The 62,824-nt window shown below is 36.1% G+C and overlaps 1 protein-coding gene across 3 annotated transcripts; it reads right to left on the bottom strand.

Annotated features, from left to right (window-relative positions):
- Positions 1-8,263: 8,263 nt before the first annotated feature.
- LOC125668069 (cGMP-dependent protein kinase 1-like) lies at positions 8,264-56,248 on the bottom strand. Of its 3 annotated transcripts, none has more exons than XM_048901828.2 (16): positions 55,198-56,248; positions 42,215-42,381; positions 35,882-35,995; positions 34,568-34,673; positions 23,574-23,637; positions 15,848-15,925; positions 15,213-15,307; positions 13,248-13,319; positions 13,070-13,141; positions 12,880-12,967; positions 10,199-10,338; positions 9,940-10,029; positions 9,715-9,856; positions 9,300-9,463; positions 8,958-9,210; positions 8,264-8,812 (listed from the first exon to the last, which is right to left on the bottom strand). In XM_048901828.2, exons 1-16 carry the CDS (start codon positions 55,596-55,598, stop codon positions 8,714-8,716), a joined length of 2,145 nt encoding a protein of 714 aa, XP_048757785.1. In that variant the 5' UTR covers positions 55,599-56,248; the 3' UTR covers positions 8,264-8,713. The 3 variants fall into 3 exon arrangements, with proteins under 3 accessions (XP_048757785.1, XP_048757787.1, XP_048757786.1); XM_048901830.2 differs by lacking the exon at positions 55,198-56,248 and adding an exon at positions 47,867-53,653; XM_048901829.2 differs by lacking the exon at positions 55,198-56,248 and adding an exon at positions 44,295-46,842.
- Positions 56,249-62,824: the final 6,576 nt, after the last annotated feature.

Here is a 62,824-nt window from a genome sequence, read left to right as displayed (position 1 = left end):
TCAATTATTGTTCTCTTCAATTGAATTGTAGCACGCATCAATTCAATTATTGATATCATTAATTCATTTGAAGAGAATATTAATTCAATTAAAGCGCGCATCAATTCAGCTGAAGAATTAATGCTATCATCAATTAAGTTAATGCGCGCATTAATTCAGAATTGAAGATATTATGAATTGTTTGAAGATGTCTTTAATTAAATTGTTGCACGCATCAAATGAATTGATATCTTCAAATAATTGAAGATATCTTCAATTATTTGAGTTTATGTTAATTTGGCGCTCCATAGATTTCCGATATTTTAATGACTCTACCCACAACTAAGACGTGCTGTATTTGTTTACAAGTAATAAACGGACAAAATTTAATCGTATTCTCAAACTTGGTGAGGAAATTCGGGGTAACGTGGATGTGTTGAAATCTAAAAGACTACAGTTGACGGACAATTATCTCTAGAGAGCGGCGTGGTTACGCATATTATATGGTAAATTTATTACACCAGTGAAGTCAACAAAGAAGTTATAACAGTTAAAAAGTGTCCAGTTTGTTCTCAACGGCAATCCTCGGATTATTCCGCTACGAGCACGCAATGACCTCTGAATGATTTTCTTTCCACCAAAAAATATCATGAAAGCTCAGCAATTGGTTGAATAATGAACATAAATATTCAAAAAGTTCGAGGATTTTTTAAAATCATACAGCCACGGCATTTGACGTAGTGTAAACGTAGACAATAGGCGATGAAATCTATTGGAGGGCAAGTACAAAACAATTGATTTTGAATGCTGGGGAATAATGTCCAAACTGTGTTACCACCAGCAGGAATGTCAAAGACCACCTTACAGAATGTGACTTATAGACCAATGAGAAAGTCTCTAGAAAAAAGATGTTATATGTAACATCAGATATTTATCACTGACAAGCGACCATGTATCTGTCTGTTTCATCGTCATTAGACATACCTCTCTCCCGCTGTCCTAAAACATTCCCCTGGATGGAGGTCATCTACAGTTTTATTTTGCTCTCCGAAAAATATACATGTAGACACTGTCGTGTCCGTCCGTCTTTCCGTCCAAGCTCATATCCTAAACTTTTCACCAGAAATTGATATAATTGATCGCAAGTGCTCCTTGAGACCAGGGCTTGTGAACCTAAATCTTTCAAGGTCATTTTTTGAAAGGTCAATGTCACTCAGAACATATAAAAGTTTCAACAGTGTTTGGTATGAAACTTCCCATCTCAAGCCTTTCATCAGAAATTGATCATAATTAATCACAAATATTCCTTGGGACAGGGGACTTTTGGACCAAGGTAATTTTTCAAAGGTCAAGGTCATTAATAACATAGACCTTATATAAGGAGAAAGTTCCAAATTTCAACATATTTGAACTTGTATTGCTTATATATCTCACAAATAAGCAGCATGCAAATGGTTTTCAGACATTTTCCTCATTGACAATATCTTCATAGTCTTTGATGATCCATCTTCGCTAGCGAATCGGACACTTGGCTAGCGAAGATGTTGATGATCGGGTCTTGCACCATTTTGTGAGAATTCCCATGGGCACAAAGTGTGCTTCTTTGCTAGCTGACCTGCTTTTATATTCTTATGAGGAAGAATTTATTAAAAATCTTCTGCATGAAAAAGAAACAAATCTCTTGCTGTGGCCTTCAACTCGACATTTAGATATATCGACGACGTTTTATCTATTAACAATAATAAGCGTTTGGGTACTGGTACAGTTACCGGACTCAGTAACTATGACTAGCAACGCTGTATTATCACCTACATATGGTGTTTATGTTTCTCAACTGATTTGATACGCAAGAACTTGTTCTGCGTATGATAAAATTTTTAATCGAGGCAGGTTAATGACAAAGAAGTTGACGTTAGATGGGTCTCAAAAGTCTCATTTAAAGTCAGCATTTCGCAAATTCTATAGTCGTTATAACGATCTACTTTGCTAATACAACCCGTCATTGGGTCAAATGCTGTCTGACGTGTTTTATAGCTATTGCTAGGTCGCTCTTTGCACACTGATTTTGACTACGGATTACTCTATTTACCATAACAAGATATAGGGCTTGCGACGGGTGTTACCAGTCAACAGGGGATGCTTGTAACTCCTCCTAGGCACCTCATCCTACCTCTGGACATAACCAGACGTGGGATCAGGGGCCCGTTTTACAAAACTACTTACGACAAAGTCGCAAGTCTTAAATTGTATAACCCAGTTATTAGTTTAAATGAGGGAATTAAAGTGTTTCTGAAACTTCATCTACAACGTTATTTCTTCACTATTTTACATTGGAGTGATTTATCTTACAATTAACGGAAGAATTCCTGTATGAAAAGTTTGTCGTAAGTTCTTTTGTAAAATGCACCCCAGGTGTCTAGGAGGAGTAAGCGTTATCTGTCATAACCCCTATATCTTGATCGGGTAAACGGAGTATTCCGCAGTCAAAATCGATGTGCAAAGAACAGTCTCAATCAAATGATCAATCGATACTGTCATGCAAAATGTGAACTAAATTGACATTATGATGTAAAATGGGTAATCAAAAGGTCTATTGTACAAAAGTTTTAAATTGAAATGTGAATGGGAAAATATTTTACCGCAAAAATCTAGAAATATACAGTACTTGGCCGTAAGTAAATTCCCAAAGAAAATTTCCACTATATATTTCATACAAAACCAAATATTTTCAAATAATTTTCTGAACGCATTTCTTGATCAATTTTGATGAAATAAAAAGCACTGATCTCAGAAGTATTCACAGTATCATTTGATAATTTCAGAATAATGATATAATAACCTATTGTAAAGATGTAATAGTTTTAACACGAAGTTTAATTCGAGAGTATTTACTCTTTATATAAGTATGTGTAATTTTGGAATTAAAAAGAATTAACATTATGAATAACATGTTATCTTTCTGCAATATTTCCTCGTAACATTGTTTAAAAATATAACAGTTACTTTTAATATTTCTAAACAAAATGGTTTTATTTCATCCACATAAAGGAAAAATTGGCTCCAAGAGAATATTTTGAAAAAAGATAGATTTACGTGAAATATATAGAGAAAATTTTCTTTGGGAACTTACTTATGGCCAAGTACTGTATTTGGGAAATTTAAAATGATTTGCATATACATGTACCCAGTTCAAAAGGTAGGTGGACATAATATTCTTTGAAATGAACATATATATCACAATGGTATGAAATAAAGGATAGCATGCCATGCACATAGATTTAGATAATTACATTGCAAACAAAAAAAAGAATCGATTAATATTATCAAAAACAATTAATTAGGACAATCAAGTAAAAACATTGTGGCAGACCTAAAAGTTATAGGTTGCATATGAGATATGTGAAGTAAAATTATAGTAAAATAGGCAAACAAATAAAAAGTGTACTGTATCAATGCAGAGCAAATCTGGATGGGTACTTTTTGAAACGTGGAAGGTCACCCTCAAACCGACACATAATTCCAGACAGACTGCTCCAAAGTGCTGCTGCACAGAAGTCAAACAGTTACCGCGTCAGTGGATTTAATTATGTGCACATGGTTGAACTAGTAACCTGGATATTTCTGACCTAAGAAAACTAATTCTTGTATGCTTAATGGTGATATTGCATGCAGTGACTTGGAAACATGTATCAACAACTTGTATCTATTGGACGGGAAACCAGCGAATGCCTGTTTGTATGTTGTTTTACGTCACATTAGAAAGTTCGTTCACGTAGAGACGTCACCATTTTTGTATGGAGTACCACAACTTTTGACCTATGCACGAGACTCAGAGCTGTAGTAGTGAGGGTTCATTTAAAGGTCATATCCGAATTTCACTGCTAATGCCAACAGTTTTGTAAAGAAATAAACAATACCTTTGTTGAACGTAAATCAGGCTTGACACGGGTCCGGGATCGAGAATCGAACCCGGGACTTCCGGTTATAAAGCGAGCGCTCTTACCACGTGATATTGTTCGTGTTTATTATCGACTGTCTGGAGGCGGGTGATTTTAGACAACTGCGTTCCTGTATTATAGAATCATAAACTTCATTATCTTAAATTACAGTAGTTACATATATTTATAGTTATTTCTGCGAATCTACCTTTTAGTATGCGGAATCTAGTCTTGTATTGAAAGAGACGCCTTTTAACGTTCTGGTTTTCCTTCCAGTTTTGTAGCTTTAGTTTTTCTTCTTTGGTATACACCTTATTTTATCTATCTATTTTTCAGTATGCATACGTGACTCTTTTTAAACAATAGTCATACATAAGGTAATGATTTATACATTTAAGTGTCGTGGAAACACTCATTGAATATACATGAATAGATATCCATATTTCTCCCTTTGTTCTAAAACAGCATCTACACAATGGTTCAAAACCAAATCTCAAGTGGTATGATGATTTTTAGTGTGATTTGAAAATTTATTGAGCCAAGGCTGGAGAAAATGTGTTTGTTTTCTTTGATTGTTTTGTTTGCTGTTTTAAAGTTCCTTTTGGTAATAAATATGTATGGACAATTTCATATCCAATACATATTAATAAATGTTGAAATATGCAAATAGCTATTTTTTTTTAATAATTAAATACATTCAAATTGTAAATTATTTTTACACCTTTAGAGATGAAAGCTACACTTGATGGAATATTTTATAACGCAATTGAATATTACTACAGGCCGCACCAAAGCGCGATTTGTTCTGATACGGGTTTTCAGACTGTCCATGCGTTTCTGTGGAATTAATGTTTCCGTTTCTACAGGATTGATGAGAATGTATTTTTAAAACGATTTCCAAATCAATGCAATACATACTTATTTTGGGATTGAAGTCATTGTTACATGCAATATTAACCGTTGGGATGTATACAGAAATAAATCAAGCGTATTAACATATTAAAAAAAATGTGAATAACATTTGAGCTGTCAATTTGTATTTCGTTTGTTTTGGGTTAAAATTATCACTTTATATATATATATATATATATCTATTCATTCATTAAATACAGGGTGTGCAGTGTTTTATGGATTCAAGACTACTCACATTAGTAACATATTCAGGTGGTCTTGAGGTGATAAGAAGAACTGAGTCCAGGCAAGTGACATATATATATATATTTAAAAATCATTATCCTTCTGCGGAAAATTGTTTTTATTTTAATCACTAATTTTCTTACTATAGCAATTAAGATATCTTAATTCTTGCTGCCTGATGTCTTTGACGTTTGCGTCAAGTTGTTTTCTCGTCTCGATTAGCTGCAGAACTATAGCTCAACGAAACAATACTGGGACGGATCACAGAGCCACGGACCCACCCCTTATAAAAACCGATTTACGGCGCATAGAAACATGAGCACGTTTGAGGCATGATATCGCTATATTCTTGCATCGCCGTCTCATAAATTTAATATTAAAAAAATTCCTAACATATTTTCCTAATACGTGTGTCCAACATACCTTCAAATATCCATAGAAGCCCTACACGACCCAAAAATTCACAGCTTTTAATGATTTCGTTTGTTGACGTAGCCATGTTAGGTAGCCAGTCAATTCGAATCCCGGTTCATTTCTATACTTACTCAATAACGTCTTGATGTGAACTAATATCCCCCAACTATTTTCAGTTAAATAATTTAGATAATAAACCAACCCAGTTTGGTTAAATAATAATTATTCAAATAGGTAAACTCACGGCTAAGCAGCTTTCATTAGTATGGTGCGGTCCCCATCCCTGCCATACGAGTGCCAGGGATCAGATTTCGCTTTTGTAACATTTTCAATAATCAATTACTTATTTTACCTTTAGATGAATTACATTTTTTTTAAAATTTCTATCAATTATTAGTGTTTATAATACATGAAGAACAAATACGTAACTTGTATCGAATATTATGTTCTCGTGGAGATCCGTGTAAGCATAGGCCCTCAGTACCCCTGGCTTGCTTAAGAGGCAACTAAATGGGACGGTCCTTCGGATAAGACCGCAAAAATCGAGGTCCCAGATCACAGCAGGTAGGGCACGATAAAGATCCCTTCCTACGCAAAGGCCATAAGCGTCGATCATAAGCCTAAATTTTGCAGCCCTTTACCAGCAGTGGTGACGTCTCCATATGAGTGAAAGATTCTTGAGAGGGACGTTAACCAATATTCAATCAATCAATCGAATATTATGAATAGATACCAATAGCAACTGGGTTCGAATTGACTGGTTACCAAACATGGCTGCGTCAACAAACGAAATCATTTGAAGCTGTGAGTTTTCGGGTTGTATGGAGATTTAATGAATATTTGAAGGTATGTTTGGACACAAATATAAAAGGAAAATATGTTAGGAATATTTTGATATTAGATTTATAAGACGGCAATGCAAGAATATACCAATGTAAGGTCTCAACCGTGCGCATTTTTGTGCGTCGTAAATCGAAGTTTCTATAAGGAGTGGATATGTAGCTCTCTGATCTGTCCCAATACTTTTTCAGAGAGCTACAGTTCAATCTGATTAAAATCAGATCCTCGATCCGCTCCTCTTTTTTTCTTGTCGCTACACGTGTAGCGACAAGGGGGAAAAAGAGGAGCGGATCGAGGATCTGATTTTAATCAGATTGAGCTACAGTTCTGAAGCTAGTCTAAGATGTGATCAATACCCGTAACCCGCCAGAATGAACTATAGTGAAGGACCGAATGCAGGGGTAAAATCAGCTTAGATATTAATTGAAACATGAAAGTTTCTAATTGGTTTGCTTTGCATAGTTTTGCTGATTACCAAGACGTTGTCACCAAATTTGACGCTTGGCTCTTAAGTCTGTTCTAAGTTTAACTTACGAATGTTGCTAAGGTAGCAGGGGATAGCTTCAAACTATAGCCCGATCAAATTTCTTTAAAAATAGGTATACCCCATATTGTAAGTGATATTACATATGTAAAATAGTTTTACTATACATTTCAAGTGTAGTCACGAGCTTGATGAAAAGATATGATAAGCATCATGTAGATGTTACCACGATTCTTAGCATATATAGATGGGTGCGTCATGCGAATACGAAACTAAGACAAGTGATCAGGTACTGAAGAAAATCAGATTAAAACCTACATGGTCAAGCAAAAATTCTTTAGCCGAGAGGAAAAGTGGATGCCCCCAGATAAAGACGGGCAGACACTTCTTGGCTGTGCGCAGTGTCCAAATACCCTCTTACGGTACTCCGATAGGGTTTGGGTGGTACGTATTAAGACCAAATGAGACAAAAATCGAGAAAGGGGCACTTGCTCAGAACATGTTTTGTGCATCAGCACCAGTTTGTCTGAATTACATGTAATTTAAGGCCATAATCTATTAGCTACACTCAATATGAAATACAAGTATTGATATAAAAGGGAAATATGATTTTTTTTTTATTAGTCTGTCATAATCTGATTTTGAAGTATACCGCTACCCACATGTTTCAGCCCCCTCCCCCCCCCCCCAAAAAAAACAACAACAAAAAACCAAACATATCAGAACAATAAAAACACCTCCTGTCCTCTGCCACCTCAGCATCTAAGAACTGATGGTGGATTAACACGTTTTAAGTCTGGTACCAATGTCGGTCCAATTATTGGTTGGTCGCGGGTTAAATCCCCGGAGCCGCATCAAACCCAAGATGTTTAGCATGGGTAGAAACTGTTCCTTCGCCGAGTTTGGCATTAGGAGTGAAAGTCACGAAGCTCTCGGATATGGATTAAGACTTTTGTTGATAGTAATAATTGAATTGTTCCTCCCTCTATATCAATTAAAATCGTATATATATCGTGAAACTTTTCTCATGAATACGATGCATTCGTATAAATCTTGATAAATATAGTACGTCTGGGAATTCCGACAGATACAGTATTGGAAAATTGGGGGTATGAACGGCAATGCATCACACCGGCATACTTTTTCACGAAGCGTTAACATAGTTCACACCCTCGTGTACTTATAAAAATCAAATTTGTTTATTTCAAATTAAAGAGAGCTGATATCAATTCAGCAAATGAGATAGTGATATCAACAATCAAAATATTTGGCGCATTATTAGACCACATTCTACAGTCCGACTGATGTAGTTGTGACGTCTTCCAATAAATTCAGATGATTTTTGCATACCTATATGTACATTTTGTATCTACTCATATACTTATAATAAAGAGTCAGGAAGAGCAAGCAAAGACACTGTTAACGATAATCGAACTGCAAACTTGTACGCCAAAAAATGAACACTGGGGCATTTTACAAAATGTAATATTTTTATTTTGTTTCATTGGTATGGCGATAATGTAAAATTATAAATACGTGTAGAAAATGAGAAGTCAACAATCTCTAGCCTATTCATCCTATAGCATCTCCCACGTTGATGAATTCTCACTATGACGTCAACACACTGGACTACTCCACAGTTTCGTAAATAAGGCACATCAGAAGCAATATATAAAAATACTATACATATATAAAATCGTCAGTATCTGTTCTTCATCACAGATCTTTGTTTTATCTTTGTCTGTAATCAGTTCACCTTGGACGAAGTTTAATGGCGTCTCTGATCACCATAGTAACTATGAAAGCCCTTCACGTTGCGTTTCGTTACTTGGGTAACTTGCATTCTGTTGTAGCTCCACGACTCTCGACGGATTTCAGAAAGACATTTTTTTTTCCCAACTACTCAGTTTCCCAAATGACGTCAGAAGTCTCTGTCCCATCCCGTGACATCATCTGGCGGGGGATCGTCTTCTTCATCTGGGTAGTCATCAAAATTAGAGGTATCTGTTGCAGATTTTACCTGTAAACATTTTTTAAAAGTTGTATTGAACAATTGTGTAAACCTACTTCCTGTTTATTGAAAGTTCAACACAATTAACTTTAGTGTTCAAGGTTTATCCACATTTTAATCCTCCAATTGTTTTATACAACATATCTATACTTACATGGGGTGTTATTGGGGGGTTTAGTGTCCTCTTTTTTAATCCGTCCCAGTTGAAACCTTCGAACCACTTATGTTTTTGGATCTCACGAATCCCACCCCGACCAAACCCAAGTCTTTCTGAGGGCGTCTCACGACACAGTTTCTTTATTAGATTTTGGGCATTTTTGCTGATTTTTCTCGAAAATTCAATAGCGTCAATGCCTTTCAAAATAATGTTGTAAGTTTTCATTGGATCTTGTCCTGAAAATGGTGGACTGCAAAAAGATGAAATCAAACATATAATACTTAGAATGAAACAATGCGCTTGCGTTGAATGACGAAGTCTTTTTTTTTATTCACGCACCTGCCAGTAAGCAGTTCAAACATAAGGATCCCTAACGACCAGAAGTCCGCCGATATGTCATGACCTTTGTTCAGAATGATTTCTGGGGCCACATACTCCGGGGTCCCGCAAAATGTCCATGTCTTTCTTCCCAATCCTACTTTCTTAGCGAAACCGAAGTCAACCTGTCATCAAAAAGCGACCGCATAAATACCTTAATCATTTATGAAATGATAATCGAGAAACTAATAATTGAACACAAACATTCTGAATTCCTTGATTCTAAATCAGTTAATTTTGATATACAAAAAAAAAAAAACCCAATTGATGGCCTTACTCCGGATTTTATTCCTATATGCCTTAATACACGTTGAAACTAAATTGTTTGGTCTAGATATTTAAAAAGGAATTCAAATAGCTTCTGATAGCTTCGTACCAATTTGACGTATCCCTGAGAGTCTAGAAGTAAATTTTCTGGTTTGAGATCTCTGTAAACAATGCCCTTATTGTGCAGATAGGCGAAGGCTTCTATAACGCAACCTGTGTAGAACCTCGTTGTGACATCATCAAAGGAACCCCTACAATAGACAGTATTTACCAGATATGTTTCGTATTTTATGAACAGTGCTTGATTTTCAAATCATGTGAAACGTATACTAACTTGTCTCTGAGAACAGTCCACAATTCGCCACCTAGACAGACCTCGAGTAACATGTACAGGTACTTCCGGTCTTTAAACGTCCGGTACAACCTTCAATAAATAATATCATACCGGTATTATGACATAAATATGACAACAGTTTTCCGTAAGAAAAACACAAGTGTAGAAAAAAGAACAAAAGTGTAGAACAAATATTAGGAATTAAAAGAAATTTTTAAAAAATATATAGAAAGTACACGGCGAGGATTCTCATATGTACCTGACGATGAAATCAGACCGAGAATCCGACATGATTTTTTTCTCGTTCATGATATGTTCCTGCTGCCTGGTCTCCACAATGTGGTGCTTCTTGAGAATTTTGAGGGCAAATGTCCGGGAATTATCGTTGTTTACTTGGACCTACAAAACAAAACAACACAATTGTTTACTTGGACCTACAAAACAAAACAATACGAATGTTTACTTGGACCTACAAAACAAAACAACGCGATACTTTTATCAAAGGAAACACGCAATCGTATAAACTATACAAGGTTCTAACTCTGACCACGGTCAATAATGGTTAAGGACTACTCGGGAAACATTCGTAGGACATGTTCTGGTGTTATATGCATATAGCAATATGCATTTATTGCATCCCCCGTTTTTACACAAATTTAAAACGTGCCACGTGTACTGACTCAATTTACGGCCCAATGTTATTAAATTTTCCTACATTGTGAATTGCTTTGATTGGACGAAAATAAAGTAAATCCGAAAAAGCAATGTATTCATACGCGCCTGATAACAAATAACGTTATATACGGGGATTCAGCGGGGAAACTATTCAAATTTTTTAAATTGTTAATACAATGAACGAATTGGAATTTTAAGATTCAAACATTCTTTTTGAAGAATTTGTCGATGTGTAAAGTCTGGACATTTTACTTGTAAACTTAACATAAACGTGCTTGGCAATTTTATTCAGTTTGTAATTAAAATGCCCAGAATTTACACATCGATAAAGTCTTCAAAAAGAATGTTTAATCCAGTTCATAAAGGAACACAAATAAGAGCTGACGTCATCACTGGCATGTGTTATACTAAAAGTTACAATGCACTCTTGAGTGCACATACTGAACTACTGAATGATAAAGTACTGTTGAAGTATAGCTAAGCCTTCATTGTTATTCTGGTCTTCAAAGATACCTTGGGAATGGATGATTAAGATCACAAAAGTTGTGCACTGTTAAAACAACGATTAGATGAAGTTCATGAACCTTCATAAAACATGCTCAGAATGTAATAAATGCACATTACTACAAGTATTGTTCTTTATTTACATGCCAAAGTTAGCGGGCATTGCACTTAGTACACCTGTTTTTTCGCAATCGGGATCTTTTTATGATCAACTTAATTATTGATACAATTAAATAGCGGGCTATCTAATGGCGAGCTGCATTACGGCATGGGATAAGCGCGGTATGTCAACACACCTAGACAACCCACTGATCATTTATTGAACTCAGCAGACGACACGTTCAAGACAACTATGACGTCATTTTAAATCTTGCACCTCCGGATAATGCAAAAGTGCAGATGTAAATGAGAGTATGGGAACCGTGCACTGTTATCTGCGGTCGATATCAACAGAGGCCACTACAAAGCTAACAAAAACTTACAGACCCTACAGAATCTATCTGTCTCTCTAATTCTTTCTCACTCATGGATGAAAAAAAGATTCACCGAGGTCATAAGAAACAGCGCGCAATCCATTTTACCAAATCTCCAATCAAGATTCCAAAGTTTCTATCTGTGCACTGTCTGCATATGGCTTCGTTAAACTGCCTTGATTAAATTATTGTTAATTACAAAAATCACCCCAAAGCCTGGCCCGTTTCGCAAAATGCTTACTAGGTATTTAGTAAAGTAAGAAGATCTCCAAGGGAGAATTTTTGAATGTCAGTGATCAGAGATGATGGAGAAGATGGTGATTCACACTTGATTGCCCCGATCTGATCATTGTAAGCTGTCATTCAAGATTTCCAATGAAAAGGGAAAATGAAGTCCAGGGACAGTAAAAAACACAACACCACTGCTTATTGCAGCTAGCCAAAGATAATCAATTTAAAATCATGGCACGAATTCACAAAACTACACGTAAACAGAGATTCCTCTACGAAGATTTCTTACTGTAGAATACTCAGCAGAGTGGCAGCACTTCAACATTTACATTAGACGTGAAAAGTCAGCTATTAAAAAAGCGCGGCACATCCAAAAACAACAAACGAGTTTTCGGAGTTTTTTCCTCCCATTACATATATTCATGCCTATACCTGTTTCCTAAACGTGCAGGTAGTTACTAGCATACTAAGTGATTTTATCGTGCATCCTGCATACAGCTTTAATTTTGCTGTAGTTAAATTTTCGCTGTAGACCATAGTTATGTAATTGAAACTGATGCGAACGTAACATAGCAACTATATTTTATAGAAATGACATAAACCGTGAATTTAAACAACTACGTGAAAAATAGATTAAGACAAGGAACCGTAAAATTCACATATTTACATTATTACATCACTTAAGCTTACACGTATATATTAGCCAGAGAAAGTTTGAACTATGCTACACGAGTATATAGCGAAAAGGCCTTAATAGCTGTCATTTCTAATTAAGTGTTATTAGTTAGATGGTAAAAATGTATATAATGCGCATAAACGTTATGTAGGGATACTATCGTCTGTTATTTTGACCAGTTCACCAGAGGAACGGCCTGATTGGCTGAGGGTAATTACGTCACCCACTAAAATCTATATTTCGCTGAGTAAGATATCAAATGTCAAGGATAATAAAACATGCAGCAGATAAGCTTCAGATTTGAAGATCTTTTTTAGAAACCACGACACATTTAAAATATTTTTCAAAGCTAGGCCTATTCATTTTAGAAAGAGGTCCTACCAATTCTACTCTGCCAAAACCGCCTACACCCAATGTAGCAACAATACTGAGGTCGCTCAACTTCAACTTCATAAATTCTTGGTCAGCCCTGAAATTAAAGAGACAAAACCTCTGTGACATCTGACAGCACAGCTAGATTATCTGATTGCATGTCTTTAAATAAAAGAGGAAGTGACGTCATTATACTCACACGGCCTTTTCTTCGTCATCGTCATACACGCGCTTAAGTTCATCAAGGTCACTTATTAGCTGCGAATATGAGCTGTAAATATAATTCATCAAAAAATTATACATTTCTTCCTCATTCCTTCTATGAAAGAACTATCTTAAAGTATTTCATAAGATTCAGTGAGTAGAATTCAACATACTCTCTGTCAATAACGAGACAATCCACTCCCGTTGGATCTGACGCCACAATATTAGCAGTTCTGACATCCTCCCTGCAAAATGTTATAAGTATAAAAGTGCATGTTACATAATCAGAATTGAGACAAAGGCGCTAATAATCTGTTTGATATTTGCTATGTTCTGTGGTTGTTGATAGAAGTTTTATTGATGTAACTAGTAACAGATTCCACAGTGGTGAAATAATAAACTGTTTCTGTAATGAAGTTCACAAAGTCAGAAATTCGTGGAAAAAGTGGTACGTAGGACAAAGACTGGTATAGATAGGCATCAAATTAGCAGCCTATAACTGAAAACAGCAAACCCTTCGATCCGTCAAAATCGCTTCTAATGCCAGGGCCTTGGCTAATTTTAGGAAAATGACTCACTGATGCTCAAACGAGATCTAAGTATATCTATAAAGGTTTTTTTTATTGCAGATATATTCAAAGAACGATCTTCCCGAATCTCTCTTTTTCATGAGAAACCTAAATATTTTAAGATTATATGTAATTGTTGATATTACTAGAATCATTTTCTCCGAAGTTAGAAAAAATACCCATCCAGAAGCATTCAGATATAACAACGAACCTCTTAACACATGATCAAGTTCGAATGGGATTTTGACGAGGTAATAAATCCTTATAGCAACTTTTTTTTTATATAGAATTCACCATTCGATATATGCGTTAGGAGTAATGACCTTCAGAATATATGTTAATTCAGTTAAAATACTTGCAGTTAACGAAAGAGCTTTTTAAAAGCAACCACATCGTCACAGAAATGCCATTTTGCAAAACATTTAAGTTCTCATGAGAAACATTTACAATTACTAAATGTTGGATGCGGACCGATTTTACGGGCCCTGTTAATGGTGAGAACAATTCGGTAACCTATGGGTTGAAGAGTCGATTGTTACAATTTGTTCACTTCGAACACGTGCTGAGAACTGTACTCCGCTTTATAGACAACATGGTAGTTTTATTGGTCTTTTTACGGGGTTAAAAATTGAAAAGAAAGATATTTAGGAGTAACGATAGATAATCTTGTAACAGTGGGTTAATTTTCAGCCTTGGCTAACGGAGTTTTTTTACGGCACGCCCTTCCCTTCCGAAACCACATTGCTAGATTTCCAAATTCTTGAAAATATAAAGACGGTGTTGATAAAAATTTATGTGAAGAAAATGAATACTTTAGAACAAAAAAATTAAAGATGGTCGACATTTTAACCTCGATGTTAAAGATTGGTACCGCTGTTTTAAATCCGAACTCTGTGGAGCGCCACAGTGAGAAATGGTGTTTACATTCAGATATATGACAAATTGTGATCCTCTTCAAAACTCAAAAGCAAGCATAACGATTTTAAAATTGAAAATGTCTTGCTGCATCATTCAAAGCAAAACATATTTGAAGTCGTAATAATGAATATGTATATATAGTTATACGTCATAATTTACAGAGTTGTATAAATGTGTAGCAAATTTAAAACAAGGGACATTTACATCATCTTGTTTATTTCATATTATTTACCAGCACCTTCAAAACCATTCTCAAATTCAACACTTACTTTCTCATTTTTATACGTAAACTTTACTACGCTCTTCAGGAATGATCTTACATGAATTTAAGATTTCGCAATTATTTTTCTATAAATAAGCCAACCAAGTTGTCTGATTAGCAGTATTAGTGTCAAATTCCCGCCAAAAAAAAAAAAAACTAGGAATTTTAATCCAGGGCTTTTGGAGCACAAGAACATTCCAACATTTGAACTTTTCCGGTCTCTACACAAAGCGGGTGTGCCGACTTGTTAAAAATTGCTTTAATTTGCTTTAATCTAATTAAAGGAGTTGTCGAATGGAATACTTGGGACCTAGGGTGCTTGGTGCACGAACTCGGGATTTTTGGTACACATACCCCTGTAGTGACCTCGGGATTTTTGGTACACATACCCTTGTAGTGCTCTTTCCCCGAAGAATTCCCCTTTCTGGAGACACCGTATCAACTGTTCATCTCCAGACTTCGAGTGGCGCCTGGTCACCTTCACCTGTGCAAACAAACAGGGAACCAGTCAGCATTAGTCATACATCAAACTTTTTAACATCCTCGTCCTATCAAAGGGGTTCCGAAGGTTATGGCCATACATAACCTTGAACGATAAGGGCAGAGTATGGGAGGAGAGATGTATTCTAATCATATCGATAAGAAGATGATAAATTTTCTCTCTGTTTCCAGTTCCCTTTTTGTTGAAATCAAAGCGAAATCTGCTTTTTCTGTTTGATGCATGTAAACATTATTTTATCAAGTCTCCTCACGGAGAACTTTGCTTCGGTTTATCTATCGTTAACGGCAAAGCTTCTTCATGTCCGTGTTTATAATACAACCTTTATCGCGGATTAATAAAGCTAAAGGCAATGAGCTCGATTCAGCTATATTATTTTTTCTGCATGCCGAGTATACACAAACCAACCAATACCTCCAAGACCTCTGTTTAACACGATCTTTAACTTTACGTATACCTTTATATAAAAATACTGCCCGCAGATTTCTCAGAATTTGTGAGACATGGCGGACTTTTTCGACATACCTTGCCTTTGGCTATGATGTAGAATGTGTCTCCTCGTGCTCCTTGGCGAATTATGTATTCCCCATTGTTGTAGTGAGCCTGCAATATTAATATACAGGTGCAGATTAATGCTACAAATATGTATCAAATACATGTAATATTGGTTATTGATCGGGGTCAAGGACAACAACTTTTTGACCAAAGAAGAGGGCTGAGGTCCGAGGACCCAATCTCTATTTAGTAACACATTCTCATTTTCATCAAGCCTTTTACAGATAAAGATTACAATGCAAGTCCATTAAAAGGTTTGGACAGGATTGCGAAACAAGTTTCACTTCATAAAATAAATACGTTTAACTTGATTTGAAACAGATGACGTACAATAACCAATCAAAACAATTGGCAAACGTAAACAGTACGTACCCGATGAATAAATCCTTAAAGCTGTCTTATTTTTGAGTTTATAAGCCATGATACTGATACGCATTTGCAATGCATTGTACAGAATGTTAAGTAGCTTATAGATATACATGTTGACAGGTATGATGCGAAATAACGAGGAATGAAAATTGTTAAATGAACAAGTGAAGATTACAAACAGTGATCAATCTCATAAATCAAATAAAGAATAGAAAATGAAGAAAGGGCAAACACGGACCCCTGGACATACCAAAGATGGGATCAGGTTCTAAGAAAAGTAAGCATACCCTGTTTACTAGTAGCACCATTCATGGGGTACCTGTAAAGTGCGAAACGAAACGAAACGAAATTTACCGAAACGAAACGAAATCTACCGAAACGAAACAGATTGTACAACCGAACTCTTTTAATTATAGTAATTAAAAATGGTATTTTAGGTCCTTGTGAAAGTTACCACATACAAATAAAATTCGCCTCCCTTTTGATGTAGGCTTTGGGCTTGACTGATACAAAGTTTTAAAAATTGGAATGGGAGGGGGGGGGGGTGAGTAAGCAAAACGTACATATCCGAAGTTGATTAAATAACATGTGCAATTAGTTTCAAATCCATAAATTTCAGAACGGAGGGTTACAGTCTCACAGGTCAGAGGTCTTGACGAGGGGTGGGGTCGCCGGCGCTGGATCCGCGTTTGGGCATAAATACATGTTTCAGTGTTTTTTGCTCTAAAGACAAATCTATGTATAAATGTGGATATTGTGTATTTGTATGTAGTATATCAAACGGTGGATTCTGAGTATGTCTTCCCGTTCTCTTTGTAATTTATGCTTCCCTTGTTCATAAGTCTTTTGATTTTACAAAATGCTGACCTCCTATTATTGCATAAAACAATTCCCGTTTTCCGTCCCGTTTTCAATTTCACGTCTTAGCAACACCCCAAATGTATAGAGTTATCTTTAGACTCACTACATATCAATAATAACTTTTAATAATACATGTATATATATCTTACCGAATTGCATTCATATAATATGGTATACTACTTAATTTATTTCATTATTGAAAATATACACTCGCACCTCAGCAGTTAGAGATAAAATAAGAGGTTAAGAGCTCTTCCTGCTTTCAACTTTCTCAGACACCAGCTTCTTCAAACAATGTATCTATACCCAAAGGCGGATCCACGCCGGGGACCCCCACCCCTCGTTTAGTGTGTTTCCCCAGACCTCTGAGACTGTAACCCTCCGTTCTGAAATTTACTGATCCGAAACTAATTTCACATGGTATTTAATCAACTTCGGATATGTACTTTGTCCTTACTCACCCTCCTTCCAACTTTTAAAACTTTGTATCAGTCAAGTCCAAAGCCTACATCAAAGGGGAGGCGAATTTTATTTATCTGTGGTAACTTTCACAGGGGCCTAAGATACCATTTTTAATTATTTTAATTTAAAAAGTTCGGTTATACCATCTGTTTCGTTTCGTATCGGTGGGTTTCGTTTCGTTTTGGTAGATTTCGTTTCGATTTCGTTTCGCACTTTACAGGTACCCCCATTCATGAGCCCTACATCTTAATCAGGTAAGCAGACCAGTCCGTAATCAGTATGTAAAGAACGGACTAAATATTGGTATGAAACTAGTTTCGTAAGTAAATAAATGTTGTGTACTGTCAGTTTAAGATGTGACGGCATGCATAATTTCGTCCTGGGAGCTTATGAATTGGGGTGTTTGTATTTATCAATGAAATCAGATACTTTTTGTAAACATGTTTGTACTTTTTCAAAATTCAGTCAAATGCATGTTTTACACCCACGATAAACACAACTAAAAAAACAACCTCTAAAGAGAACTTTAGATCTGATAGCATGAAGTTTTCAAGTATCCAATTTACATAAACAAACTGAAAATGATGTAATAAATTAATTTACAAAAATTGAAATAAAAGGTGTATTGTTCAAAACTGCCTTTCATTCGGAGTGTTTTTTCCGATGGTTTATTTCTGTTTGCGCTAGTATACGGTAGATAGGAACGATAGCTCTAATTTATCTTCATGCTACGAAGTTAGCTGGCAAAATCTTCAGATATAAGCTAAAAACAAACAAATACGTATCCATATAGTTCACGGCTGCATAAAAAACCAATGAGCAATGCATCGGTTTTCCTCAGAATAAATACACGCAAAACGCGCATCTATTTAGAAGAGTACAAGATAAACAAGAGACAACTGATCGACCCCGCGTGATGAGTTAGGCTTGTTATAAAAAGAAACCGTCCGTCACAAAAAGGGTTCACGGGGCGGGTTACTGGGACAGTTCAAGAAACACCGGCAGCAACAGCACAACAACGAGGAAGTGTGGCACAAACGCGCACCTGCTCTTTCTGTACTCCGCAATCAACACATTTCACCTTACACAATGTGTGTAATTTGTAAAGGTGCTCCGCAGAAAACGTTTATTGCAGTTATGAAATACCTGGCAAAACTTGCCAAAATATATAGCTCAAGAGATAAAACATTGACACTTATCAGTTAGCTCTGCTTTTGATCATCTAAAGAGAAGTGAGTCGAAAAAAGCTGCAAGAGAAATGCAATCGCATCAAAATTTGTTACTCTGCTGAATATAATTTGCTGTTCTACCGGTCTTAGAATGGTCATCTCTATCATTTAATCGGAATACCACCTTAATATGCCAACAGTTCTATCGGCCTCAAAACGGTCATATTCAATAGTACATGTATATGACAACGTTTACATTTAGAATTCAAGACCAAATATTAGTAAAATAAAATTACAATATTCTTTGTCAAACATAAGTACTTGGTTTAAGAATTTAGTGTTAAAAATCAGCGACAAAAACAAGAGACACAGTATACTACTCCAAATGTATACTAGTTGGTGTTGTGATTTATGGTCTAGTCGCTGTAAGAAGTGAAGTCTTTGTACGCGGTATATTTTGACTTTTGGGATTAGATGTTCAAGTTCTCGAATGAAATTGACTGAGTACGTCAACAGTTTTCCATGAAAAGAATAACATCACTCATCGTTCACTATGAAAGGTGAATATAACGAACAGTGATCAATCTCATAACTCCTATAAGCAATACAAAATAGAGAGTAGGACAAACAAGGACCCCTGGGTATACCAGAGGTGGCATATGGTGCCTAGGAGGATTAAGCATCTCCTGTCGCCATGATCCCTATATCTTGATCGGAGTTATACGTAGTCAAAATCAGTGTGCTAAGAACGGCCTAACAATCGGTATGAAACACATCAGACACCATCTTATCTTCCGCAAATTCTCCTTTGATGAAACTTTATTTCCATATCAGGAGGTTTAAACATTTCTTTTGTTTGTTTATTGAAGCCTTGAGAAACAGCTCTTATTGGTGTAGTAAATTCATATAAGAAAATAACACAAATATCCCAACAAGGAATCAGCCGTGACCGTTTATACAGACAACGATGTGATCATTTTGAGTTGTTGATCTAACCAAATTGCCTATTGATGTACAATGTAAATAATTTCGTAAGACAAATGTTAACTACCGCCGTCAGTTTTACGCCATTTATAACTAAATTCAAACTGTTTGTGCGGCCATTCTTGTTCGTTTGAACAATATGGAACAGGTATCCTAAGTAAATGATGATCATCTATAGGGTTTTCTGTACCGGAGATCACAAAAAATGTCCTTAATTTAATTTTTCAAATGGCATAGGTACTTTTTCTTTTAAAAGATACAATCTTCCGGGACTATATAAATACCAAGGCCCTGAACTTAGGTTTAAAATAGTGAAATTTAATTTTCTAAAAACCATCCGTCAAAAATAGAATGAAACAAATTTGAATCTATACTTAAATACTCTTGAAAATGTTGCCTAGAAGAATTATAAATAGAAATGCAAGTCGAAGAACTATTGTTTTAACAGAAAAACTGTTCAAATTGCTCGATAATAATGATCGGGGTGTAAGATATTACAGATACTTTTTTCATGTTTTTCCATAAAATACATAAAAATAGGATTTCGGAGATAATTCTTTGCAGTTTTCTGTAATTTCATTGTACGAAAAGTGTGGGTTAGTGTACATATTAAAAAGTTTAGAAACAGAGTGTGTCGCCACCATTCGCTAAAAATTCGCAAGAGCATAATATGACCCTGATTTTCGTGTTCATTAACTTGAAAATCAGCAGACTTTTTAAAAACTCTAACCAAGTATCTATACCAATTTCAATGAAAAAGTTACGTAGTAAATGTAAGTTTTGGAAATTTTGTGACATTTAGAGACAAATGGTTGAAAAATAACAGAGAAAATCTAGACAGAAAAGACACCATGATCTTTTGATCCTGTGTTGATGGTATGTCATATTAATATTAGAATGGTATAAGCACAAGCATTAAGCATTTTCAAGAATTTGAATTTTAAAAAAGCAATTTTTGGAACACCTATTTTGAAAATATTTCGTCCTTACACTTCCCAAAAATATATATATTGATATCACTATTATCTAAAATGCCGTTTTCAGAACTAAGATACACATGAATTTAAGTCCTTTTAAATAACTGGGATGTTTTAAAAATTATACAGGTGAAAAATGCTAAATGTATTTGTTAAACAACTTAAAATCTTAAATGTTACTGCCTAAGCAATATTTACTTGTAATGGTTTCCTAGAGAAAGACCAGCATGTTCAACAATGAATGTCAAGATGGTGTTACGGACAAGAAATATCCACTATTGAACCTCCAATTTCATACATATTGTGTTGTTGTTTGTTTGTTAGCTTGAAAGTGGAATTAACAGGCATATAACGAAATGCTTTTAAGAGTATGCTTGAGAGCGCCATGTTAAACTACACCGCTACACTCAAACCGCGAGGAACTCCCTCTCATCAAGTGCCTCATGAAGAGGTTTCAAAGTGATATTAAAATATATCTGTATTTTTTATTTTCTTATCAATATTTTAACTTTCATAATCTCAAAAAATTGGTAAACAGATCACCTGTGGAGGAGTAACGAATCTAGGTCGATGTAATCTAAAAATATTGAAAAACAGAGACAGCCATGACACAAGCTGGGTTAATATCAATAACTGCTGATACTGGTAGAAAAGATATCTTAGCCCTAGTGATAATTTTGGTAGTACGCCGTAGGCTAAGCGATAATTCTGGAAGTACTTTACAAGCTTAGTGAAAATTCTGATAGTACTTTACAAACTTAGTGATAATTCTGGTAGTACTTTACAAGCTTAGTGATAATTCTGTTAGTACTTTACAAGCTTAGTGATAATTCTGGTAGTACTTTACAAACTTAGTGATAATTCTGTTAGTACTTTACAAGCTTAGTGATAATTCTGGTAGTACTTTACAAACTTAGTGATAATTCTGTTAGTACTTTACAAACTTAGTGATAATTCTGATAGTACTTTACAAGCTTAGTGATGATTCTGATAGTACTTTACAAACTTAGTGATAATATTCTGGTAGTACTTTACAAACTTAGTGATAATTCTGGTCGTAGTTTACACAAACTTAGCGATAATTCTGGTAGTACAAACGTCTGCGCTAATTTCTCTCGGTTTGACACCATTTGGGAATTCTAAAGGAACTACATCAGAGCGGTACAAACTATATCACTTTTTTGCGAACGTTATATGATATTCCATTTATATATGTGTATCATTGGCGCAGTTAGTACAATGATAGCTTGTTAATCACAATGTCCTCGTTGGTTCATATTTTCACTCAATCGCCTCTATCACATGGTTACTAATCATTGTAGTTATTACAAATACTAGTAGACTTACTAATCTTGTACTGGCAGTACAATCTTGATGATACATTTCTTTTCACATGCTTACTAATAATTACGAATAGTAAAAATATCGTTGCTGAAATCTTTTATTTCCCTGTATCATTAAAATCTGTTTGAAAATTCGTAGTGGTACATTTATTCGCAGAATAGCTGTCAGTGAGAATAACTTCGTTCAAACTTTTACTGATTATACTAATAAGCGGATAGTACAAAATACTGATTATACTAATAAGCGGATAGTACAAAATTCCCTGGATGTATACAAGATAAACTTTTATCTAAGAAATATTTTATTCATCAAATACGTAGCCTTATACAATGGATAGGACTGAATAAGAGCTATAGTGTTTTCTCTTTAATAACAAACTGTTAATAAACTGTTGACAATCCAAAATACTTCAGTTAAAATATTTCACAGCCTTAGTTATCACCGAGGTGAATACAGATATTCGTAGTTTACATCTGTTTACTTCAATATGGACACTTTAGAATTGGATTTGGTTTTGAAAATCGGCAGATTCTTATTTACACTCTGGATTCAAAGCAAAAACACTCCTGTAACATAATTGAAAAATTGTAAATGCACTTAACCTTCACCGAAAATCGAGTACTGGTTTGCATGAAGCAAGTGTTAGTTATGCATTGAAGAAGATGAAAACCTCTAACAAGGTAAAGACGTTAATTAGGAGACAAAGCCCTAGACTAGATTTCTAGGAGGGATGGCCGCGTGAAATCATTAGACATCATTAGCAACAGTTTGCCTAACCCACCAACTGCTCCAGTCTAACAAATGTATCCTGTTGTCCTCTGTTTGTTAGGATAGAGTAAAAAGTTGATCAGGATATATTGCTAGGTTTGATGAAATGCTTAATGCTAAACAGAAGCACCTGTCAGTGGTAGACACTATCTGTACCTCATCTAAAACATTCAAACCTCTATTGTCTGTCCATATCAGAATTAGACGCAATCAGTCCGTTTGGGAGATATGGTAAATTTTGTGATGTGCAGCTTTTAAATGCATTCTACGTTTTTGCTATTTAATAAAAATTAGCATTGAGCATTGCCTAATGGAAATGCCAAAAAAACCCACATAATGTTGCACAGAAATAAAATTACAAAGTAGCACAACAGATGGCTTTTTTTCAATATATGCAATATAAGTTTTACAATTTTGTTAATATGTGTCCTAGTTCATATTAATGTAAAGAGATTCTTATACTATATTGTATGCAAAAACCTTCCAACCCCTAATTTAGAAGAAATCATATTACCTTACCTTAATTTAGAAGAAAGCATATTAGTTTACCTTGATTTAAAAGAAATCATATTAGTTTACCTTGATTTAGAAGAAATCTTATTAGTTAACCTTAATTTAGAAGAAATCATATTAGTTTACCTTAATTTAGAAGAAATCATATTAGTTTACCTTGATTTAGAAGAAAAAATATTACCTTACCTTAATTTAGAAGAAATCATATTAGTTTAATACCTTAATTTAGAAGAAATAATATTAGCTTACCTCTTCGAGAACATCAGCGATTTTGCTAACTAGTTCCTCTGGTAGATGTTTGAATGTTGGAACACTGAAAATACAGTACAAAAGAACATATTACCAATGGGTTTTTTAAAAATCATACAATCTCCCCCATCAACACCAGCCTAGTGTCACGGATCGCTTACTTTCTAGCTATTCTTTCAAATCGTCTCCTAATTAAATGATTATCCTGTACTCTCATCCCAGCCGTGGTGGACAGCTACATATTTCTCCACAGTTCCGAAACATCAGCACCATGCTACTCCGGAATCACAACTACCGCCTGTTTATCATTCTAGATGTTATTATAACTCCGACTTGCCTTCCCTCTTTCAACAGCTAGTGACCTCTTGTCATATTGTAAAACCAATAACGTTTTACTGCAGCCCTCGTGCAGACCCGTTTTAGACCTTGTGTTTATATGTCAATGCTTACACCTCGAAAGCCTACTGCAGCATCCAGATCTTGGTGATTACGTCACTGATATGTGCGAAAAGTAACGGGAGTTTGCCTGAGAAATCGGGAGATCACTGATTGCAACGTCAAGCGATATATATAACACATCATACTGCGTGATACACGATATAATAATATAAAAAGATCTTCTGCTAAGTCATAAAGCCAATCAACTATTTAATATCTAGATTTATAGTCGATGATAATGAGGTGGTTTTGCCAATGGCACAAAATCTGTTTTATTTTGCAGACATTTTTTTTAAAGATGAGAAACTTGGGTGATCGTGCCTAAGATACATACAGAGGTCCGTCCGCCGTATCTGAACCATCTGCTGCAAAATTTAACAATCTCTACGATTTCTTGCAATGTTACTCAATAAAAACAACAACACCAAATCCTGGAATTTAAGGTGACAAGCAACGTACAAACACAGGACAAACAAAGTACAAACACACAATGACAAACAAAGTACAAACACACAACGACAAACAGCCTACAAACACAGGACGATAGGCAGCCCACAAACACACGCCGTCATACAGCCTATAAACACACGAAGTCAGGCAGCCTACAAACACAGGACGAGAGGCAACCTACAAACACACGACAAACAGCCTTCAGACACAGAACGATAGGCAGCCTACAAACACAGGACGAGAGGCAACCTACAAACACACGACAAACAGCCTTCAGACACAGGACGATAGGCAGCCTACAAACACACGAAGTCAGGCAGCCTACAAACACACGACAAACAGCCTTCAGACACGGGACGATAGGCAGCCTTCAAACACACGAAGTCAGGCAGCCTATAAACACAGGACGGTAGACAGCCTACAAACACAGGACGTTAGGCAGCCTACAAACACACGAAGCCAGGCAGCCTACAAACACAGGACGATAGGCAACCTACAAACACACGACAAACAGCCTTCAGACACAGGACGATAGGCAGCCTACAAACACACGAAGTCAGGCAGCCTACAAACACACGACAGACAGCCTTCAGACACGGGACGATAGGCAGCCTTCAAACACACGAAGTCAGGCAGCCTATAAACACAGGACGGTAGACAGCCTACAAACACAGGACGAGAGGCATCCTATAAACACAGGACGAGAGGCAGCCTACAAACACAGGACGAGAAGCAGCCTACAAACACAGGACGATAGGCAGCCTACAAACACAGGACGAGAAGCAGCATACAAACACAGGACGATAGGCAGCCTACAAACACAGAAATTATCACCGATACTATACAGCGGTTCATGTCTGGACACTACTCTCGTTAACGAACGTTCTGTTCTGATTATAAAAGTGTATTTCTAAAATGATGTCATAATTTGAAAAGCGTGGCATTGCAAGAATCGTGAACATAGCTATGGTCATGGGTGATTGATAACCCTCTCCCAATACAGTGTCTAAATTCAGAGCGTGAAATGGAGATAGTATCAGCAGAGAGGACGTTGTTCGCACACACAGTAGTAAATGCTACGAATTATTTTCTTTTTACCAGCTGTATCGCAAGTCTACAACACCATTAATAATTGGGGTTTTATCATATTTACAGAAAATAGCAGGGCTAATCTGAATTGCATTGAAATAATTTCTGAAACATTTTGCAATTCAACTTTCAATTAAATCACTCTCGAGAGATTGTGGTCCTGCTAGTCTGACTTAGCAGTAAAACAAATACATGTAGGCAGACTTGGAATGTTGATATTGTTTAGAAACTTGAGCAGAAAAGCTCAGGTAAGCCTTTTGCGTAGGATTTAACCAAAGTGAAGCGTTATTTAACAGAAGGAAAGAAGAATATTCAGCGTTTTGTAAAATACATGTACCATTTTTTTTTTCAAGGCAATCTCTACTTTTTTAATACCACTCACTCCCATTGCCTTCATCACCATACAAAGACTGGAAATTGTGATACGTCTCCTACAGCTGGCGATGTCCGAAAATGAGTGGGTTTTTTCTTTCGAATGGGACACGACAAAATAGAAAACAAACCACATTGGTAACAACTACCATGCATTTGAAGAAAAAATGAAAAGAAATCTGTATTCCTATACAGTCCTCCTTTGTCATTGAAATGATATCAAAAATGGAGAAGTAGTAGTTTTTTTAAAGCGCAATTGTTTATATAAAAAAACGGACAGACAGTGGACATATATCATCGTATCAAGCTCTCTTTTGGTCTCTGATGATGCAGATGGGCTAATCAAAACCGCCAAATATTAATAGCATCTGAGCTAACTCGATTAGATAATATTTTGCATAGGTAGATAAACGTGTTCCTTTCATTTCCACATTTCAAGGTACTTTAGTGAACATAATTTTCCTTTTTGCGTCTTGTTAGCCATTCCAATAACACTAAAACATAACAAAATACTATTTCATTTCCTCGCGGAAAACATTCTCGCGCCTTTTGCCAAAACAAACTCAATACGAAATTGGCAGCTGGTGGACCTTAGGTTATAAAGAGAGCAGGGAACCAGCAATAATTGTCTATGAGAGTTGACAGCAAATCTCGCTTAAGAGGTTCGTTGCGGGTGAAGAATTCTAGTCACGCGATTATTGCCTCTCTACATCCGATCAGCTGACAACTGTCGCGAGGTCACGTGAATATAATTCAAACCAAAAAATGACGCTCGTCTGGCATGCGCCGAATCTTTTGAAGTGATTTTTATATCCTCACCAAGATCAAGAAAGATTATTTATAATTACATCAGTATCAAGCATTATAGAAAATATTATATAACACTGCAGGCTTCGTGTTGGAATGAATTTTATTTTATTACAGTAAATCATTAAAAGTCTATAACTTGTATCTTACTGACGAGTCATTATTAAATGTTACGAGGTTAGACCAAATTTGTGCCTTTCTTACGTAGATAATTTTTTTTTTACACCGTACGGCCTTCACCTCACGGTTGACCTTTAATCATATCTCTGTGTAATCAATCATCAGCCAAATGCGATCAAAATCGTAAACATGATGAAAACAATGGGATTCACCTGGAAAATATCCCCTCTCATATAAACTTTCCACCTAACTTAAAACTTGTCAATTGCCCTTTCTCCTCAAATTTTATCTGCCTGTGTGTGGAATGCATCAAGTTGTCTCTGTACGCAAGTGTTCGATAACTGAAGGGAGTATTCGAATAGCCGCAGTATTTTCTTTCTTTGGAATAATCAGTCTCTAATCATAGTACCACTATTTATTACTCTTTTTAATTTGATGACTTTTTTAAAACATCATTTTGTGTTTTGTGGATAGTAGACCTTGGAAATAATAGCAAAATGTTGACAATAGCCGTGTTTTAGTGGTAGTGTTTGGTGGAAGTGTCTTGTGGTAGTATTTTGGTGGTAGTGTCTTGTGGTATTGTTTTGCAGTATTGTTTAGCTGTAGTGTTTTGTGGTAGTGTTTTGGTGGCGGGGTTTTATGATAGAGTTTTGGTGGCAGGGTTTGTAGTAGTGTTTTGGTGGCAGTATTTTGTTAGTATTTTGGTGGCAGTATTTTGTTAGTCTTTTGGTGGTAGTGTTTTGGTGGCGGGGTTTGTGGTAGAGTTTTGGTGGCGGGGTTTTGTGGTAGAGTTTTGGTGGCAGGGTTTGCAGTAGTATTTTGGTGGCAGTATTTTGTTAGTATTTTGGTGGTTGTGTTTTCTTAGTATTTTGGTGGTAGTGTTTTGTGATAGTGTTTTGGAGGTGGGGTGACCGAGGTGTAAAATCGCTAGCTGAATCCTTCTTAGTTTAATCCTAATACTTACTACATGTCTGAAATCTGATAATACTCGAGCAGCATAATCCATCATCATTGTGTCAATCTATTCTGCAAAGGTTGATTTCTTAATCATTTGCTATGACTTCAATCAACTGAATTCTGAAAATGTTTCTTTTTTGAATTGTGAGTATTGCATTGGCGTGGATTCTGTACATTCCTGTAACATTAACCTTAAAACAATTCATTACCTCGATTTTAAAAATGAACAATGTTTATTTGACAGGTATATATATAGAACACTCCCTTACCATATTATATCATTTAGCTTCATTTTCAAGTTCCTCAAACACCGTGATGAGCGAAATATATGTTTTGCCTTTGAATATCGACTAAAAGTATCTTCAAGGTTGACTTTTTAAACTTTTCGCTTGTTATCGGAACTATAAATAAACTGTGTTTATGTTTTCTGCTTTTAATGATAAATGAATGATAAACGATATTCACAAGATCTATATTGAGTGCACCTGTCCCTGGCCCCCGAAAGCGAGATAGTCGAGTGCGCCTATCCCTGGCCTCAGGAAGCGAGATAAGTCGAGTGCGCCTATCCCTGGCCTCAGGAAGCGAGATAGTCCCTGGCCGCAGAAAATTGAGATTGTCGAATCTACGGGGAACGTTATCGCAAATTCGTCGGAGTTTTGAAATGATGAAGATTTTTAACAAAGAATTAGGTGACACAGTGGGCAAAAACAGGGGCGTGGCCATCAAGGGGTATTGTAATTGGTTCCGATGTACAAATAATGGTCCTACATGCTGAATCTGAAAATGACATCGATTGCATATCTGCATCTGCAACAAGTTATTATAAAACAGTATCAAAATCCATTCATCAATGACCTTGTGCTATGACCTTGGACACACACCCAAGAAATTAGAAATATTTAAGATTACCGAATTTTCTGAAAACTCGGTAACTTGCATATCAGCACTTTTAACATGCGCCTCACCTAGTAATTACACACACTTTTCGTTAATCTGGCTAACAAAGGAAAAAATACACTCAATTCACAAGAGCTTCTGAAAGTCGGATACGTGCATGCTATCGTTATATATATTGTATCTGCAGTACTATGCTGCTGAGCCCATTATTTGGTGAATAAAATCTTTATTAAGGTTTGCCATAGGATGATCCCGAGAATTCTCACTTTTGTATTATACAGATCGCAGCGTCTCCGTTTCCAGCTGATTTCGTGATTCTATTTTATAGACATGCGCAATCTCTATTCTTATCGACTCGTCCTCCATTACAAGGAACAGACTTTGAGTCACCTCTAAATAAGATATTCAAATTTCTAAAAATGAAGTTTGTAATTCAGCAAGACATAATATAAGATTTATGTCGATCATGTGAAATGTACAAGGAGCCCAGAGCAAACACTATAGATCTAAGACACCACTGTTCAAGGATTTGTTGGGCATGTTGATCAAGTGCAATGGAAAACGTTGTAAGCCGTTATGCATAAATTATCACGTTTTCCATTATTGTTAATCACCTCACATACCCAACAAACTTGACAGATATTTCTTATATTTGAAATAAAATTGAAAATACAAAATTAATATATAAAAAAATATTGCCTCAGAAATTGAGATACACATGACATTCCATGTTAATTTACATAGTCCTCGCCCACCAACCTCAATCATTTGAATACAAGTGGGAAATTTACAAGCTGATGTAGCATATTGGGGAATTACAATGTAAAATATCGGCACTTCAAAGGATTATTTAAGTCAAGAGATTGATTGATTGTATCTTGTTTATCGTCCCTCTCGAAAATTTTCCATTCATATGGTGACGTCACCAATACCGATGAAGAGCTTCAAATTTAGGCCTACAGATGCTCGGCGCTTCGGCTATTGAGCAGTGAGGGTTCTTTAGCGTGCCACACCTACTGTGACACGGGACATTCGTTTTTTGGTCATCTTCGAGGACCCGTGACATTCACACCTGGTGCCGAGCGTTTAGCGATGGAACTGTCACAACCTATTTTAACGACTTAGGTCTGTCACGGCCGGGATTCGAACCCGACCTTCCGCACGCGGGGCGAATGATCTACCTTTAGACCACCGCGGCAATTTTCAAACAAAAAACAGTTGGAAATGTGCATCATGTAGAACGATAATAAAAAAAAAAATCAATATATGCACCCAGGGGTGCATAAGCCGAGTTGCATGGGATACATTGTAAAGTCAGGAATTATGTGGCATATTCATAATTGTGAAGAACTAATTTCAGTTTTAAACTTTTCGAGTTACTGTCCAGAAACCATATTTGTCTGAAGTTCTCAATCTATTTTCGGTCACTGACCTTGACCTTTTTTTCTCCAAAATCAATAGGGGCCTTGCTTTGCTGGTATCCAACAATATATCCAAGTTTCATTTGATTCAAATTAAAAAAAATTCAAGTTATCCTCCGGAAACCAAATTTTTTTGGAATTTAAAATCTATTTTATAATTGTGAAGAACTAATTTCAGTTTTAAACTTTTAGAGTTACTGTCCAGAAACCATATTTGTCTGAAGTTTTCAATCTATTTTCGGTCACTGTGAACTTGACCTTTTTTCTCTAAAATCAATAGGGGTCTTCCTTACCTGGTACATAACAATATCTTTAAGTATCATTTGATTCGGATTTAAACTTTCTGAGTTATCATCCGGAAACCAAATATTTCTGAAATTTTCATTCTATATTCGGTCACTGTGATCTTGACCTTTGACCTTTTTTCTCAAAAATCAATAGGGGTCTTCCTTACCTGGTACCCAACAATATATCAAAGTTTCATTGATTTGGATTTAAACTTTCTGAGTTATCACCCGGAAACCAAGCAGACAGGTAAACTTTGTTTTCAAAGTCAACTTTCCGGAAATGTGAAAACGAAAATAGAAATCAAACAATTTATGCAGGTTATAAAAGTCTAAAAGTCTCAAAACATATAAATGTTGGTGCTCGCATTTACGAAACAATTAGGCTTACAACTGTCTTAAAACGACAGTGTTTTATATACTATTTGACTGGAATTATATCCATGCTCTACCATTTGAATCTATAAAACAATCAATATCTAAATTGATATTACTGCTCTAGTTGAAATATAATTGATGTTATGGTTGAGAGATAATGCGATACAATTGATGTTACGGTTGAATTTATTTATTTTGAAACGCTTTTTGGGCAAAGAAAGACAACTCTTATATACGTTTTGTTACAGATCGGCATAATGCACAAGAATAAAAGGATTGTGTTTAAGATACATGCATATAACTATAGTACTTTTCATAAGAGTTATATAAGGGTACTGAGGGGTATTTTATTTGAATAAAAATCTGCTACTTCTCTATGCTTAAGAAGGCATCACTAGAAAATAGTCACAGTTTATCAAATGAAACATATGTATGCTGGGAAAACTTTCAAACACTACTCACTGTTTATCAAATGACGTATTCTAAACAAAGATTGGTATGGTACATGTATGACAGGAAATTGTATATAGCATGCAATGTTTTGGAAAACAAGGATCACAAGTCAGTGTTGAGAAGGTATGAAATCAAATGGTGGCCATTTTCAACGGCTTAAAAAATAACCACCTTTATTTACTGTGGGATTTACACTATGCAAAGGTAAGAAATGCATGTTTCATTGTGATAGGGTGTTAATAGGATGTCTAAGGCGAAAAGTTAGCAACCACCACCCATTTTTTAAAAATTACCAAAAACAATAAAAATCAGGTGCAATTACCAATTTTGAGTATGCTGATTTCAAATCTGGATTCCTTTTACTCCAATTTCTTATAGAAAATGAGGTATAGTGTCTTAAACACCCCTACCGTCAGGTTGCCAAAAACGGAAAATGTTTCATTTCGCATCAAAACGTGACCCAACTTTATTTCTTGAAACACCATTACCCAAAACAATAAAAAGCAGGTATAATTACCAATTTTGAATATGCTGAATCCAATTCTGAATTCCTTTTACTCCACTTCCTTACAGAAAATGAGGTATAGTGTCTTAAACACTCCTACCGTCAGGTTGTCAAAAATTGAAAATGTTCCATTTCACATTAAAAAGTGACCTAAAAGTTATTTCTTGAAATAAGGCATACAACATAAAAGGAAAACATTTAATACTAAATTGTTCCATGAACATTTTTAGTTGTTTTGGAAAGAATATATCTCACCTCTGGACTTCACAGATACAGGAAAGGAAGAGGAATACGGAGCGGATCAACGATCTTAAATTTAATCAGATTGGGCCATAGCCCAATGAACTGATGAACAGGAGCAAAAGTAAAATTAATAGGAAAACTGATTTATTAAACATCAGCAAGTCTTTTCCGAGAACTTCTGGTAGAGCTGTCGGGGGGGGGGGGGGGGGGGGGGGGGGGCTGAGTTGCATCATTATCAGAATTTACCGAAACAGTGGACTCTCTGGCCAATCTGGGGGCTGAGCTAGTTGCATCAGAATTGACAGAAGCAGAATTCTCTGGCCAGTCGGGGGGCTAAGTGGTATCAGAATCTATTATTTATTTATTTTTATTATTTCAAAATTCAGAAATCTAAAAACTGCATGATCAGATTTTTTTGTAACACTAATAATTAATGTCACTTTATTGCGATGACTCTTCAAGTACAAACCATGATATTAAAAAAAAAATGAAATGAAATGATAGATAAATAAATAAATAAAATATTTGTAAGTTACTTTATTTATCCAGGGACCTATATACTAACTATAGTATATAGGTCCCTGATTTATCTGTAAGTAAGTCACTAATTAAGAAAATTGCATCATCTGTAGCTTATGACCCCTTTTGCCTTGCCTTGTAATTAATATTGTTGAAAATTTGACAAATAGCATTTTTAACCCCCCAGTCCATACCCCACTTTTCTTTAAACGCTAAAAATCCAGCTAATTCAGTGAGGAAGAAATGTCACTACCAATTTCGAATTTCCTCTAGACTATATCAAATTAAATACCGTACTGCTATCAGTCACAGATTGATACTGGTAGGGGCATGGGGACCTGGTCTGTGAGTGTGATGGAAAAGATTCTGATGAAAATAAAGATTCACTCATCATTCAAAAATGTATAAACATTGTATTAATGTATACCACCGGTACGTTGTGAGTACGTTAATAATGGGAGTTATCTTTCCCTGGATATCTAAATCAATCGTCCATGTTTGACCTCAGTATAATTTATTCATGCATAAAATGTATTAGCATGTCACTCTTTGTTGCGTATTTCACCGTTAAGTAAATGTTTACATATACTCGCTCTGTTTAATCGCTTCAATCTCAAAGGGATTTTCTGGAATGTGCCTAATTACGTGAGATACGCTAAATATAGCCATTTTAGATCCGAATGATCAACTTCGTATCATTCGTAGGCTCTAGGTTTATCCATACTAGCCCGTAAAAAATAGGGTGGAACCTCGTCCCACTTTTCCTGTAGAAATAAAAATAGAACATGACGCGCCACCTAGCGAGCGTGGTTGTTGCTAGAAAAGTTGAAGTAGGTGAGAAATTCAATTTAACCCATTTTAATCGCAACGAGCGGTCGAAGTTCAAACAAGATTTCCCGAATCACTTTGTGTGACATTGGTCTGAGATTCCGAAGAGGCCATACATCCAGCCTCGACGAATCTCGCTAAGATTAGAGGTTGGTATTTTAATGTACCATCATGATATTGCCATTGAAAGGGTTTTTTAAAACAAATCTCCGCTACAAGAGGAAGTGTTTCTTATCGATTGTTATGCCGTTCTTCCATACTGATTTTGACTACTGATTACTCCGTTTACCTGATCAGGATATAGGGCTCACAGCGGATGTGACCGGTCTACAGGGGATGCTTACTCCTCCTATGCACCTGATCCCACCTCTCGTATATCCAGGGGTCCGTGTTTGACCAACTCTCTATTTTGTATTCCTTAGACGTGTTATGAGATTGATCACTGTTCCTTATCTTCACCTTGCATATTGGTAAAAAATAAAGATAACGAGCAGTGATCAATCTCATAGATCCTATAAGGAATACAAAATTAAGAATAAGGCATACACAGACCCTGTACACATCAGAGGTAAGGCATACACAGACCCTGTACACATCAGAGGTGGGATTAAGTGCCTAGGACAGACCCTGTACACATCAGAGAATAAGGCATACACAGACCCTGTACACATCAGAGGTGGGATTAAGTGCCTAGGACGAGTAAGCACCCCCTATTGATGGGAAATACTCGCGGTAAGCACTTATATTTTGATCAGGAATATATATATATATATATATATATATATAAAAGCAGGAAAATATGCAGTTCCAAAATATATCCTCAGGTGAATACAACTATTGAATATGGATGTTAAAATCCAGAAAGCGCTAGATTTAAAGATGGCAGTTAAAACCCAGAAAGCCTAGTGATTTGAATATATTTTGGAACTGCATATTTTCCTGAACTTCAAACTGTTATTGTGAGCCTGTTCTGGCTGTGGGGATCATTGGTTTTTTTTAAGTAACAAACTTTAATCTCTATTATATAAATAAAGCGTCTATGCAAATTTCGGATTTTCTGGTCGATTAAGATATCTAAAGATTCCAACCTATTTTTACAATTTCTCATGGAAGGGGGGGGGGGGTCTTTATTGTAACAAACGTGTATGTCAATCCTTCAGTCACGGATGATTTGTGCCAATTTTATAGAACAAGAGCGAGGGGCTGCATGTTTTCAATATTAAGGAGGCTCACCTTCTGAGGAACTCCATGTGCTCCTCGTGCCTCATCAGCCCCGTCCTCATCATTATACTTTGAAAACATGGTCGGTCTATCGCCCACAGCTTACAACTCACCAGGGCTGAAAACAGAACATTCACGAATCTAAAAATTACACTCGCCTATACATATAATATTAAAGTACCCATTTGCTTTTTCTTCACATTTTCCATACATACACTTGAAAGAATAAAAGGATGGCAAGATAAATTTCCGTTTTATCCCTGTTATTAATCATCATTTTTAATAACATTTATATCTTTTATCTTGTAAATGACGAAATTAAAGACCAATGCACTACTCAAGATCTGGAACTCCTGCGCGCTATTTTTGTTGATATATCGAGTAATTGTGCGTTATCTCCCTTGCCCTACAGATCAGTAGTGTGTGTAAACATTTCACAGCTACTTGGAACACGGTTATCTTATCGTTAATATTCCTAAAACAATTTAAAGCCAACCGAATGTTTCCAATGTGAACTGGCCGTGTGTTCTCCCCACGTGGTTCCGGGTAACAGGGGAGGGGTTTCTTTCACAAGAAAATGTGTTCTTATAAACCTATCTCGAGCAATAACGTTAAAGTATGATAAGTGTTGTACTATGAGACTTCCATGTCATGAACTTATTGCTGCACCCAACAACTATTTAAAGTAAATAGAACTTATTTCAACATGCTTTTCCTTGGAGTTTTACCTTTGATCTGTCTACTTCTTTAATTTTGCAGATTTACGTTCGACGATCGCTCTCCTGATAAATGTTTTTTCCTTGGATTTTACTTTTGATATTCTCAATTTCTATTCTTTCTTTGTAGATTTACCTTTGATATTTGCAATTTCTATTCTTTCTTTGTAAAATTACCTTCAGCAATTACAATTATATATACCTTCAACAATAAGTTTCTAATCTTTCTTTATGGATTTACCTTTGACATTTACAATATCTATTCTTTCTTTGTATATATACCTTTGACATTCACAATATCTATTCTTTCTTTATGAATTTACCGTTGACATTCACAATAACTATTCTTTCTTTATACATTTACCTTTGACATTCACAATATCTATTCTTTCTTTATACATTTACCTTTGACATTCACAATATCTATTCTTTCTTTATGGATTTACCTTTGACATTCACAATAACTATTCTTTCTTTATGGACTTACCTTTGACATTCACAATAACTATTCTTTCTTTGTAGACTTACCTTTGACATTCACAATTTCTAATATTTCTTTATACATTTACCTTTGACATTCACAAGAACTATTCTTTCTTTATAGATTTACCTTTGACACTTGCCGTTCTGGTACAGTTGTAGAGAATAGCCAGCTCCCCAAACACCTTGGCGGGGCCCATATTACACAGCTTCTGCCCATCCTTCGTCACCTCCACCTTACCCTCTGACAAAAAGAAACAATGATGCTTCAGTATCAATATGTTATAGAATTATTGTAATATAGATATGTTATAGAATTATTGTAATATAGATATGTTATAGAATTGTTATAATATAGATATGTTATAGAATTATTGTAATATAGATATGTTATAGAATTGTTATAATATAGATATGTCATAGAATTGTTATAATATAGATATGTTATAGAATTATTGTAATATAGATATGTTGTAGAATTGTTATAATGTAGATATGTTATAGAATTATTGTAATATAGATATGTTATAGAATAGTTATAATAGAAATATGTTATATAATTATAATATAATGTTATAATTGTTATAATATAAATGTTATAGAATTGTTATAATACAAATATGTTATAGAATTGTTATAATATGAATATACTATAGAATTGTTATGATAGAAATATGTTATAGAATTGTTATGATAAAAACATGTTATAGAATTATTTAGAATTATCATAATTAGAAATATGTTATAGAACTCTTATAATAGAAATATGTTATACAATTGTTATAACATAAATATTTCATAGAATTATTATAATATAAATATGTTTATAGAATTGTTATAATAATAGATATATAACAGAATTGTTTGTCTAATTGCATGTTGTCGAACTGTAATTAGAAATGTGCATCAATAAAGCTGGTATATGTCAAAATGAATAATAATATTACGCACTGACCGGCTGGCGATTGTGTAGCTACATAATGTCATATTTCAGTCTACATTTCAATAAAGGTTGTGAATAATCAGTCACGTTACATATTTAAACACTGTCACATACACCCATAGAAACACTTGTGTTAGCCGAGACAGAGGATCGTGGCTAGCGAGGGGGAGTTCTCCGTTTCGCGCGGCGCTATATTGAACTGTTTGATGATAAAGTCTGTGTCATTTCCACAGTTCTAGCACTACACACCTTAGCCAGGTACAAAGGTAAAATAAACCACAAACAAACAGCTGAACAGGTGTTTTTCACGTGTCATGCTGCAGTTTTATAGTGACCGAGCTGAAGTCTACCAGTGCAGTTTATTTTCGGAGTGTTGCCGTGATATAATTGTTTGATAAATTGGCCATGTTAAACAGAAATGATTTGTAAAAACCTTCACCAAATTACAAGATTGAATGTCGATATGTTCGTTTGATATTTACTTCATTGACATTCCGTAAAGAAACGAGTTCGTATTTTCTAAGACCCTAAGTACATACATGTGCTTCTCCCTGGGGGTACATGTGCTTCACCTACAACCTTTAAAAAGCCATGGACATGATTTGAACTGAAAATTTTCAATTTCCACAATGGACAGGAAACATTTGAATGTTATTTGTTGAGTTATACAAGTGAGATAATGCACTCGCAATTTTTTTTATGTAAACAAGGCTCGTGCCATATTTTTGCTAACATATAAATTGCTTAATAGAAAATATCATATTTATAACAAAATTAGACAACCACTAGAAATTTGCTTAAAACAATACTTTTACTAGTAGATTTAACCTGTGTAAACAAAAACATGACACAAGCCTTGTTGACATACCAAAGAATTGTGAGTTCTGTATCTCACTTGTAACTCGACAACTGACATTGCTGCCCATTAGAAATACCTTAGTTAAGCATTGTAAAGAATAAAAATGAAAAAAAATAAAATTTGAAATTTTCAGCTCAATTCGTGTTCATGCCCCTATAAGGAGTTCATATTCTTCGCCTACAACCTTTAAGGAGTACATTTGTCTAGGAAGTACATGTGCTTCATCATAGGACCCTTAAGGAGTACATGTGCTTCACCATCGGACCTTTAAAGAGTACATGTGCTTCACCATTGGATCTTTAAGGAGTACATGTGCATAAGGAACGCATGTGCATCATTTATCTTATAAAATGTACATTTTCCAATATTTAGTACGTAATATATACATATTCAACTGTTTTCTATTTGATAACCATTTAAAAGCTTTAGTTGCTTAGTTTCCCCGTATTCTACACCAGCATGTAAATTTTTCATTTGTTAGCAAATTAGCAGCTTGTCATGACGCCGGTGGGCGGGGACTATGGAAATCAACATGGGATGTCATGTGTATTTCAATTTCTATGTTAGGAAATATTTTTGATATGTTGATTTCATATTTTCATTTTTATTCCAAATATAAATACATGTATAAGGAATCACCGTCTAGTTTGTTGGGTATGTGAGGTGATTAACAACAATGGAAAACGTGACATTTTATACATAACAGCTTCGCCGACATGCATTAATTGTCACGTTTTCCATTGTACATGGTCAATGAATAAACGTATGCTGTTTCTTTGTATTTTATTTCAATGTATTTTATTTTTCGATAATAGCACTGTCTGTTTAACTTTTTTTTATAATATATAATTTATTTATTCCATTTTTTAATCTTTACACACAATGAATGAAAAGTCGATATGAAAAATACCTACTTTTTAAAAAACACAAATACACTGCTCTCACACTTATTCGTTCACCTTCCATTCAACAAAAAAGAATAAACTCAGGTGGTTAATTGCAACTTTTTAAGAATTCGTATCTAAGCTGTGTGAAGATAATGAAAGTATAAAACAAAACAGTCGGAAAAGAAAACATCCCCAGTGTTTCCAAAATTATTCAACGTGAACTGTACTGTTGAGCATTGTACTGTTGATGTTCGCTGATGATATCACGATATATATTTACGGAGTGTGTCATATGTAGAAGCACTTCTTCGACAGTGTCTGTATCATATTCAAAAATAGTGCCAACAAAATCAGATTATTTTGAATATTGATAAAAATAAAGCAGTGATATTTTTCCTTTTGAGTTGCCACTTCCTCTCCTTGAATTGAGAAAAAAATTGCAATATAATTTTCCACTTTTGACTTTTTTAAAGTCCATTCAACCCGACGTAAACCCTATGTATTACAAAAACTAAATATAAGAACATAGAGACTGTTTGGATTCTGCGAGATATAAAACCAAGGGTTGATTTCTGCTTCATCAGTTTCACCGCCTGTTTATATATATATATATATGTATATATATATATATATATATGTATATATATATATATATATATATATATATATATATATATATATATTTTCATGATATGAACAACTTACACTTTTATTCTTTAAACATAAACAGTATGTTCATCAAGAGTGGTATGCACATATCAGCATAAAATAGTTTTGTTAACATGAAATAGTGTTTGCATCTGGGGGTCCACAAATAGAAAATAAAACATTTATCTATATCCGATAACGTCTTTTCACTCACGCAGGTGTTGAAAAAAATAATAATAGAAAGAACGTCATTTCTATTCTAAAAGTTGTCTAAACTATGAGAATAGTTATATATATATATATATATATATATATATATATATATATTTCTTTTTTTTAAATGCATTTTATTTTCATCTTATATCATTTCATTTCATTTATTTATTTTATCTTTTACAACATTTTACCAATTATGATTTTTCTAAGGCGTGAAAATAAGACTATTCGAAATTTTTCCGGGTTGGTCGAAAAGAGTATTCGAACAATATTTCATTTAGGTTTATTTGCAAATAGGAACGCTATGCCTGGATGTACAGAGAAGGTCGGACCTAAAGACAAGACCTGGAGGTTTAGAGAAGGTCGGCAGACAGGGCTGGGATAACTGGAACGGTGGAACCCCTAAATCGTCAACGCTTAAGTGCTTCTCTTGAGCATTACCATTAGTTAAACTGTTAAAGAATGCATAACTGTAAATCATTCACGCATTTTTTTTCTGAGTTTTTATTTTGGCTTATGACAGACGAGAGTCAGTGAATGCAGGGACAACTCTTACATTACGTGTAACATACATTGTCATGAATGGTGATTATCAACCGTTCAGCGACACCCTGGAATGAGTGAGAAAAGCAGGTCATGTTTGTGATTACAGCGTGAAGGGGTTCGCTGTCGATTCTGACAGGTGACACCATCAAACACGTCCAAATTGCATCTTCCCCCATGAAATGTGAGTGCAAGGGCATTTCGGCATTTTAACGTCAAATCATCTATTTTTATGAGATCTAATTTTCGCGGATGAAACATGAACTTTTGCCAGATAATGATTTGTTGGTATGTAAATTCTCTGGCATACTTTATGCCTAAGAATTCACGTAAATTGAACCACCACGAAAATAAATGATTCCATATCATAAATATTTCCCCCCGTTTCGTGAATGATTTCTGCATTATGTGTAAGAACAATCTCAAACAGATAATATATTTAGGCATATACAATCTTGCGATACTGCATTTTTCTCAGCTCGTTAATAATGTGTGAATATTTCTTTCTTTTTTTTATTTATTTATTTCTTCTTTTTCTCAGTGTTTTCTTCCAGTTTTTTTTTTTTAAACCAAATCATCAAAAACCAAGTGCGGCGTGAAGAGAAGCGCGCCAGCTCGGCTTTCTTCGGCGCTTGTTTCTCGTCATTCCCCGCTCTGAATGAAATAGCATCACCCTTCGGCTTTTCAATTACCCTGCACGAAAGAGTTATCTGGAGATGTAAACAAGCGCAGTGTTTGGAAAACTGAAAATCATTTAACTTTTCGGTAGATTAAATCAGATAATGCGTTATTTCATACAACAGACAAGAGGAATACACATTCCAAGTATTTCAAACTCCATACTCCTGGACGGAAACCGTGCGCGTTTGATATATATCGGCTTTATACACACTTCGGGGTCGTAAAACTTTAAAGTACAACCACCGAACCAACACCTAACAAACTAATATTTACAATATTTGAATATTATTTAGAATAAGATGACTTGGAAACTTTGTCGTTAAGCAAAACAAAGTCTGGATCAATATATGAATAATATGATAACCCGTTACCACTAAGGGCGATTTGAAGTTAGATTTTGTCATTCCAACGAAACTAATCTGATATTGATAAGCATGTACATTTATAAAACTGTATTGTTAAACAGAAGAATTTCGTTTTTCTCTAACAGGGAGGTGTAGTTCATCTATTTTTTATTATTATTATTATTATTATTATTTTTTGGTTCCCCTAAATATTTGTACATCCCAAATTAATTATAAAGTATAAATGATATTAACATCGATAATTCGAAAATTTTACCACTAAATCTTTGCGTTAATTTCCCCCCAAACGAGAGATATGAAAACGTTCAATGAAACTTGATCCATAACTAATCACTTAATGGAAAGTTCGATGACGAGACCAAATAGTTAGCTTTGTTTCTGAATAATTCTACTGTTAAAATGCAACCATCACGTGCTTACTCTCTATTTCAACAGTAGCAAAATACTTCTTGTTCGTCCTACTGATGGTATCACACTGTATGTGTGTAGAACGACTTGTTTTAATGAAAATATACGCTGAAACCTTCATAGCTGGCTTTCCGTTACATTTATAATTTCTTATCTTCTTGAATCACATCTGCCCAAATCAAATTTGTGTACAATAATGTGGACTCGTGCTGTTCATCTCGGACCTGGGTTTTTTCAGTGTATGCATTGCAAGATTAGATCTGAGTGTTTATGTCCGAGAGACCACCGCTCCTCGTGCAAACTCGGCAGACATCGCTAAAATTATTGTAATCCACGGACTACAGGCCATCATCAGTTCCTGTTTACAGTACATTTCTTTACACGAGTACTTTTATAATTTGACGAAAGTTTTGTTAATTCTTAATTCTAATTAAAACATATTTTATTGCGATACCCAAAAGGAACGGGCAACAGTCATAGCCTATGTTAGGCCCTCTCCCAAATATAAGAAACCTAATACAAAAATAAGACTGATAACAGTGTTATTTGAAGATGTGACAATATTGTAGAGGTTTACATGAAAATATTTAATAAGCAATTTGCTGAAATGATTTTTATCGATCAACTGGTCGGTGAAAGAGTTCAACATCTATTTGCGAGACGATCATATATAATCTATGAAGAGGATCATATGCATATAGCATACAATCGACGGAGACGATCATATACAATCTACGAGAATTTAAAAAAAATACCAGTGATATACTCTGATGGACGTACATACAAGCGATTTTTTTTTTTATTTTGTGAGAGACGCTTTTTCCCAAATTACAGCGAGTACTAATTACTCGCTTATAATCATGCATAGTGTGCAGTTTTAGTTGTTTCTCTAGTTTTGGGGGAGGGGCCTTACCTTCCATGACGTAGACGAGTGACCCCACGTCCCCCTCCTTGATGATGAGGCTGTCTTTGGTGTAGTCCACCGGGTACATACAATCCACGATCTCCCGAATCTGCCCCATGTCCAGGTTCTTCATAAAATCATTGTCAAGAATAGCTGTCCGAATCAAATCGCGGGAACTGAAAAGAGAACCCCACGGAGATACAATACAAGAATAGTTACAAAGTGAAAAGGGAAGATAACGAACAGTGATCAATCTCACAACTCCTATATAGCAATACAAAATAGGGAGTTAAGCAAAAACACGGAGCCCTGGACACACCAAAGGTGCGATCAGGTATCTAGGAGGAGTAAGCATCCCCTGTCGACCGGTAAGTATAAACAGAAGACTAATCCCGCTAAACTCTTCTTTTGTATCGTATACCTGATATACAGAAAAAGGAGTATATGGAGATTTCTTTTACTTGAACTGCCGCAAAATGTGTGCTAATGATTGTAATGTAAACATCTTCATTTCGAAATATATGCAAAATATTGATCCTAATCTACGATTTCAACATCTTTAAATGTCCTGAATTTCTTCTATCGTATCTACCAGATCTGATGTATGGTTACACTCTACGATTTTCGTTTACAAAGGCGGGATTAAAGCCGTCAGTGACGAGTTTAGTCCCATTGTCACGTTTGTGACGTAAAATACAAAGGATTCGAAACTGGAGACATCATAATGATTATAGGTGATGCAAAGGATTAAATACCACAGATATCATAATAAATTGAATTTAAGATAAGAGATTAAATAAAAGGTTTTTTTTCTCTTCTGCTTATAGATGTTAAATACCAGGATAACGCATGGAAGCTCGGGAGCTTATATTTACACGGATGTTAGCGTAAGGGGACCATTATAGAATTATTATTGGGGATAGCTGGGATTAGATATTACGATGATAAATTGGATTCACGAGTGGGGACATTATCAAATTTATGAGTGGTGATGATATCGATGATACATGCGAGATATCATTGGATTCTATTTGTGATACGATGGCCCGGCGGACTCAGGCATTATCGGTAATAGTCGATAATTTATTGGGTTCTTGAATAGACGCATCCATTATGTTCAGTACAGTTGTTGAAAAGACGCGTTTGATTCACGAGTGCAGAAATTTACTCTTAATTTTTTTATTTTTTTTTAGATAATACGACTGTTTCATGAGGTCTTTTAAAATAGTAGTATAATTATATTCTATAAATAAAATACGAAAAAAACTCGACCTGACTTTATTATTATTATTAATCAAAAATAGAATCATAGGCATAGTTCCGACTCAAATTTGACATCAAAAGGAAAAAAATCTTGATTTTATTATTTTTTCTGAGGAGGGTTTGTAAGGATTAAAGGAATTCTAGTCTGAAAAGTTAATCTAGAGTACCCATATGCAATTTTGTCATGCTTTGAAATATACGCTATGAATATAACGCCACGAGTCATTACGAAGCGTTCGGTACAACCAAGCACGGAACAAGAGAGTAAGAAATAAAAAAATAAAAATAAAAAAATTCAAGTAGAGGCCCTTGATGAGCCATATTTTAAAACTTCTGCATAGGGCGCGTGTTTGAAGCTTAATTATCTGTTACCACTGCATCAAAGATGGAATCGCAGCCGATAACGCTTAAAATCTCCAGCACACCGAAGAATCCTGTGCCTGATTTATATAAGGTGATAAATTCTATTGTTGGCGGTTGTTGTTTTTAAGTGGCGATTTTGAAAATAAATCACTGCTATCTCAAACTGGAAGCAGAAGATAACGCCGGAAGTTTCAAGGATTCCTTCAGTATGCCCTCGTATCAGTGTGAAGTTTGATACATTTCTGAGATTAGCTGACCAACACAGCTTTGTCATTTCTCAACAAGTTTTCAGCAGAGTAATCAAATGAGAGAGAAAACGTATGTCCTTAAATACAGAATCTGTTTCTGGAAATGCATATCGTTCAGACTGTCCAGAATTAGATCAATGAACTTTAGAAATGTCGCAGATGCTCATTCGCACTAATCTCCTTGTTATCATTTTCTTTATATGGGATGTACTTACTTGTTAGATTTTGGCACCTTAACAGTTTTATATGAGGCTAACACTGAACTGAAGTTTGGCGACTCCGCCGATATGGCCGTCCTTTTGATACGGTCCCTGGTCTGGGCTAGCCTCTTTTTGACGGGCTGAACCACCGTAGAGGCAGGCTTTAAAATGGACCTGTACTTGTCCAGTTCATTTTGAAGCTTCTTAATTAAGTCATCTTTATCGTCCAGCTCGGACTCCAACTCGTCAATGAGTTCATCTCGCTGTCTTAGTTCTTGGATCTTCTCACTGAGGGACAACTGCAAATCACGAAGCGTTCCCATGCCGCACTTAGTATCCATTCATGATTATCGTTAGCAAGTCTTCAAATGAGAGTCAGTTTAGGTTAATTCCGGAAATAATTTCCGCTAAGTCTATAAACGCTATCCGACAGATAAAGATATTTCACAAATGATTAAAGAACAATCTGTTGTGCAAGTGTTTGGTCTTGATGAAGTTAATTCCGAGGAGCTGGGCACCAGGTTAACAAACATTTGATAACACTTATCATGCTTCCGAAATCCTGCTATCACTGTCTGAACTCGTCACACCGCCACAATTAGAGAGGATTTCACTTAATTTCCAGACACAAATCTCAGGTAGAAAATACAATCTATTTCATGGGTATACCTCATCAGTAAAGACAATCGATCTGGTAAGAATTTTACGTCATTCCACGACAAAAGAACAAGATCTGATAATAAAATGAGGGTGACAATTATCACTTATTGCCCGCTGTAGAAGGTCTGTTATTGGCTGCGGTCTATCCTGAAACTGACGGATCTGGTGAATTCCATTGTGAGGCGATGTCTTGTAGTTTAAATCAGCCTCGCGTCCTCTCTTCAGGTGCACTATTCACGTAATATTTGAACAAACGTCTCTCGACAATTAACAACTAATTACCTGTATCTGTTTCTATCTGTTCCAATTTTTAATCAATCGAACAAGCTCCATAGACTCGCTGTCTTCGTTAGCTCCTTCTAACGGTTCAAGACGCGTTCTGATTCGGATCTCGAGAAAGCAATGCCAAAACATTCCATTTTTTCAAATTTTGAAAAATGAGCAGATAGAGCACCTGCTTGAGTTCTGGTGATGGAGGAAATCCGTCGTTACCCGCCAGCCACCGGCTCTTCCGGAGCTTACCATTAGACCAGTGATATTATTACTTCTATGCTAAGACCATTGCCTTGTAATAAAGTGCGTTTGATCTCCACCTCGCCGCTGTCTTTGAATGCAAGTGTTGGGGCATGTTGAAAATTCTTAGAATCAAGACAAGGATGTTTGTGTTACTTATCCCGCAAATGAGCAAGCGCCATTCAGAATTGCCATTAATTAATTGTTGTGCATTCATGAAGAACGCGGCTCCTCTGATCACAGGGAAGACATGTTTCATAAACACAACGTATCACCTGTAAACTGGAACGAAAACCATGCCCAACAACATACACTATCGGCTGATTTCAGCAAATTAAAACATTCTCAGTTCCTCTTTCAACTGTATGTCCCAATCTTACGAGTATATCACGAAAAGTTAAACAAAAAACTCAAATCTATATCGTAACCGCAATAAAACTTGCTAAAGTTCCACGGAGATAAGAAGAAGCACGTGCATTTACGCACCCTTCATCAGGGGGGAGAGTAGTAACGTGCAATGGATGTTCCAACAGCACAGGATGAGGCACGGGGGACAAAGATCTACATCAAGTGTTCCTGGTGAATGGTTTTACTCGGGTTTTCGTAGTTCTTTATTTTTACATGTTGCTGGTTTTAACTGCAGTAGCAGGAATTTGCACCTAGCGACCTCCGCAGAAGCTGTGAATTCCGATAACGATGGAGTCTATCTGTAAACTTTGTCTTTGAGCGGACCTGAGCAACAAATAAAATCTCAATTCGTAGAACAAGGTTTGAACGACTTTTTCTTTGTCCAGTACAGATCTGGAGACAACGAGGCATCTGACAAACGCGCCTGACGATAAATTGCAGACTATCGAAAGTCTATACTTCTTGTATTCAAATTTGCCCAGAAATTATTTTGTCACTGAAATTCAATATTTCGATTTCATACTGCAACAAGTTTGCATGCATTTTTTGGCAAAGTTTAGATTGCCTACTCATCAGCTGATTCCAAAAAAGCCATTTTCATCCATAACGTGCATTAATACTGCTTTTCTTCACATTGCTCTAATTAATCTGCTTTGATACGTTATGAGAGAAATTACATCGTGATTTAGACGTTCGAACTCGCGTAATGGACAACATCACATTTAAAATAAGACTAAATAGTTCTTTGTATGGCGCAGTGTACTGATGCTTTTTTCTTGAAGTTTGATGTCATTTTTATTGCTTGCAATACATTTCTCCTGAAACATGTATACGTATATATCAATCTCGCCCATTTACTGGCAACCTGTAATTTCCCGGATTGAATTACCATTAAAACACCAAAACAAATTACACGGATTGCCAGAGCATGTGTCTATCCAGGGTCTATGTGGGGCTCAGAAACTATTGACTTCTAATGTACAAAAAAACCCACCGAAATGCTCCTCCGACAATTAATGAAACGTTACCTGCCTGGATTAACAGAGCATGTGCGTTTTTGCTTAATTTTCGCATTGTTGTCATAATCTTGTTTTTCCAAATAGTTAGAAGAGTCACATATACGATGCAGTCATGCTTTGAAAGGAATGCATTTGAGCACTGTTCGAAGCTTTATATTTCACTAGTATTAAATGGTTGAATATTTCAATAACATATGACAACATGCGGTCCTTATTAGTACATTATTCTGATGCTGATAGTTTACAGGGCCGTAAATTAACCTTCAATTTGGAGGAGGCAGGAAATTTTGTGCACACTGAACACATTTCGTGCAAAATCCTTGATTCTAGGGCCTTCTAAGATGTTACTTGACTAACTCATTCTAAAAGAAAGATTTGGAATGCTTTTTAAGGGAGGTATCATGTTCTTAGTTATTGGAAACAACATAAATTCTAATGAACTTTAAATTTTAATTTTTTTTGGCTCAAAAGTTGGAGGAGGCAGCTGCCTCCTCCGCCTCCATGTAATTTACGGCCCTGGTTTAGGAAAATTCAACCAAAAAATCATAATATTAGCCTTATTGCCCAGTTGTCTAATCATCTACCCCTGGTATATATTGTGTCAGTTAGACTCTATAAAAGTTCGTTAAAGTTGGGAGTTATTTTCTATCTATGAATGCATTAGAAAAAAAGATTGCAGGTTTGTAAGAGCAGCGCGATTCTTTTCACCCTGGTGAAGCTTCGGTGCCGGCGATTCGTGAACTGTATTGAATGTTGTAACTTCTGAATAAGCATATTCGACGAGAAACGCAAAAATATCTTATTTTCATTATCACTGGCACCAGATATATTCGATCTTTTTCCATTAAGCAAACCTAGCAAGAAATTATGCTCCATGGGTCAATGCCATTTTATTTTCTTGTCTATACTAATTGTATGTATTTCTTAACAACACACGATCATAAGAGATACCATGCAAGTCGTGGATGTTCTTTTATATCTACTTACACCTCTGGTTTGCTGACTGTTATCAAAGGTGTTTGCACGTTGACACCATACTGGGACGGTTCCGCAGAAATTGCACATCGTTTGTTTCGCTCCTTGTTCAAAGTTCCAGTTTCTTTGGTTGGTTTCACAACAGTAGAATTTAACACCGCTTTGCATTTCTCCAGTTCCATTTTAAGTTTCTCAATAAGCGCATCCTTCTCGTCAAGTTCTGCCTCTAATTCGTCTATAAGGCTGTCTCTTTGGTTTAATTCCTCAATTTTATTCCTCAGAGAGAACTGCAGGTCTCGCAGCGTTCCCATTTCGTCCAGTTTTCAGGAAGAATCAAAGAACCTAAATCGCCACTGACTCCCAACGTTTCTTTTTTTAATTCAAAATTGATAAATCTTTTATCTGTAAAATGCCAAATTTTCATAAAAAATCCTAAACTTTTCCTCGTTTCGTTTCTTCTTTGATATTGGTAGATAAACTGTTTAAACAAGTTCGTCCTCCTGCGAAATATCGGCACCACGATTTAATGGACTTTCTCTCGTTCCTCTACTGGCCAAAGGTTAAAACGTTTTCCGAAAGCATTTGCACATTTCTTCCATCTTGACACTCCGTTGTTGTGCAGGAACACTGATCACTCAACAACGACAATGCATGCTCCTCAGGACAGCACCATTGATACAGAGACATATCGCGAAGCACGAACACTGATGACGTCACAGAGGTCATTTATATTTTCTCATCCCTGTACGCGTGTTCTGGGGGTAATTCTGACAAGCACTACACGGATATTCACCGATAGCCATCTAACATGGCATTGTGTAGCATCTTAAAATTAGTAACAAACAGACAGACTCTAATGCTGTCGAAACAAGAAAATGTTCTCTATCTTTGAAGAAAAATTTAGATGAACAGATAAAACGTCATAAATCAGTGTGATTTTAATTTAGGGTGAAACTTCTTCGAAAACAAATGTTATCTTTATGTTGGCTGTCAAATATTTTCGCCTGCTTGTAATTATCATTGTTGCTGAAAAAACTGAAGATGTAAAATTGATGATTTTCAACTCTTTAATAGTGTATGTAATTGATTTGATGTTATATAATTTTCCTAGCTTGAGAAAAGATTAAAACGAACATAGAGATCAAAGAAAACGACAGAAATCTACTCCCCGGCCATTAGTTATACATCATATCAGATAATAAGGTTAAAACTCGTCAAAAATTTTGTTTCAATTAAGGAAGCCTGGAATGTTTCGACGTAAACAAAGCGCCATCGGATTCGTTGCAGGTGAAACGGCCTCCCTAACTGTGCATTAACATTGCGTGCTCCACAGACAAGGGAAAAAGATACAGTCACTAAACTAATGATGATATCACCAAAGACAAAAAATGACGGTGTAAGTAAAATAGGACCACGTCGTCTAAATCCAAACAAGACTCGAGACTCGAGGACATTGTTGCAATATTATATCCAGGAAACCATTAATTGATGGTATAGTCTAAGAGGTTTGAAACTTGGAAAGAGGACAAAGTCTGGAAATGAGTCGTTAAATGAAATGTAATACCGCACACGTGTACGTCTCGGCTCGGCCAAAGATGTGTACAACGTATTGTTTTGGCCCCGTGTTTTTATTCGTTATCTCTAACAATGCCGATCAGAACATGACAATAATGCGAATTAAGTAACCTTTGAAACCATATGCTGCAATTGGTTGGCGATAAGTTTCCTTTTTTAAGCGAAACGGCGAGATCAGAATACTTTTAGCCAGAAAAGTGCTGCTGACCTGAAAAAATTCAAAATCCAAGGACTTCGAAGTATATCCCTATACCAAATACAAAGATTTTGAAAAGTTCGTTCTGTTCCGAAAAGTCATATTCTTTTGTAGCAACCGAGCTAATTTTATGTCTCTAATCCAAAGTATATTGTTGGTTCAACACACACAGACATGCATTGAAATTAAACGTTCATTGGGTTCCTTGTGTTCGTATGTGAAGAGAAAGCACTAATCAGAGCACCGGATGTTCAAACACCCCCAGCTCTCGCTACAATTTACTTTATATATGTCTTGTCTATCGTTTCTTTGACAACCAAAGCAATGTCATTAGGTTTTTTGCTTGTACTTCCATTAAACTGGCGTTTAAGTAACGTATTTCCACTACACGGTTAAGATGATACAGTTCGTATCTATAGCCGGAGAAGAAACAACACTGACAGCAGTGCTTGACAATGGTGTGGATTAGAAACCATTTGTCAGCGATGTATATAATAATTAAGATGAACATACGACCATGAATATTGAATGCCCATGGTTGGCAAGATGACAAAAGAATCCACTCTTATTTTCATTTCACATACTTCGTTATTCTTGAAACCTGTTGGTCATGATGACTGTTTTTATAATACAGAACTCGAGTTTTAATTCATTGACAATTCTGTCAAAATTATGACAAGTGTTATTCATCACACTGATCCTCATTTTCCATATCGAGTCCATTTTGTTGCTTTTAATACACAGCGAAGTCATAAAAATATTTGCATTTGTTTGTAAATCTTAACATGGCTTTTTTGTCTACTTTGTAAACATCGCCGCAGCGATGCCTCACAATTAGCAAAATGTGCGGCTTAGAGTTTCCGCGACTTGCGTTTTAACCAAATGACGTAACTCGGTTTTATGCTCTGCTCTCATACAGAAAGAGTTTTGTCTTAACAAAACTCTTGAAAGGCACACATATTTATTTACGATCTAATGAACCGCAAGGCAGCCTTCCTCCTGTCGAAAATAGAATATTTCAGAGGAAATCCGAGCTTAATTCGCGTTACTTCCGCTGCGGCATGAATGAACAGCGCGGGGTCACAATATGATTTGCATTAGTACGTCTCCTCAAACTACAATCGTCAAAATGTTCGAAAAATATCATTTTAGGCGCAGGCATGAAACATTTCTTTCTATGTTTTATGGAACTGATACAGAAAATTCTCTGAAAGAATGGCCCATTTAAAACAGAATAATTATTTCCGGTTCTGATAATCTTGTCCTTATCTTTTACATTTCTCTAGAACTTCCAAACTTATGACAATTATCATTATCTCTACAGAAACAAATCTCTAAATGTTTTACTCCTATCGTCAAAGTGTCGTTAGTTACATTAAAAAATTCCAAAGTTCTACTAACTACAAAAAGAAACCACGAATCGCATCACAGCGCCGTCTAGGAACGGAACTTTACCCATCTCATTCCCATGCATATTTTTTTAATCAAGCAGCACATAGGGCGTGAATTCATGTTTAGTCCGTGATTAGCTTTTGCTAGAGAGTATACGTATCTTCATTTGTATTCAGTTTAAGGCTTATTTTTTATATTCCGCCGCATTTGTAATTTAGAGGTTGCCGTTTAACAATACATGTTGTCATTTCTACAATTCGGTGTGCCACTACCTGTTCGTGAACCAGTACCAGTAGGAACTTCATAACGTTCTCTTTGGCGGATATTCGCTGGGGTTCGAACTTTGGGCTCTGATAACTTCTTTGCAGTGGTTCTCCATAGTTTATATAAATTCTACCGATTCGTTTTTTTAATCTCGACACCTACTCCACAGTTTTGAAAACAAGTATCAATATGTATCTAAGATACCAACACATCGGGGCCAGTGTTCGCTAGCATTGTCGACATGTCTCAATCACCACAGCGGGACCCAGAGACGCCTCCGATAGACTAACACCAACAAGGTAAAAACTGCACAAAAAACTTCCATACAACAGCAAACCCCAATAGATGTGACGTGAAAATGCTTCAAAGCATCTTTAATGGTTTAAAACCACGTAAAAATATTTAGATTAAATTAGGCATGCTACATTCACCGAAATAATTTACCCTTGAATTTTTATGAAAGTAAATGTTTTACTATGAATTATTCATAAATGAAAATGACTTGCAATACATATAAAATTCTTACACATCAAGACTATTTGTGTAGCAGATTCTTCCTCAATTAGCAGCGACCTCTAACGGTCACAAAATAGTTCATCTAAATTGCATTTTGAAAATGATAATTAGATATGAGAAACGGTTTATCAGTAGCATATCTAACTTGAGAACATTTTGCACCAATATACAAGGTCACGGATTTGAATTGGAGAAATCTCTTGAACGACCTATTTACAGCATGGTTCTAAAAACACCATTGTGGTATTGGGGCACTTTCTCGCATTTTCATTCACGCACGGTTGGGTTTTTGGAAAACGAGCTGATATGATTTACACGACAAGCATTCTCTACAACCTGATAATGCTTTTGAAGATGTTTGATGTTTTCTAAACCTGACATCATCATACATCAAAATATCTGTCTGAAAAATTGCTTCATTAAAACAATTGACACGCCAAAAAGAAAAAAGAAAAAAAAGAAAATTATGTTGAGAAAAATGAACAAACCAGAACTTTTTCAGAAGTCTTTACATGTAGCATTCACACACAGATTCTCCGTTAATGGCATGCACATTAGGACACTTTGCAATCAAGAATCCGTTTAGATTCACTTACAAACTCGTGCATCAATAAAACTAACAAGATCGAGCTTCTGGGTGAAGGGTTTTTTTCTAATTCGACTGGGTGGCGAGAAGCTGGAGGCTTTATGAAAAAACAGATATAGATATATTTAGATGAATGTCCACGAATTCCCACGTACTATGTTCATTATTATTTTCCATGTCTTTAGAATAGACAATAACTATTACGTCGGTGTATTTATAGCCTAGATATATTAATTCCTAAAATAGCACCGAACCAATTATAGAAAAAGAAAAAAACCAAAGCAGCTATAATTACAATCATTAATCAATAATGAACTCGAACTCTCTCTCTCTCTCTCTCTCTCTCTCTCTCTCTCTCTCTCACACGCTCTGTATTTATCCTCCTCTATATCGGATGGAAACACGACTTCACACGTAACTATTTTGTTTAGTACAATCCAGTTTGAGCATCATTCATACCACTGTCATTGATATGAGAAAGACGCACCCTCTTGTAAAGTTTAGATTATTTTTTTCTTCTTCTCTCAATTCATTTTCAAAGTAAACATTACCTCACGCAATATCAAAATGACATAAATAACATGAAATGACATGAATTACGTAAATTAATTGACAGAACGGGAAATAGAAGCACACAAAGGTGTTTATCAATATACACACTATAAAAGATGAGGCTGTACAAAGATTGGTTCATAAGGTCATTAGTGACATCCGTGTGTTAAATTGACATCAAATTTACCACAATAAGCGGGATAATGGACGCATCGTTAACAGGAAAACTCTAAACCCCCGTCTTGATTACTATTACAACTTTTCAGTTTTCAATTTGCATTTTACGACTTCAAGAGGGGAGATTTTATTGCTCGTATCCTTAATCACAAGGTATTAGAGGGTCTTTATTTTGGTGATTCTTTTAATATGTCGTGTAATAGTGTTTCGTATTTGTGCATGGAGTGTGTACGAGGAGGTTTCTGACGAGTTTCTGTCTATCTCTCAACTGTTTTCTGTAAACCTAATTATGTCGGAGTCCACCGTAAAGGTCGCGCCGTTAATGTAAGAAAACAACCAACAACACTGACCCTATACACAGGAGACGGTCTCCTCTTAGTACAACTAAACCCCGCGACTCGGAGACTCCGCTTGCCTTCCATATCTGTGCCTTATCCTTTCACACAATACAAAATACCCAAAGGGTTGTTTCATGCATTATCAGATAGGTATCATTCAAAATAAAACTGGAAAAATATAGAGGCATTATGAATTAAGCATCAATACGACTCAGATTACAGCAGACGTCCTTCCGCAACACGATCTGGTGTCGTCTGAATTCGGCGTCAGCTGCTTCGGGTGGACGATCAGAGAGAGCCCTGCCGTTTATCTGCAGTTATACAGTCCTATTGTCAACAGCCATGTACAGCTGTTTACATAAGTGATCGGTTTCCCGATTATTTGTTAACTTAATGCTACAATATTAGATCATGATATTGTTTGACGATCGTCTGTACATATGACCTACGTTAGGGTTAACTATACTACATCGGGCAACTTGTTGCTCTTGTCAAATATTGCAAAATCCATCACACTATTTGTCGGAGGGAAGTCGATATTTGATGTCTGTTTGGATAAATTGAATATTTATTTACTTACAATGCATTCATCATTTTAAAACTCGACAGCATATATACTGTGCAATGCGATTCGAGAAGAGGTTTATAAAAGAATTGAGGTAGTATGTAAATTGAGAATTCTTTTGACTTGGAGTGTATGAGCCGTAAACGATGTTTACAATGGTAAATGCAACGTGCTTTGTGAGGTGCGATGTGCATCTTTCCTTGAGGAAGATAATTTGGTGTAGAGAAATCTTGAGGTGTCTAGTCCCTATAGACTTTTCCTGTTGGTTTCTCGTTAATAATTTATTGTCCGTTAGGCGACATTTACTCCTAATGTAAGACATTTTTTTATACAGTTACACGGCCACAACAGACACTCTTCATAATGTCTATAGGTTTTACCTTAGAAATCCAACCAATCACTCAATTCAAACGGAATTACTGCACATATAACACGACGATCTCTCCAAGACATGCAGACATTCAATCAAAATATTGCCATAACAACTCCAGCACGGAATATATACATTCTTTTTGGTCAATGAGATGATTTATCAAACCCCTTTTCGAGTGTTTTGTAAATATTCAATTGTAATTGAAATTTCCAAGGGGGTCGAGATTCAATTTATCGAACAGGTAAGCAAATCAATGTTGATAACAAGACATCGCTTGCGTAATGAAAACATTTTCGTTATTTAATGTAAATGTATATATTTAAAAACACTAGTGGTTTTAATTAGAACTAAGGACAATGACAGATTGTGTTGGATCGTGACCTTTTTATCGAGACACTAAAGCAGGCAGGCATCAGTGCTCGGGGCGCAGGCCTGACACAATTCCCGTGTCCTGGCCAGCTTTATAGTGACCATTGTCTAGGTACTCCGCTCATCAAGGCCCATCCAATACTAGGGGCAACCAGCGTTATCTCTATTTTTGACAGTATCCTTTTCCGAATCAAATCTTTTAATACTTTTATTAAATCGACAATGTGTGAAGTTTTATTATCAAATATTGTGTTTGCACAGCGGATTTTGAGACGTCCGTACGTAAAATCCAATCATAATCCTTTCATCCACAGAGCACCTCCTGCGTTGTACGTTTACAGTGAAACTAACTAAAAATTACAACCTCAAGTATGTCAAATATATGTAAATAAAGCACATTGTCAATGAGATGACGCTCACTGTTGTGATGTACTACATACCTATCTGTTTTAGAGTGCTTCTTGTTGCTCGTTTTCACTAAATCCTTCGCGCTGTGGGGTTCGGCAGATATCCCCTGGGCCCTCTGTTTTCGGGGCCGGGCCGTCGCCTTCAAGGACTGTGGGATGACGGACTGGTATTTGTCCAGCTGACTCCTCAGTTGTGTAATGATCTCGTCCCGTTCTTGGAGTTTCCTCTGAAGGTCCTTGATTTTCTCATCCTTACTGTGAATCAGACTCTGAAGCTCCGGGAGACTGCCCATCTTTATATTGTTGTTCTCCCTATCGTGACCCACGAGGCGGGAGGGACCGGTAAATCCACGGGGAAGCTTATCATCCTCCAAAACACGAGGAGACAGGTTCCCCTTGTTAAAATTTCTGTTTTCGTCTGTTTTCACACTCATCAGAACAAAACTTGTAGATAGTGGAAAAGATATTAAATTAACAAAGCTCGGGGAGGATGCTCGCTAGATAAATCCCAGTGCATACACATCCAGTGAATCCCTTCAACAGAATAAGCTCCATCATGAAAAATATAAAATAAATCTTTATTTCCGCTGCATGTTAACGCGTACACAGCTGATTGCATCTGCTCTAACACAGTCAATTTTTTTTCCACGTGTGTCACATGACCCGTGGAGTTGTTCGTTATCAAGGGCAGGTAATATATCACCTGTATATATAGCCGCCAAATTCACCTGTACAAATGCTGTCAAGCCAGAAAATACTTCTGGATTAGATAATTACCTAGATCTTGTCGAGAAGACACTACTTCTTATTTGAAAACTACAAAGACCAGTAATCTTTGATACCTTCGCGAGTCCTCGGACGGAATGCGAATCCACCTTCAGGAGGCGTCCAAGAAGTATACAACTCTGTTTACTCGGCTCTCCAATGCCACAAACGAAATGAAAGTCTGCTCCCTTCGGCGATAAAGTTTGGGAAGAAATAGTACTGTTTGTACATAAAGTATTTCAAGGTTTCCCTGGAACAACGCGACTCCTATTAATAGACGCTGCGCTCATTAATTTCTTCAAACCTCTATCTCTGAAACATCACTGAAACATAAATAAGCAGTGAACTGAAATGAAACGGAAATCAATTTACCCTCTTTTAAATTCATTCAAAATGCATTAAAGCCAAAAAAAACCTGATACCCCATCTGTTTAGTCATGATATTCTGGCAGTTTAGTCGCATCATAAAAAATTTACATTTGTATTTCAAAACGCTTATACAGGGTAACTATACGCCTCTTTTTCAAAGTTCCACGTGGATACATTACAGACAACTTTATGAACAAGATCTGGGAACAGCGTAAAATCCCCTGGGGCCGGAATCTTACATAATCAGGCAGTTTAAATTGGTTTTACGACTATGTTAACAAAGCAAATATGTTTAATTGAGGAGGTTTCGCTTGTTGAATCAATGTCAGAACATTTGTCAAAGAGAAACCAAATAGAGACATATCAGATCTGGAGATTTGTAGATTGTCATGGTATCAGATTTGTTGTGTTTATTTGCTATTGTGATATTCCAAGTCAAGGTTCAAGTTCACTATAAGTACTTGAGAAGAAGTTTGCTTAAAACTGTGATTTAATGTTGAATTGAAATATTCAGCGTGTTATGGCGTTTACGTCATTTCTCTTCACATCAGACACTGAATTCGTACTCCGCATCGCCTTCCTATAATCATTCAGATTTTGAAAAGCATACTCAGTTATGATGATGTTACTTTCAAAGAACATACATGTCTTATTTCATTTACACCAGGTATTACTGCTGGCATGTTATTTAATGAAAAGGTAAGGGTAGACAACAGTGATTAATCTCATAACTTCCACAAGGAATGTAAAACTAAGAACTGGGCAAACACGGGCCTCCGGACACACCAGAGGTGGGATCAGGTGCCTAGGGAGAGTAGCCTCCCTTGTTGACCAGTCATACCCTCTATGAGCCCTATATCCAAACATATAATCCGTAGTCAAAATCAGTGTGTAAAGAACGGCCTAACAATTGGTATGAAACACGTCAGAGAGCATTTGATCCAATGATAGGTTGTATTGGCAAACTAGATTTGTTATAAACAAACATAGAATTTGTGAAAGGCTGGCTTTAAACGAGACTGTTGAATCCCTGTAACATCAACTTGTTTGTCAGTGGCCCGCCTCGATCTAAAACCTGATCATACGCAGAACAAGCTCTTGCGTATCGAATCAGTTGAGAGATATCACCATATGCAGGTGGAATTTTGCTACATAAATATGTGAAGTTGACGATGGAAAAGCTGAAAGCGTTCCGTTTGTCATTAAGTTGAGTTGTTAGTTTGCCGTTAGCATCTATGTTCAATAAAATATCAAGTAGGAAGTAGATGTGGAGGACTCCGTGGTGTCTTTTATTCCGAGTTCACAGGGATAGATCGAATCGACATATGAAAATGATTATTGTTAATAGATAAAACGTCGTCGATATATCTAAATGCTAGAGATTTTTTCTTCTCGTGGAGAAGCTTTTGAATAAATTCTTGAATTAAAGTGAATTTAGGTTAAAAACTGTGAATAAAAGTGAATTATTCCAAGTACACATTCACGTTGTTATAGTAGTAGAAAGGACTGTTGAATGCAAGGAAAATCAAATGTAGAATGGAATTCAGTCCAAATTGCACTTAATTTAACATCGAAGATGCGTTTGTCCTTTTCTATAGATCTGAGACGTTGGGTGGATGATGATCTAGTTTGCCAATACAACCTATCATTGAATCAAACGCTGTCTGACATGTTTCATACTGATTGCTAGGCCGTTCTTGGCACACTGATTTTGACTACAGATTACTCCGTTTACCTGGTCAAGATAAAGGGCTCATGGTGGATGTGACCGATCGACAGGGGATGCTTACTCCTCCTAGATACCTGATCCCACCTCTGGTATATCCAGGGGTCCGTGTTTGCCCAACTCTCTATTTTGTATTCCTTATAACATATAGGATCACTGTTCGTTATATTCACCTTTCATACATAAGTTTCTGTACAGTCATTTGTCAAGAGGTGTCATGCAAAGGTCGAAGAACAGGAACTATAATGTCGCCCCCCTCCTACATCTACACAACCGATGTAAAATAAAATGGACTTGTTCATGACAATCCAACAGAGAACTGCAATGAGCAACAAGAGACCTAAAATCGGAGATCTGAATGACACAAGGCAGGGAGTGAATCCAGAATATGGTGGAGACCCCAAGATAGAACCGGGTGGGTGTTGCAGGTCCATAAGTGGCTCAAAATAACATTTTCTGTTAAACATATGGGGAGGGGGAGTTGGTTCTGACCCCCATATCTTCCATCCCTCTAGGTCTGTCGTTGTAGAATGAGCACAAACTGCAGCTAAACATAGGACCAGGGGTATTGTCAAGGACCTGCATGTTCCAATCATTGCCGTTATATCACTTCCGGATGGTAAGTCTTTTTCATTGCTATCCCACGTGTTTCATGCTTTTTATTTTGACCTTTGACCCTGCACTAATTAACTGAGTTCGTTTTTTTTTTTATTTCAGAAAAGAGACTCGGCTCGTTTCTTGTATAAACATTTCTTAAAACAAGGGGCCCATGGGCCACATCGCTCACCTGAGTCACCTTGACCCATATCTAAAGATTTTCCCTATATGTATTAAGTATTCACATGTAAAACTTTTTTCCAAATTGTGGCCCCAACCTAGCCCCGGGGGCCATGATTTTTACAAACTTGAATCTGTACTATGTCAGGAAGCTTTCATGTAAATGTAAACTTTTCTGGTTTAGTGGTTCTTGAGAAGAAGATTTTTAAAGATATGTCCTATATATTTCTATGCAAAACTTTGATCCCCTATTGTGGCCCCGGTATCCTATCCTATGACAGGAAGCTTTCGTGTGAATGTAAACTTTTCTGGTCCATTGGTTCTTGAGAAGATTTTTCAAAGATTTTCCTTATATATTTGTATGTAAAAATTTGATCCCCTATTGTGGCCACAACCTACCCCCGGGAATCATGGCTTTAACAAACCTAAATTCGCACTATGTCAGACAGCTTTCATGTAAAATTCAGCTTTTCTGGCCCAGTGGTTCTTGAGAGGAAGATTTTTAAATGACCCCACCCTATTTTTGTGATTATCTCCCTTTTAAAGGGGCATGGCCCTTCATTTGAACAAACCTGAAAGCCCTTTACCCAAGGATGCTTTGTGTCAACTTTGATTGAAATTGGTCCAGTGGTTCTGGAGAAGTCGAAAATGTGAAAAGTTTACACACAGACGGACATACGATGGACAATAGGCGATCAGAAAAGCTGACTTGAGCTTTTAGCTCAGGTGAGCTAAAAAACGAACTCCAGTTGAGTGTTGAATCTATTCATTTTAAAATAACATGAGTATGTGGGCTACAACACTTCAAGCCAGTATGCTTTTCATGAAGCGCCAACGCGTGTATTTTTAAAAATGAATTGCATGTCTTATAATTACAACCTACATACATTTCGGTCGGAATTCCAAACTGTTAAAATAGACGCACTATAGTTATCAAGATTCATACGCGCATTATTTAAAAAGGCATGACATTCATGAGGAAATGGTTATTATTACAATATGTAAAGATATCAAAGGCATGTAGATATATACAAATGTAAATACACATCCAAAACATGTATCTTTTACCTGCTGGTAATATCATCCACAGTTTGTAAATGTGACGTCAGGTGGTTGCCACTGCAATATAAGACTGTGTGTTGGGGAAAAGAATGGCTTTTTTTTTTTTAAATGTTGGGACTGCTCTTGAAGTGATGTTCTACCTATTCAGCGCGTGTACAAACCCGAGGCTTAAACTTAATCAAACATCGCGCAATTAAGGCGCAACTAATCCCTTGTTATTTCACAAAATTATAGAGATAAACCTGGTGAACGAGATAGGGAAGTTACATTTCCTGTGATAAATGGGGGGAGTATAATGTGGTAAAGAAATGTTTAAGCCTTGTCGTAGCGGTGTACACATTCATTACACTGTACTTGGTAGTCTTTTTATTAAGTTTTTTTGTTTTTTTTTTTTTTTTTGTTAAACAAGTAAAAATCTAGATAACATGTTTTAGTAACTTGGTGGGTCTGTCCTTTTATGAAAGACGAATGCGTTCCAATGATTCCGTCATTAAGCTGATACTGATAAGCGTTTTCTGTCGCCTCCAGGAGAGAGAACACACAGATCATTGGATAAGCATCAATCATATTCACTCCCCAAAAACATGGGATACTCCATTTCATAACGTTTTTATCTAATATTAAAACACGGGAGATTCCATTTTATCACGTTTTTATCTGTAATATTTCTTTCTCCCCATTTTTATTCCCCTTGAATGACCTGTACCATGTCAGCAATAGCATGTCACAACAAACAGCGCTTAATGTAAGCAAGGGTATTATATGCAAAATATTTTAATTCATATAAAAGAAAGTTTAGTCAAAACTATAAAGTAAAATAAATAAGTAAAAACAAGGAAAACAAAAATAAATCACACATACATAAACAAAACAACACGCCCCCCCCCCCCCCCCCCCCAGCTGACTTATGGGCCCTGCTCTAAGTTATATAGTTACGTAATATGTGATTTTTTAAGGGGAACATTTACAATGGCTATACTTGTGTAGCGTTAGCACTACTTTTTTGTGTGAAGTGGTGACCTTGACCTTTGGATCTCAAAAGTCTTGTAGATGTCAAGTTTTTGTGATACTGTTCTACTGGATCTTGAATACACTCTAGGATGACTGTGGTCCTTCTGTTCGAACCATTCCGAGATTTCTGTGAATCCTCTGTTGGGCAGAATCATAAGTCTTCATGACTTAAAATGATGACTCATATTGCTTCTATGTAAAAATCCTTAAAAGTAACTGGTTTATATGGTAAGAAATTACTCGTGCACATGTCTCAAATACAAGAATCACTTCAGAATATTTCTGATTGCTCAGAGTCTGCAATTCGCTGTATTTGATGGCTCATATATATATTTTTTTTACCCAGAAACAAAATAAGTCATCTTTAAATCATGGACATAGTGCATTATACTGCTAAAGCACAAGGGGTATCCGAGATACCACGAGGAAAAGAATTCTTACTATTTGGAATTTGACCTTTGACCTAATGATAATAAAGGTCATCCTCAAGCTATGGGAACTCTTCATGTGCCGTTTCATTGCTAAAGCACAAATCATATATGAGAAATCACTTGTAAACCATTTCGCACCATATGTGAACCATCGACCTTTACATTTGACCTTCTAACCTTGAAAACACTAAGGTCAATGTTATGTCGTAGAAACTCTCCATGTGAAGTTTCTTTCCTGAAACTCATACAGTATTTGGGATATCATCCGTAAACCATTTCTTGCAATGTGTGATATGATGAACCTTCTGACCTAACTAAAGCAATAGGGGTTACCATTCAGTCACAAAACCCGGCCGTGGTAGCTCAGTGGTAGAGCGTTCGCTTCGTAACCGGGAGGTCGTGAGTCCGACCCCCGTTCGTGCCATGAAGTCCAGACGTAAACACAGGTGGTGATTGCTACTTCGCCAAACGCTTGGAAATCACGGGTCTTCAGGATATGGCCTTAAAAATGGAGATCCCGTGTCGCGGTAGGCGTTGGCGTGTTAAAGAACCCTTACATAGGTCTACATTTGTAGTACTTCCCCCACAAGTGATGACGTCTCAATATGAGTGAAGAGTGAAAACTTTTTAACGGGACGTAAAACAAACAACCATTGCGCATCGCTCTGTGAAATTTCAAAATATCATGCGGCAACCAAGGAACTGCAGACCGTGGGATGGACCCAAATTAATATCCCCACTTTCTTACAATGAAGCACGCTAGCGATGAAACATAGCTCTATAACTTTGGATATAGACCCATACTCAAGAGGAAGATCGGTTTCGGTTCCTTTGTAGAAAATAGATTTATGAAAGACTGCTAGAATCCCACACAAAGATTAGCAATAGTGCTCGGAGGCGCTACGGGAATTGAAAACAGGCACATGGCCATTGTTTGATTTTCACAATGCAACGGGTTTGCTATGATACATTGCAGTAGAAGATACACTCTGTATACACAAGTTTAGATAATAAACATGCATGCGCAAAGATATTCTATCACAAGGCCAGGGATCTCATCATGGAACACGCCGTTCTGGACTACATCGAACTAAAAACCCTAGTATTTCTTTATCAACCATGTCGCGCAGAAATAAACCTCATAATACGGGGTTTTGTAAGAATAGAAACAGTTATACCCTTTACATAGCTTTCACTCAAATGTTTTCTTTAAAAAGTTCCTAATTTTTCAAATGCACGGTATCCAGTGTAAACCTGCGCTGGTACCAGAAGCTGACTTCCGGGGAATCTGACAATGTTGTGTTTACCATGAATGGTGTCTGGTGATGGAAGCAGATGCGTTGTGTAGCAAAAACTAATGTGATTGACGGTGGAGAACATACAAACATCAGCTGCTGTTTTAGACGGAATAGACACCGACCGGATAGTAAATCACGGCGATTCCTCGCACCGAGATTTACTGGCTGTTTATGTGACACTCCAAGCGTTCTGGTGATTACAGGCAAAGGCAATCACCGAG

The sequence above is a fragment of the Ostrea edulis genome, chromosome 4 (genome assembly GCF_947568905.1).
Source record: "Ostrea edulis chromosome 4, xbOstEdul1.1, whole genome shotgun sequence".
Lineage (NCBI taxonomy): Eukaryota > Metazoa > Mollusca > Bivalvia > Ostreida > Ostreidae > Ostrea > Ostrea edulis.
The sequence above is the reverse complement of the archived record's forward strand: the minus strand, read 5'-3'. Positions and strand labels throughout refer to the sequence as shown.

Excerpts from the sequence above, each read along its gene's own strand:
- LOC125668069 (XM_048901828.2), bottom strand. The coding sequence starts at position 55,598 with ATGAGTGTGAAAACAGACGAAAACAGAAATTTTAACAAGGGGAACCTG. Across the intron at positions 42,382-55,197 it reads AAGCACTCTAAAACAGATAG|TTCCCGCGATTTGATTCGGA; the intron begins GTATGTAGTACA and ends TTCTCTTTTCAG. Across the intron at positions 13,320-15,212 it reads GGGGAAAGAGCACTACAAGG|GGAGGATGTCAGAACTGCTA; the intron begins GTATGTGTACCA and ends AACATTTTGCAG.